General features: G+C 41.2%; 1 long non-coding RNA gene and 1 pseudogene across 15 annotated transcripts; one reads left to right on the top strand and one right to left on the bottom strand.

Moving 5' to 3' along the window:
* Positions 1–30570: 30570 nt before the first annotated feature.
* On the bottom strand, positions 30571–68064 carry LOC117977801 (uncharacterized). Of its 15 annotated transcripts, XR_008623120.2 has the most exons (7): positions 66279–68064; positions 63917–64019; positions 53954–54009; positions 48383–48425; positions 47167–47216; positions 44354–44463; positions 30571–31831 (listed from the first exon to the last, which is right to left on the bottom strand). It is a non-coding gene; the product is annotated as an uncharacterized LOC117977801 (long non-coding RNA). The 15 variants fall into 15 exon arrangements; XR_008623118.2 differs by lacking the exon at positions 44354–44463 and having other exon boundaries at positions 30573–31831; positions 66279–66606; XR_010110130.1 differs by lacking the exons at positions 30571–31831; positions 44354–44463 and adding an exon at positions 44498–45619 and having other exon boundaries at positions 66279–66607.
* Positions 54037–61634, top strand: LOC129395158 (carboxy-terminal domain RNA polymerase II polypeptide A small phosphatase 2-like; annotated as a pseudogene).
* Positions 68065–72089: the final 4025 nt, after the last annotated feature.

Here is a 72089-nt window from a genome sequence, read left to right as displayed (position 1 = left end):
AAAATGCTAATCTGACTTCCAGGCTGGCCCTGGCCCATGGCCAGGCCTATGTCTTGACTGATCAGCCTCAAAGTTATCAGCCTATTGCTGAAAAAAGCAGCTGCCTGAGTGGCCCAGTCAGGGTAAAACTGAAGAATTAGTCAGCTGGGGCTTGGATCCGGTAAAAACCCAAATCCTATCTCAAGGATGGGAAGTTAACCCTAGTAAAATTCAAGGACCTGCACAAACTGTAAAGTTCCTTGGCATCCTATGGAATGCAGGGAAACAGTCCATTTTACCAAAGGCTATGGCTAAAATACTAGAATTTGCAGCCCTACCACTGAAAAGGAGGTCCAAAATTGTATTGGTTTGTTTGGATTCTGGAGACATCATATTCCCCACTTGGGTAACATTTTACAACCTCTGCATGCAGTCACTAGAAAACGCTATGACTTTCACTGAAGACAGAAAGAGAGCGTGGCTTTTCAACCAGCCAAACAAGCAGAGCAACAGTATGGCCCTTACAGGATGGGCCAGTAGAACTGCAAGTAACTGTCCTAGATCAACACGCTAATTGGAGCCTTAGGTAGAAACAAGATGGGAAGAGATACCTTTGGGGTTTTAGACCCAGAAGCTGTCAGAGGCTAGCAAAGCTTATACTCTTTGAGAAGCAGCTGTTGACCTGCTACTGGGCTTTCCAGGAAACAGAACACCTTTGTCTTAATCATGATGTTTTTATGAGGCCCCAAATTCCTATTATGACTTGGGTCATGAGCTCCCTCAAACCTCATTGGATAGGGTACACTCAAGAAAGTAAATGGAAATGGCACATACAAGACCAGGCTAAGCCGGAACCAAAACAGGTATCATTTTTAAATGAGGATGTGCAAAACTTGCCAGCTCAGCAAACCACTGAGCAAGTCCTGCAGATAGGGAAGGAAACCTCCCCTGCCCAATGGGGCAAATCCTTTAAAGAACCAAGCCCAGACGATCAGAGACATGCTTGGTTTGCTGATGATTCCACCAAATACATTGATGGGACCCGATGCTGGGAGGCCGTGGCTTATAATCCTGTTAAAAACATAAGCATTTCTGAGGAAGGGAGGGGTGTGAGCAGCCAGCTGGCTGAACTAGAATCTGTTCTCTGAACTATTCAGGAGGAGGCCAGAGGGATTTGTTACTTGTATACCTACTCTTGCTTAGCAGAAAATGGTCTTACTACCTAGTTGCCCGAATGGCAATGAAACAAATGGTGAATTACGAATAAAGAGGTTTGGAGAAAACAATACTAGGAAGATATCTGAATCCTGGTGCACACTACCATTATTGCTGTTTTCCAGATTGATGCTCATGCATCTCTGCTTTCTCTTGACAGACTATTCCATCAGCAGGTAGATCAACAGGTGTGAGATTCGGAACCTTAACCTTGGGCTGTGTTCATGTGAAAAGATGACAATTTTTGCTCTTGGCTCAGTGTACATATGAGTATCACAATCTCACCTTTGTTCTGGGCCCTATCAGGACACTCTCTTCACCGCATGAAGCCTTTATAGAGTATGCATGAATGTAACAATTCTCTCTGAAACCTTAAGCAGGCACGGACCCCTCCTTGTACCTTTAGCTTTAAGCCCTGGTATGACAGTCAACATCTTTCTGCTTGGATGGGTCCAAATAAGAGTTCTTAACTGCCTATGAGTTGCGTTTAAAAATGAGTCACCATCCCACCTGTGGCTGGATGTTCACATATGAAAGTCAGAATCCCAGTTGTGGACTATGTCTGCATGTGTAATTCAGGACCTCAAGAGTGGGCTCTCTCCACGTGTGATAGAGACCATCCTGAATATTGGTGTGGTGTGAATCTGAGAAGTATAATCTCACCAGTGTGCTGAGCCCTTTGGTGACAATTTCTCTACCATAGTTTACACAATATGCAAGACAATGGTACTCCTCCGTGTGACGTATCACTGGGTCTTGCACACAGGTAATGTGAGTCTCCTCTCCTGCCTTGGAATGCTCACAGGAGGCATTGGGACATACCACTGAACCTGATATTCAGGTTATGTGACTGTCTTTCCTGTGCTCTGTCCATGGGCTTTTGTGACATATTTCTGGGTCCAAAACACAGGCGACATAGCTCTCCTGTCTGGATCCTGCCTAGAGAGGGCATGGTGGCATATCCCTGCACCAGCCACCAGATGATATAACTCTATCTTCTGTCTAGTCCCTGCTTACAGGGTGAATTGTGACTTATCGCTAGGTGCAGCGTTTAGCTAATATGACTCTTCCCTTTTTTCACGTTCTGCCCACGGGGAAGATTGGGACATATCGATGGGTAAAACACCAAAATGAGTTTACTCTTTTCTCTTTGTTCTGTCCTTAGAAGGCATTGGGACATATTGCTGAACCAGCACCAAGGTAATGTAAGGGTCCTACCTGAACCCTGCCCACAGGGAGCATAGTGACATATCTCTGAGCCCATGAACTATTTGATATGGCTCTATTCTCTTACCTGGACTTTGCCCATGAGAAAGATTGTGACGTATTTCTTGGTCCAGTGCTTAGGTAATGTGATTCTCCTCTCCAGCCTGAGACATGCCCACAGAAGTAAGAGTGACATCTCTGGGCCTAGCCCACAGGTGATGTGACTCTTATCCCTTCTTTCTGCCCAGGGGAGTCATTGTGATGTATATCTGAGACCATTATAAGAATGATGTGACTCTCCTATTCTTACTGCGACCTGTCCACAGTGGGGATGATGATGTATCACTTAGGCCAGCACATATGTGGTGAGACCCTTCTCATGCCTGTGCCCTGCCCCCTGGGCTAATTGTGACATATAACTGGGCCCCTCCCCTAGGTTATGCAACATATCCCTGTGATAACACTCTTTGTACCATGTAAGGGCTTTATATAATATAAGAGAGAGCGGTATTCCTCTAAGACCCTCATACAAAGAGAAGATTTAGGACCTACCGATTTTCCAAAGCCTCACTAGGAAAAACAGCATTTCTCTTAGTGGCAGGTTTGAAGTATGAGAGTCATTATTACACCTGTGAGCTGGCCAAGATATATGTTTCAATCTCTCCTGTGCATAGGGAGTGAGCAGGAGAGTCGCATCACCTGGATGTTTGGCCAGAGATCTGTCAATATCTCCCCTGATGACAGGGACCAGGTAGGAGAGTCACATACCTAAGGCTGGGCCAGGGATATGTAACAATCTTTTATGAGGTCGGAGGCTAGGAAGGGAGTCCCATTACTTGTATGCTCACCCGGGATATGTTACAATCCCCTCCTGAAATCAGAGTACAAGCAGCAGAGTCAAATCACCTGAATATTGATCTCAGTGATATGTCACCACACTCCCTGTGGGTAAAGCCATGGCAGGAGAGACACATCACCTGATTACTGATTACTAGGCCCAGTGATATGTCAGAATCTTTCCTGTGGGCAAGGTGCAGGCAGAAGGGAGAGTCACATCATCTGGTGATGGAGGCAGAAATATGCTACAAGGCAGAAATATGCTCTGCCTCCCTGTGGGCAGAGTTGAGGCAGGAGCCCCCAATCTCCTAGGTGTTAAGTTCAGTGATATGTTACAATGCTCCCTGTGGGCAGCACAAGGCGAGAGAATAGAGCCACATCACCTACGTTCTAGGTCCAAAGATATGTCCCAATTTTATTTGTGAGCTGGGCTTAAACAGAAGAGTCTAGTCACTCAGGTGCTGGACAAATGTGTATGTTTGTCACAATGACACCTGCAGGAAGTTCTAGACATGGGATGAATCCTGCACATATTCTGGTTTTAGGCATGAGAGTGAACACCTTCTGTATGTTTGATCTAAGTACACAAGTCACTATCTCAATAGTGGACTAAATTTGTGCATGGCAGCCCCATTTTCTCTTGCAGACTTTCTCCCCTAATTGAAATCACGGCTTCACAGGTGTGCCGACTCATGATATGAGAGTCATCAACATATCTGTGACTCTCACATATGAGAGTCAGTTTTTCAACTTTTTTTTATTGTACTTTAAGTTTTAGGGTACATGTGCACAACGTGCAGATTTGTTACATATGTATACATGTGCCATGTTGGTGTGCTGCTCCTATTATCTCCTCATTTACATTAGGTATATGTCCTAATGTTATCCCTTCCCCCTCCCCCTATCCCACAACAGGCCCCGGTGTGTGATGTTCTCCTTCCCGTGTCCAAGTGTTCTCATTGTTCAATTCCCACCTAGGAGTGAGAACATGCCGTGTTTGATTTTTTGTTCTTGCGATAGTTTGCTGAGAATGATGATTTCCAGCTTCATCCATGTCCTTACAAAGGACATGAACTCATCATTTTTTATGGTTGCATAGTATTCCATGGTGTATGTGTGCCACATTTTCTTAATCCAATCTATCATTATTGGACATTTGGGTTGGTTCCAAGTCTTTGCTATTGTGAATAATGCCACAATGAACACACGTGTGCATGTGTCTTTATAGCAGCACAGCATGGTACTGGTACCAAATCAGAGTACATGGTACTGGTACCAAATGGAGCAGAACAGAGCCCTCAGAAATAGTGCCACACATCTGCAACTATCTGATCTTTGACAAACCTGACAAAAACAAGAAATGGGGAAAGGATTCCCTATTTAATAAATGGTGCTGGGAAAACTGGCTAGCCATATGTAGAAAGCTGAAAATGGATCCCTTCCTTACACGTTACACAAAAATTAATTCAAGATGGGTTAAAGACTTAAATGTTAGACCTAAAACCATAAAAACCCTAGAAGAAAAGCTAGGCAATACCATTCAGGACATAGGCATGGGCAAGGACTTCATGTCTAAAACACCAAAAGCAATGGCGACAAAAGCCACAATTGACAAATGGTATCTAATTAAACTAAAGAGCTTCTGCACAGAAAAAGAAACTACCATCAGAGTGAACAGGCAACCTACAGAATGGTAGAAAATTTTTTCAATCTACTCATCTGACAAAGGGCTAATACCCAGAATCTACAAAGAACTCAAACAAGTTTATAAGAAAAAAGCAAACAAACCCATCAACAAGTGGGCGAGGATATGAACAGACAGTTCTCAAAAGAAGATATTTATGCAGCCAAAAGACACATAAAAAGTGCTCAATTTTTCAACTTTTGAAACTGCCTTTGGGTATGGGATTCAGAGCCTCAAAAGTGAACTATGATCATGTGAAAGAACGACAATCTTTAATGTTGGCTGGGTGTGCATCCCAATGTCATTATATTACTGTGTGCTGAGCCCTATTAGGAGTTTCTGTGTTGCACCTGAGGGCTTTATATGGTATGCATGACAGTCTCAATTCTTTCAGAGATTTTCATGCTGGTATGGACCCACAATCAAACCTGTGGCCCTAAGCCTATATATGAGTCAACATCTTTACAATTGGCGGGGTCCAGATAAGAGAATCATCACCTTTCTATGCGGTGGGTTTATAATGAAGTTCCCATTCCAACTGTGGCCAGATCTTTACATATGAGATTCGCAATTCCAACTATAAACTGCATTCATGTGTGAAATTCAGGACCTCACAAGTGGGTTCTGTTTATATGTGAGGGTGAAAATCATAATGGCCAGGAAGGTGCAGGGGGTGCATACGAGAAAAAAATTTCACCTGTGCGCTGGGCCCTGTGATGAGACTCTGTACCACCTGAAGACTTTATGTAATATGTGAGAGAGTGGATGATCTTAACGAGGAGACCCAGGGATTTTTTTTTTTTTTTCATTTCCCTAAGTGTCGGTAGGAGAAGCAGGATCTCTCCTATTGGCTGGTTTGACATATGAAAGTCATCATTGCTCCTGTGAGTTGTGCTCCAAGATATATGTCACAATTACACCTGCATATAGGAAGAGAGCAGGAAAGTAAAATCAGTTGGACGCTGGGCCAGGGATATGTCGCTTCCCTGAGAACAGGGACCAGGGAACAGAGACATATTACCTGAATGCTCAGGCATGGGTATGTAGCAATCCACTCCTTAAATTAGGAACCAGGCAGCAGAGTCACATCACCTGGGTGCTGGATCTAGCAATATGTCACAATCCTCTCTGTGGTCAGGATGCAGGTAGGAGAGTCACATCTCCTTGGTGATGAATGCAGAAAAACGTCACAAGTTTCTCTGTGCATAAGGTAGAGGAATAAACCTTTTATCCCCTAAGTGTTGGGCCCGGGGATATATCACAATACTCAAAATATGCAAACTCAGGCAAAAGAGAACAGTCACATCACCTTGGTGGTAGGGTCACTGATATGTCACAATCCCCTCTTTTGGAAGGGCCCAGATAAGAGTGGAGAGTCACATAGCCTAGGCAACAAATAGAAAGGTATGTCATAATACCCCTGTTGGCAAGACCTATGCAGAAGAGTCACATCACCTATGTGTTAAACTCAGATATATGTTACTGTACACCATGTATGCAGGGCCCAGGCAAGAGAAAAGGCCACATAACTTGGGTTCTGGGCTCAGCAATATATCACAATACCCCCTAAGAGGAGGTAACAGACAGGAGAGTCACATCACCTAGGTCTGAGGAGCAGAGCTATATGATAATGCCCTGTGTGTGCGCCCCAAAATAGAGGAGAGTTACATCACCTAGGTCGGAGGAGCAGAGCTATATGGTAATGCCCTGTGTGTGTGTGCCCCAAAATAGAGGAGAGTTACATCACCTGAAGACTGTACCCAGCTATAAGTCACAATGACCCCTGTGGGTAGCACCCAGACATGAGAAGAGAGCACCATCATGTAGGTGCCATGCCAGGCTGTATTTCACAATCTCCACTGTGGATAGGTTTCAGGGGGAAGAGGACCGTCACATCATCTAGTTGATGAGTCTGGAGATATGTCAAAATGACCCCTCTGAAGAGACCAGGATGCAGAATCACGTGACCTGTGTGCTGGGTCTAGGAATAACCCACTCTCCCTTCTGTAAACATGGCCACGCAGAAGATGAGGGTCACATATTTAAGGTGATGAACGCGGAAATATTTCACAAGTCTCCCTGTAGGCAAGACCCAGACAGGAGATTCCCTTCCCTCAGTTGTTGGGACCAGAAATACATCACAATGTGGGGCTCAAGCAAAAAAACTAAAGGAACATCACCTATTTTCTGAGTTCAGAATTAGTCACAATCTCTCCTATAGGCAAAGCCTTTGTTAAAAAAGAAGAGTTTTATCAAATAGTTGATGGGCTCAGAGATATGTCCCAATGCCATATGTACAAATTGCTGTAGGCAGGCTTCAGGCAGGAGATGGGCCTAACAATGTGTCACAGTGCTTTCTGCTTGCAGGGCAAAGTCAACAGAGTAATGTCACCTCGGAGTTGGACCCACCAATGTATCACAATCTCCTTCCAAACAAATCCTAAAAAACAAAAGAAGAGTAACATGAGCTAGGTGCTGGGCACAGTGATATGTCACAATCCCTCCTTTAAGCAGGGACTAGGCAGGAGAAGAAAATCACACCACATGAGTGATGGGCACATAGATATTTCACAATGTCCCCTTAGGCAAAACTCAGGAAGGAGAGGTAGATCATCTAGGTTTTGGATGCAACAGTATGTCACAATGGCCATTGTGGCCTGAGCACCGGCAGAAGAGTCACATAACATGGATGTGGGACCCAGCAATACATCACAACGCCCCGGTGAGTAGCACTAATGCAAGACAGAAAACATACATTACCTAGGTGCAAGGCCAAGTGATATGTCCCAGTGTCCCCTGTGGGCAGCACCAAGGCAGGAGGTAAGAGTCACATAACCTAGGTGCTGGCTTCAGTGATATATCAGAATCCCATCTGTGAGCTGGGCACAGGAAACAGAGCTAAAATACTCGGGAGCTGGGCAGAGATGTATGTCACAATCCCACCTGCAGAAAGCGACAGGGATGAGATGAACAACTCCACACATGTCCGGATTCCAGGTATGAGAATTTGCATGTTGGGCCTAAGTACACCAGTCTCAATCTCAACTGTGAACTGGATTCATAAATGTGTCTTCTCTGGCTGACCGTGTCCCCTTAGGAGAGTTACAGTCTCACAGATGTAATGAATTTTGGTTTGAGAGTCACCCACCTACCTGTGGACAAGATCCATATATGAGAGTCAGTTTTCTTTTTTTTCTTTCTTTTTCTTTCTTTCTGTTTCTTTCTTTCTTTCTTTTTTCTTTTCTTTCTCCCTTTCTTTTCCTTCCTTCCTTCTTTCTTTCTCTTTCTTTCTTTCTCTCTCTCTTTCTTTCTTTCTTTCTTTCTTTCTTTCTTTCTTTCTTTCTTTCTTTCTTTCTTCTTTGCTTTCTTTTTTTTTTTTTCTCTCCCTTGAGATGGAGTCTCACTCTATTGCCAGGCTGGAGTGCAGTGGGACAATCTCGGTTCTCTGCAACCTCTGCCTCCTGGGTTCAAGCGACTCTCCTGCCTCAGCTTCCTGAGTAGCTGGGATTACAGGTACATGCCACCATGCCCAGCTAATTTTTGTATTTTTAGTAGAGATGGGGTTGCCAGGCGCAGTGTTCCATGCCCGTAATCCCAGAACTTTGGGAGGTCGAGGTGGGTGGATCACTTGAAGTCAGGAGTTTGACACCAGTCTAATCAATATGGTGAAACCCCGTCTCTACCTAAAATATAAAAATTAACTGGGCATGGTGACATGAGCCTGTAGTCCCAGCTACTCGGGAAGCTGAGACAAGAGAATTGTTTGAACCTGGGAGGTGGAGGTTGCAGTAAGACTAGATGGTGCCACTGCACTCCAGTCTGGGTGACAGAGCAAGACTCTGTCTCAAAATAATAATAATAATAAATAAATAGTAGAGAGGCGGGGTTTCACCATGTTGGCCAGGATGGTCTTGATCTCCTTACCTCGTGATCCACCAGCCTTGGCCTCCCAAAGTGCTGCGATTACAGGCCTGATCCACCGCGCCCGGCCGGTTGTGCTCATTTTTTAGGATAACTTTTATTGTCACCAGAGTGTGCATGAGTGTTAGAATCTCACCTGTTTGCTGGGCCCTGTTAGGACATTATGTACCTCCTATGGGCCTTGTCGAGTATGCATTAAACATAATACACTCTGAGGTCTTCATGCTGATATGAACCTATGATCATACCTGTGGCCATAAGTCCAGGTATGAGAGTCAACATCTCTCCAGCTGGCTGGATCCAGATAAGAGGATGTTTACTTGGCTGTAAACTGGGTTCAGAAATAAGTCACTATCCCAACTGTGACTGGATGTTCACATGTGATAGTTACAATTCCAGCTGTGGACGGCATTCAGGTATGAGATTTAGACCTCCCTAATCAACTCTGTTCCTGTGTAAGAATGACAATTCTGATGATTGGTGGGTGTGTATACAGAGAACAAAATCTCACCTGTGTTCTGGGCCCTGTGATGACACTGTACCATCTGAGTGCTTTACATGATGTGCAAGAGTGCTTATTTTCTCTGACCTTCATAGTAAAAGAAGACCCATAATTTTGTACATTTTGTAAAGCCTGGCTATGAGACAAAGTATCTCTCCTATTGGTTGGTTTAAGGTATGAATGTCATCATCACACCTACATGCTAGGCCAAAATATATGTGACAATCTCACATTTGAGTAGTCAGCAAGCAGGAGGGTCTCATCACCTGGGTCATTGTCAGGGATATGTCACATTCTCCCCTGAGGACAGGGACAAGGCAAGAAAGTCACATCCCTAGGTATTCTGCTAGGGATATGTTCTTGCCCCCTCCTGAAAGCATGACACATGCAGCAGAGTCACCTCACCTGGCTTCTGGGCCCAGCAATATGTCACAATTTTCCCTGTGAGCAAGGCACAGGCAGGAGAAACACATCACCTGTTTGCTGGGCCCAGAAATATGCTACAGTTTTTCTTGTGAGCAGGGCTCAGGCAGAAATGGGGGGATCACATTTTCTAGGTGATAAATGCAGAGCTATGTCACAAGGTCCCCAGTAGTCAGGGCCTTGGCAGAAGATTCCTATTGTCTAGGCGATTGGCCCAGTGATACAACACAATAGTTAAATTATGCAGGGCCCAAGGCAAAGAGGAGAGTTGCATCACCTAAGTGATGAACAAAAAGATACGTCATAATACCCAGGTGGAAATGGCCCATGCAAGTGAGTCACATTACCTAGGTGTTGGACCCAGTGATATGTCACAATACACAATATATGCAGGGCCCAGCCAAGAGGGGAGAGTCAAATCACCCAGGTGCTGGGCCTGATGATACATTGTAATCTCTCTTTGGTCAGCGCCCTAGCAGTAGAAGAAACTCACATCACCTTGATGCTGAGGTCAGCCATATGTCACAATACCCCTGAGAAATGAGCCCAGGAAAAGAGTCACATCATTTAAGTGAGAGGCCCATAGATATTTTGCAATTCCTCCTGTGGGTAGTCCTCAGTAAAAAGACAGTCACATTACTTAGAGTCTGTCCCCAGCGATGTGTAAGAATCCCAGCTGTGACCAGGCACCAGACAGGACAAGAGAGTCCCATCACCTGGGTGAACAGTGCACAGATATGTCACAATGACCCCATGTAGGCAAAGTCTAGACAAGAGTTACATCACCTGGGTGTTGGACCCAGCAATATGTCACAATGGCTCGTGTGGGCAAAGCACAGGACCGAGTCATATAACAAAGTGCCAGGACCAGTGTTAGGTCAGGATACCCTTTATGGGCAGTGCCAAGACAGGAGATTAGATTCATATTAATTAGATGCTGGATTCAAGGATATATCACAATCTCATCTGTGGGCTACACCCAGGCAAAAAAGTCAAATCACTCAGGAGCTGGCTAGAGGTGTACGTCAGAATCACACCTGCAGGAAGGTCCATGGACGAGACTAACAATCCCTCATAAGTGCCAGTTCTGGATATGAGAGTGAACGCCTCCTGTATGTTGCATCTATGTGCATAAGTCACAATCTCAATGGAGGAATGGGTTTTTTCCATGAGAGCCTTAATCCCTTTTGAAAACTGAGTTATCTTAGTGTAGTCACAGCCTCACAAGTGTTTTGGATCTTGGTCAGGGAGTCACAAACCCACTTAAGGACAATATCCACTTATAAGAGCCAATTTTCCAACTTTTGACTGCCTCTGGGTGTGAGTTTCAGAACCTCATTTATGTTCCATGTTCGTGTAGGAGAATGACAATTTTGACAGATGGCTGGGCTCAGGCAGGAGCCTTTCATCCTGCAGGTGTTGAGACAAAGGATACATCACAATACCCAAAATATGCTGGGTGCAGGCAAAAGAGGAGACTCATATTAGCTGGTTGCTAGGTCCAGTTATATGTCACCACCTCCCTTTTTGGCAGGGCTAAGGAAAAAGAGGAGAGTCAGAGCTAAAGAAATGTCATAATGTCCCTGTGGGTAGGGACTATGCATGAGAGTTGCAACACCTAGTCATTGAACCCAGCCGTATATTATAATACACAATGTATACAAGGCCCAGGCAAGAAAGGAGAGTAATATCACATACGTACTAGGTCCAGCAATATGTCACAATACACCCTGAGTGGAGGCTCCAGGCAACAGGGTAACATTACCTAAGTGAAGTGCCCAGAGAGATGTTTCAATGCCCCTGGTAGGTAGGATTTTGAAAAAAGAGAAGTTACAGAACCTAGGGGCTAGGCCTAGCTATGTGTCACATTCATCTCCAAGACGGAGCCCAGACATGAGAGAAAAGTCACATGATGTAGGTACTGGGCAAAGTAATATGTCACAATCCTTATGTGAGCACGCCCTAGGAAAAAGTAGAGAGTCACATTACCAGGCTGATGAGCACAGAGATATGTCACAATGCCCCTGTAAGGCAGGGCCCAGACAGTTGGGTTACATCGCCTGAGTAGTGGACCCAGCAATATAACACAGTGTCCCATATGGGCAGTGCACAAGCCGGAGAGTCACATAACCTGGGTGTGAGGCCAAGCTATATATAAGAACGCTTCCTGTGGTCAGAGCCAAGGCAGAAGAGGAGACTCACATCTCCACGTGCAAGGTCTAGCGATATGTCAAAATGCTCACTGTGGGCAGTGCCAAGGAAGGAGAATAGAGTTACACCCTCAATGTGCTGGATCCAGCAATATGTTAATATCCCATCTGTGGGCTGGGTCCATGCGAGATCATCAAGTCACTCAGGTGCTAGGCACCGGCAAATTTCACCATGAAAGCTGCAGAATGGTCCAGGAATTAGATTAACAATCCCACAACTGTCTCAGTTGTAGGCATGACATTCAACACCTCCTGTATGTTGGGTCTAAGCCCACGAATAACCCTCTCAACACCAGACTGGATTTGTGCATGAGAGCCTCAATTCCTCTGCAGACTGACCTGTGTTCCCGTGAGAGGATGACAATAGTTACTGTTGGCTGGGTGTGCATATGAGTGTCACAATCTCACCTGTGTGCTCGGCCCAGTTAGCACTCTCTGTGTACTACCCAATGGCCCTATATAGTATGCATGAGAGTTGTAATCAACTTTGAGACCTTCCTAACGGTAGGGACCCATGATCGTACTTGTAGCATTAAGCCCGGTATGAGAGTCAACATCATTACAATTAACTAGGTCAGGATAGGAGAGTCCTCCCTCACCTATGAGCTGAGTTTAGATGTGGGCCACCATTTCAACTCTGGTTGAATGTTTATATATGAACACGGGCCTAACACCGAGGTGATGTGAGTGGCCTAGACACTTCAAGCAGGAGGCAATGTGACATATCTCTGGGTCTATCAACTATTTAATGTGACCTTCCTTTTTTACCTGAGCTTTCCCCATAAAAGAGATGTGACATATGTCTAGAGCAAGCACCTGGGTGATGTGACTCTCCTTTATTGACTGAGCCCTGTGTATTTTGGGTATTCTGACGTATCCCTGGACCTAACTTCTGGAAGATAAGAAGATCCAACATGGGCCCTGCCTAAAAAGTTTCTTGTGACAAATTTCTACATGAATCACCTCGGAGATTTGACTGTCCTCTCTTACCCGAGTTTTGCCCATAAGAGAGATTGTTACTTACCTCTGCAGCAAGCACCTAAATGCTGTGGCTCTTCTTTCTTGCCTGGGTCATGCCCACAGATGAAAGGGTGGCTTATCGCTGTGTCCAGCACACCGGTTATGTGATTATGCTGCCTGATCTCTGCTCACAGGAGCCATTGTGACATATCCCTGGGCCCAGAAACTATTTAACACGACTCTCTTCAATGACCTTAACTTGGTGCCTGGGATAAGTTGTGACATATCTCTGGATCCAGCACCTAGGTGATGCGACTCTCCTTTTCTGCATGGGCTATGCTTACAAGAAGGAGGCTGACTTATTGCTGTGTTGACAACTGATGTGATACCTCTGTTCTTGTCTTCTTAGTTTTTAAGAATTTAAACAAGAGACACAAGGAAAAAAAGTACAGCATAATTTATTGGAAAAGAAAATATTTGAAAGTTAAGTGCAGAATACAGTACACCCTGAGAGAGATACTCCAGGGAGGGCTGCTCGTAAGAGTGAGACAGCGTGGATTGTCGCTGGAGAAACCCGCTTACGGGAGTTTTACATTATTATTAATAAGGAGGAGGGAAGAGGAGTTGCTAATAAGCATGTTCTGAGTGATATTCTGGGTGCACATACGCAGTGACTGTACATGCTTGTTCATATGTTGCATGTCTCATTAACATCTTAGATCTCCACCCAGGAGTGTATTTCTGTTTGTTTGTTTGTTTGAGACAGAGTCTCCCAGTGTTGCCCAGGCTGGAGTGCAGTGGTGTGATCTCTGCTCACTGCAACCTCCGCCTCCTGAGTTCAAGCCATGCTCATGCCTCTGCCTCCAGAGTATCTGGGATTACAGGCATTCACCACCATACCCTGCTAATTTTTGTATTTTTAGTTGAGACGGGATTTCACTATGTTGGCCAGTCTAGTCTCAAGCTTCTGGTTTGAAGTGATCCATCTTCCTCAGCCTCCCAAAGTGCTGGGAGTACAGGTATGAGCCACCTTGCCTGGCTAGGGCCTATATTTTTTGCTATTAAAATAAGCAAAAGTTAAGTTTGAGGACAGGTGAAATCAAAATGCACATGCTTTCTAGAACAGAAAGTCCTTGATGAGGATAACTTTGCTTGAATAAGCCCAATTACAATGCGAATGCTACGGCTTATTGTGTTGGCTGTACAGTCACCATGGTTTCTGTATCCTGAGATCATGGTCATTTTCTGTACTATCTATTCTGCCTCAATTTCCCCCTAAGAGATTTTAGGGCAATAATCATATTGGAGGTTGAGGGGTTAGGCCATTATTTCTGGAGCTGTTTCCTGCTGAGTGGGTGTTACTTCTGCCTAGCCTGGGCCTTAAAGTTTCTTCCTGTGTGATCTAACAGGGTGTAAACCATGTCGTTCGTGGAACCAGTGGGAAGATGTTGGCAACCAAAGGTTGAAAGCCTTGCAAAACCATCATGCAAACATGGAGTTGCCGTAAGCAAGAGAGCAAGAAATCAGTTAACATTTTAAACAAAATTGGAACAAAACTAAAAGCTGAAAATATAATAATGAATGGTACTATTAAAGAGAGCAAGGCAGACAATGGACATTGCTTTCATGTTCCCATGGAAGTTCCTAGAGATTCAATTTTGTCTGCCTGGGTGATGATATTATTAATATGTTCTTCGACTAAACCAGACTGATTGATCTCAAAAACAGCATTCTGCTTTTAGATATAAACATGTTCCTCTTTACCCGGCTGGGAGAAGATCCCAGGCTCTTTGGTTTTGTCAGACTACAGTGGCCATGGAGTCCAGATGTTGCTGAAGTCTATTGAGGCCCTCTGCTGCTTGTTGGGGACCCATTGAGTTTTCCTGAGATAGTTTCTATTGGATTCCCGAGGCTCCACCTTATGGTGACATTTGTGCTGCAAAGGAATTCTGCATTAAAATGGTGAAAGCAGCAAACCTTTTAAGTCTTTTCTATTTTTTGCCAATAAGCAAAAGTTTTCTGCAGCTACGTGGTCAGCAGTCATTGGGTCCATTTATGGATGGTGAAGTTGAATGGTGGTCAAAGTTAGAGCCTGGAAGTCTTCAGTAAATGCGCTGAAGTTCTCTGGGAGCCATCAGAGCTGTTGCTTGCATTGGATTAGATCATTTGTTGAGAAGAGAACAAGCACTCTCATGGTCCTCTCTCCATTTGGGACTTTCTGTAAGGGGATCAAATTCTCTGGCCCTGCATGGTGTGAAGTTCCACCGTGAGTAACTACAGCTGGGCTGGTCACTATTGTACCTGGCAAAGGCTGATAGAGAGGAGCATAAGGAGGAGGTGAAACAAGCTTAGATTCTACAGAAGACTCTGATAGTGTGGGGATGCTGCGGATTCTACAGGAGGTGTAGGCCCCTGAGGGTCCCTATCTGGAGCTGGTGTTGGGCTGTTGGGTCTGGGGTCCCTTCCCCTTAATAAGAGATGATCTTCTAATGCTTCTGAGGGGCTTTGTGGCTTACTAGGCTTTAGCCCACAGGTGCTGCATAGAGCTGGGTTTTGTTGTCAGTCCATAAAGGTTTGCACATAGGATATTTCAGACCATTTTCCCTGATTTCTACAGAAAAGATCTAGCTGTAGGAGGGTGTTAAAGTTCACAGTCTCATTCCCCAGACATGTTTTGTGAGATAATCTGTATGCAAGCTAAATAGTATTACAAAAGAAGATAAGTTTATTATTATTATTATTATTTTTTGGTTCATCTAGCCAAAAGCTGTTTCAATTTTTAAATATACATCTCAGGGGTGTTTCAATGACAGTAGAGGAAGCGGCTCCCATGGTGCCGACAGAATCTTGCAACGTCAGAACATGTACTAAAGTCCAGGAGGCCATGGGCATCACAATGGGACAAGTGGAACCACCAAGGTGTCCAGCACATCCCCTCAAGACCCCATTAACTGAAGCTCTAGGAGGTCATAGGCATTTGCCATACACCGTCCTATCTCTCACCAGCGCTGCCCATCTCCAGCCCTGCCGAGATGACCCCCACTGCTGGCTGGGGGGCACATGTCTGGCTGACAAGCCTTTCCCTAATTTACTGGTTTGACATTTATGATGCCCAATTATAACACCTGCAATGCTCAGATTCAAACCCCACGACCGGGCATCTACATGACTTTGAGTCGTTTGTTCAGCAAAGAAAACCTGTTGAAGAACAATTTCAAGGAGGTGGGAAATGCATAAAGCCTGAAGGGACAGGGTTCTCTTAATATTCCACTCAAAACAAAACAAAACAAAATTGTAAACAGAAAACCCGATCAGAAAATAAAGTACAATAGCCACTAGGTGGTGATCGAGTATTGCTGAAGGGACAGCAAACGATAAGCTGAGTCTGAAGGGTGGCCAGAAAGATGTGAAACTAAGCAGCAAACTAGCCCGAATATGAAATGTTGAGAGCAACCCATGCGGTGAGTGTCATTTATGGATAGTACAGATGCAGCAGCCAAAAGGAGAGCAGACATATATTCTCTCTCTAGAGAATATAGGTGATTTAAACACGTTTCCCCCAGAACTTTAGTGAAACAGCGCTGGAACAAGCAGCGATAGTTAACCAGGCAGTCTGGAAGTGCCATAGTATTCACTGCAAGTAAAGGGAAACTGAAATTAATGAAGCAGACAAACCTCTCTCCGGGCCATGGCAAAAGAAATGTTGATGGCTGATGTAATACCTTGGTTCTTATCTTCTTAGCTTAAAAGAATTTAAATAAGAAACATGCAGCAAAAGAAGTACAACATAGAGTAATTTATTGCACACAAAAAAGAAAAGAATACGTTGAAAATCAAGTGCAGAATAGATGGTACAGTCTGAGAAAGAGATTCCAGGGCAGCCTGCTCATAAGAGTGAGACAGCATTAATTGTTGCTGGAGAAACCCTCCTTCAGGGAGTTTTACATGATTATTCATAAGAAGGTGGAAAGAAGTGTTATAGAAGGCATGCTTTGAGTGGTCTTCTGGGTGCACATGTGCAGTAGCTGTACATATTTTTGCATATGTTGCATGTCTCATTAGCATGCAATGACATTTCACCCAGGAATGTGTTTTTACTTGTTAAAATGAGCAAAGGTTCAGCTTGAAGACAGATAAAATCAAAATGCACATGCTCTCTAGACGTAAAAGTCCCTACTGAAGATAGTGGGTTTCAAATGACCCCAAGTGCTCCACAACTTAAAAGTCGCTCCCACGAACCTGGAACACTATCTGTTCCTGAGGGATCAGGTCCCATTTGTGTCTCTGAGACACTGGCAAGTCAGGCACGACTTGGGATGAGACGGATGATTTTAATTGTAAAATGCCTAAATAGTCAGCAGCTTCAGGTTATATTTTGGAGCTTGTCCACTTAAAAGGGTTGATGAAAATGGCTCCCAAAGCTCACGCTTTGGAAAGGGGGTTTTCTCCTTTGCTCTTAGATTTTCTGCAACCCATTAAACTAACCTTCCTGATGCCTCGACTTTCACATTCGTGAAAAAGGCGCCATTGAGAGTGACGTTTCCAGGAAGGCTCAGCCCTTGTCAGCCCCTGCAGAGCTCTGAAGCTGTTCACAAGCAGGCCATGTGGAAGATTTCTCTCAAAAGCGATTGAGCACGCGCTCTGGCTAGACAAAAAAGAGGGCTGCTGCACAATGGACAGTGTCTCAGACATCAGGATAGTTTCCACAGCAGTTTAGGAAAGAAGGCAGTGCCCTGAGCTGAAGAAGGTGCAATGCTCTGGAAGGAACCCTGGGTGCAGCTGAAAGAGGAACCTGAGAAGCATAGGGCCAATCGGGTGAGGACAACCCGCCCGATTTGGGCAAAGGTAAGGTGCCTACATAGGGTAATACCCTCCTCAATGCTCAGCCCAGACTTGTCCTCCAGTTCCACCTCTGTACTCACTCTCTGTGACAAAGAGTCGGCATAGCATAAGAACTCAGCAGTGCTTTGGACACTGGGAAGTCCACACCGCTCTGTCCCTCCCTCCAGGGCTATGCACCCCGGATCCCGGTATATGCTGGGATTATGGTTCTGAAGCCTACCGACAGATAGGCTGACAGCAGTTAATGGACTACAGCTCCCAGCATATTAGGTGGGGCATGTACAACTTTGCCCCTTCTTCCAGGGCTATGCTTTATCCCGGAGACTGGCGCATGCTGGGATTGTAGTCCTGTAGCCATTTGACCAAAGGGCTGGGAGTGTTTATGAGAATACATCTCCCAGCAATCCTAGGGAGGAGCACACAGCCCCGCCTCTTCCTCCAGTGACACTCATTGTCCCTGAGACAGGTGCATGCTAAGATTGTAGTCCTGAATCTCTGCGACCAAAGAGCTGGAAGTGTTTATGAGCATATATCTCCCAGCAAGCCTAGGAAGACGCACACAGCCCCTCCTCTTTTTCCACTGACGCGGACTGTCCCTGACCCCAGTGCATAATGGGATGGTAGTCCTGCATTCCTGTGATGAAAGTTCTGGGAGTCTTTATGAAACTACATCTCCCAGGAAGCAGAAGGAGGCGTCCATAGCCTAGCCTTTTCCTCCAGTAATGCGCACTGTCCCTGAGCCGGGTGCATGCTGGGATTGTAGTCCTGCAGCCCGGTGATGAAAGGTCTGGGAGTGTTTATGAGACTACATCTCCTACCAAGCCCAGGAGGTGCACACAACCCTGCCTCTTTCTCCAGTGACGCCAACTTTCCCTGAGCCCGGTGCATGCTAGGATTGTAGCTCTGCAGCCCTGTGACTAAACGGCTGTGAGTGTTTATGAGACTGCATCTTCCACCAAGCCCAGAGAGGCGTGCAGAGCCTCGCCCCTTCCTCCACTGATTAGCGCATCCTCCCTCAGTCACATGCATGCTAGGATTGCAGTGCTGCAGCCCTGTGACCAAAGGGCAGCCCAGTGACCAAATGGCTGGGAGTGTGTGAGAATACATCTCCGAAAAAGCATAGCGAGAAGAGCACAGGTCCACTTCTTCCTCCACTGAGGCGCGCTCTCCCTGAGCACGGTGCATGCTGGGATTGCAGTCCTGAAGCCCTGTGACAAAAGGGCTGGGAGAAATAATGAGACTACATCTCCCAGAAAGCCCAGCGAGACGCACGTACCCCTTTCTCTTCCTCCATTGAGGCGGACTGTCCCGGTGCCCCGTGCATGCTGGAATTGTAGTCCTACAGCTATGTGATGAAAGGGCTGGGATTGGTTATCAGAATGCATCTCCCAGCAAGCCCAGCGAGGCACGCACAGCTTCACGTCTTCCTCCAGGGACACACACAGTCCCTGAACTCGCTTCATGCTGGGATTGTAGTCCTGCAGCCCTGTGACCAAAGGGCCAAGAGTGTTTATGAGACTACATCTCCCAGAAAACGTAGGGAGACGCACACAGCCCCACATCTTTTCCCAGTGACGCATACTGTTTTTGATCCTGATACATACTGGGATTGTAGTCCTGCAGACCTATGACAAAAGGTCTGAGAGGCTTTATGAAACTACATTTCCCAGCAAGCGCAGCGAGGTGCGCACAACCTTCCCATCGTTATCCAGTGAAGGGGAATGTCCGTGAGCCCCAAGCATGCTGGGATTGTAGTCTTATAGCACTGTGAGCCAAGGGTAGGGAGAGGACACGAGACTACATCTCCGAGAAAACCTAGGGAGACGCACACAGCCCCACATCTTTTCCCAGTGACGCATACTGTTTTTGATCCTGATGCATTCTGGGATTGTAGTCCTGCAGTCCCGTGACAAAAGGTCTCAGAGTCTTTATGAAACTACATTTCCTAGCAAGTGCAGCGAGGTGCACACAACCTTCCCCTCATTCTCCAGTGACGTAGATTGTCCGTGAGCCCCAAGCATGCTGGGATTGTAGTCTTATAGCACCGTGACCAAAGGACAGGGAGAGGCCATGAGACGACAACTCTCAGGAAACCCAGCAAGGCGCACACTGCCCTGCCTCTTTCTCCTTAGACTAGCGCACTGTCCCTGAGCTGGGTGCATGCTGGGATTGCAGTCCTTGGCGATCTATGACCAAAGGGCTAGGAGTGTTAATGAGACTACATCTCCCAAAAAAGCAGAGTGAGAAGCGCACAGCCCTCCCTCTTCCTCCAGTGACGCGTGCTGTCCCTGAGCCCAGTGCATGCTGGGGCTGGAAGTGTAGTCCTTCAGCCCTGTGACGAAAGGGCTGGGAGGATTGATGAGAATACATCTCCCAGCAAGCCCAGCGAGTACCAAACAACCCCGCCTCTTCCTCCAGTGACGCGCAATTTCCTTGAGCCCGGTGCTGGCTGGGATTGTAGTCCTGCAGCCCTGTGACCAAAGGTTTGGGAGTATTTATGAGACTACATATCCCACCAAGCCCAGCGACACGTGGACAATCCCTCCTCATCCTCCAGTAACGCGCACTATCCTTGATCTTGGTGCATACTGGGATTGTAGTTCTGCGGCCCTGTAATGAAAGATCTGGGTGACTTTATGAAACTACATCTCCCAGCAAGCCAAAGGAGGCACACAAAGCTTTGCCTCTTCATCCAGGCACACGCACTATCCCTGATCCCGGTGCATGATGGAAATGTAGTCCTTCAGCCCTGTGACCAAAGGGCTGGGAGTGTTTATGAGACCGCATCTCTCAGCAAGTAAAGCAAGGCCTGCACAGCCCCGCCTTTTCCTCCAGTGACGCTCACTGTTCACTAAGGAGTGTTCATGAGATTACATTTTCCAGCAAGCCCAGCGAGTTATGCACAGCTCTACCTCTTCTTCTAGCGACGCGCACTGTGCCTGATTCCGTTGTATGCTGGGATTGTGGTGCTGCAGCCCTGTGACCAAGGGGCTGGGAATCTTTATAAGACTACATCTCCCAGCAAGCCCAAGAGGCTATCACAGCCATGCACCCCCACCTCCCGCCCCACTTTTCCTTCAGTGACGCGCACTGTCCCGTGAACATGGTTCATGCTGGAATTCTCCTGTTGCGGGATTCAGGAGGACGAGACAGACCTCAGGTTGAAACAGGAGAATCTTTATTGAGTGCACTCAGGACCAGCTGACTCACGTCAAAAAGACTGGGCCCGGAACAGAGACAACACCTGACTTTTATACACACTTCACAAAAGGGGGTGGGCTAGCTTGAAGCGAGCTTACAGTGGCGTGAAAGCAGGAATACAGAGGCAGGACAAAGACAGGATTGCACATGACCGTTGCCAAGCAACCCACACGTCCATTATCTAGGTTTCCCTGGGCATGGGCTTATCCTATAACCCTCACTATGGTTCCCAAACAGCTGTAGTTCAGCCTACTCAGGCTTCTCATGACTTTCATTGTACTTCTTCGATAAAACACAATATTTGAAGTCACTAGTTACAGAGAACAAGAATCTATAAACTCATTCCATAAAACAAAGGGAATTTGTTTTTCTTTTCCCTGTGTTGGGGGAGTGTTGGGAGAACCTCCAGAGCACATTACATAATATTATCAAGAATTTTCCTGGGTCTGGGCTGTGCCTATTGCTGCCTCTGGGACAAGTCAGCCTAATACAAGAAAACTTATTTCTCTTTCTTTTTAATTTCATTTTTCTTTAATTTCCTTCCTTAGTCCTGCAGCCCTGTGACCAAAGGACTGGGAGTGCACAGTTACACATCTGTTCACTCGTCATGAGACTGTTTGCCTTTACCCCCATGAACATACTTACCATAGCTTCTTTCAAATCTTATCTACAGATTACAGCATCTTGCACATCTTGAGAAAAGGTTCTATTGTCTGCTTTTTATCTTGTGAATCGATTACATTTTCATGCTTCTTCACGCATCTCATAAATTTTTAAATTGTGTGATAGGAACTACAGGGACTCTGGATTCTGTTGTATTTCTTTGAAAGTTATTATTTTATGAGGGAGTTAATTTGAATAGATGCAAACCCCAATCCTTATCTCTTCTACAGTGGCACAGCTAAAATCTTCATTCAGTTCTTCTAAACAGTGTGCGTTTCCATATAGCAAAATATAGTATTTTATTAAACTTTATTATAGTATCTGTGAAACAGTTATTGAGCAATCTACTCTACTTCATTATTACTGGAAGCCAGAACCTCAGTTGTGTTCACTTTCTGGATTTTATATAAGTGAAATTGTACAACATGTATACTTTTACAACTACTTTCTTCTATGCAATTTTATATTTATGATATTAATTCATCCTATTGCAGATAGCTATAGTTTGTTTATTTAAAAAATATTTTTTACATTGTGGCAAATTATACATAAAATTAACCATTTTAGCTATTTTAAGTGTGCAGCTCAGAAAACTTAACTACACTCACATTGTTTTGCAACTATTATTCCCATTCATAGGGACCTTCTTTCAACTTCCAAAACCAAAATTTAATTTACATTAAATAACAGCTCCCTGTTACTCCCCCTCCAGATCCTAGGAACCACTCTTCTACTTGGATTTCTAGAATTTAACTACTCTAAGTATCTCATAAGTGGAATGATACAGTATTTGTCCTTTTATGACTGGCTCATGTCACTTTGCACAATGTCCTTAAGGTTCTTGCATAACGTACCATGTGTCAGAATTTTCTTATTTTACATAACTGAATAACGTTCCAATGTATGTATAAATCACATTTTATCTATTTATTCATTGATGACAATTCAAACAACACGGGTAATTCAAAAACCTTTTGGGTGATGTGAGTAATGCTGCTATGAGCCTAAGTGTACGTGTATTATTTTGTGTCTTTGCTTTCACATCTTTTGCTACATACCCAGATGTGAAATTGTGGGATCATATGGTGACTTTAGGTGTATATTTTTTAGTTATTATACTGTTATTTTATAGCAGCTGCAGCATTTTACATTTCCAACAACAGTGTACAAGGGTTCTAATTGCTCCACGTCCTCACCAACACTTGTGATTTTCTGTTTTGTTTTGTTTCTTTTGGTAGTAACTATGCTGATGTGTATTAAGTGATATGTCATTTGGAGTTATATTTGCATTTTACTAATGATTAGTTTTGTTGAGCACCTTTTCATGGACTTATTAGCCATTTCACATAATTTTTAAAGAAATGTCTGTTTAAGTATTTTGCCCATATTTTAAACAAGTAGTTTGTTTTATTATTGCTGAATTGTACTTTGTATATTCTGGATAGAGTCCTCTTTATTTTTCTTTTGTTTCTTGCATTTTTTGTGTCCTGTTAAAAAAAATCACTGCCAAATCCAGCGTTATGACGTTTTACCTACATTTTATACTAAGAATTTTGTAGTTTTAGCTCTTACATTTAGGTTTTTGTCCAGTTAGTTAATTTTTTCTTATGGTATAAGTTAAGGGAACAGCTTCACTCTTTTACTTGTAGGTACCCAATTTCCCCAGCACTAACTGTTGTAAAGGCAGTTCATTTCCCATAAAAATCATTTGACCATATATATGAGGGTTTATTTATATTGGCTTTCTATATTACTCCATTAGTCTATTTGTAGCATGCTATTTTGGAATTTTGTAGTAAGTTTTGAAATCATTAAGTGTGACTTCTCTAACTTTGGTATTTTTTTTTCAAAATTATTTTTGCAATTTAGGGTCCCTTGAGATTCCTCATAAACTTAAAAATTGATTTTTTAATATCTACACAAAATAATTGGCATTTTGCTTCTTGGTTACTTCCTAAGTATTTTATTCTTTTGATGCTATTGTAAATTGAGTTGTTTTCATAGTTTTCTTCTCAGATTATTCGTATTACTACATAAAATACAGTTTATTTTTCTATGTTGATTTTGTATGCTACTACTCTGCTGAATTTATTAATTTTAATATTTTTTGTGTGGAATCTTTAAGATTTTCTACATAAAAGAATATATTTTCTGTACACACTTTGATGCAGTTTATTTCATTGTCTTTTTTAATTTCTCTGAATGAAACTTCTAATACAGTGTTGAATAAAAGTGGCTGGCAAGAGCAGACATTCTGTCTTCTGAGCTTAGACGAAATAATTTTGGTCTTTTCCTCTAGAACATGTAGTTTGCTGTGGGTTTTTTATACGTGAATTTTACAAAGATGGTTTTCTTTTATTCATAATTTATTGTGTTTTTATTATAAAATATTTTGAATTTTGTAAAATACATTTTCTGTATTAATTAGATAATGTTTTCTAAAAATTTTGTTAATGTGTCATATGCATTGATTATTTTTCATATGCTAAAACTTTTGTTAAGAAAGGCTAGCTAAGTGAACCAGTGAGACTGGAAAAAGGATAAAGAAATCTATGCTGGTTGTGATCAATTATTTGTAAACAACATTGCACTGAAACCATCCATACGCTAAATCTTCCTTACATTCCAGTAATAAATTCCCCTTGGTCATGTGGTGTAATCTTCCTAGTATGCTGCTGAATGTGGTTAGCTAGGATGTTGCTGAGTAGTTTTGCATCCGTGTTCATAAGGGATATTAGTCTATGGGTTTTTGTAGTCTCTTTGTCTGGCTTTGGTATGAGCTAATGCTGGCATCATGGAATAAGTTTGGAACTGCTGTCTTCAGGCTTTTGGTAGATTTTGGAAAGGATTTTTGTTCTATAAATGCTTGATCTAAATCACTAGTGAAGCCAACAAGACAAGGGCTTTTCTTCATGAAGAGGTTTTTAGTTACTGATTCCATTTCCTTAGTAGTTTTGTATCTATTCAGATTTTGTATTTCTTTGTAATCAAGTCTTGTATACCTAGGAATCTGCCCAATTTATCTAGGTGGTGGCTCACGCTTGTGGTCCCAGCACTTTGGGAGGCGGGCGGATCACCTGACGTCGGGAGTTCGAGACAAATTTTGTCTGCTCAGAGATTATTGATAAGTGATCTCCATTTTCATTTATTTTAACAAATTTTCTGTACTTTTACTTTCCGTCCAAACTGTAACTTATAAATTATTATTGTTGTACATATGTAGGCCCATGTTGTGTATGCTTTGAAGACATGTCCTGCTTTCAAACTCATTTGTATTATGTTATTATTGAATTTGCCCCATTTATTGGAATTATATACTGCAATCTCCCAACTACAAGAGGTATGAGTTCTGAGGAGATCACAGTAAAGATGAGTCAGAAGTGAAAACAGTTCTCCAACTCATGCATGCAGTAAAAACAAATTTCACGTGGATACAATGAGTAATTATTTAAAATTTAAAATACCCTGAAAACATTAACGTTTATCTCATTACTATGTAATATGGAAATTACAAGACCAAAAAACCCAAAGACTTATTTTTAAAATAGAAATGGAGCTTTTTATATGATGAAATGGTCTATAATTTAAATGTAAAAAGTGAATAGGAAATATATGAAATAAAATAAAATTATTTGTAAAAGTGACAATGCCTGTATTAGATTTAACAATATCTTACAATAAAATAAGTTGAAACCTACAAAATAGAAGAAATTTTAAAATTAGGCAAATGTTATGAGCCAGATGAAGAATAAATACATATATCAATAAGTATTTAATGTATTTAGTCATAGATTTTATATGAAACAATAAAAAGTAAGCAAACCAATAGCAAGGTAATTTCACCCTGATTGATTCAAACTGAAAACATATTAACATTTCTCCATTAGAAGTTGGATTCATGGATTGGACTCATGCTGCTTTCAAGGCACTTTGGCCAGGACCCAACACTCATTCCCAAGAGTCAGCAGGCTAGAAGTTTGCTTTTAAGATGTTCCCCGGCCTGCAACCCAGACACTTTGTCTTGACTACTTCTTCAACTCTGACATAGGTTTTGCTGATATAAATGCAAACCCAGCTCTATATCTACCAAGCATCTACGTGGCTAGAGCTGCACATTGAGCATTTAGGCACTAGGCAAGAGGTCTTCCCAGGTTTCCAAGCAGACTTTCTAGAATTTCCCTAAAATACTGACATTGTCTTTTTGAGACCCCATCTCCCAAAGAGAATCAGAGAGGCGGTCTGGAAGCCATTTAGAATCTCCAGCCTCCAACCTAGTAACAACGGACTTGGATACAAAGACGCAACCTACTGACCTCAAAGACACCAGCCCAGATTCTGGGCATTGAACTGCTGCCTCCCCATGAAAGATCTCATCTGAGTCACATCAAAGCCCACACTCTTCTTCAACGTTCACCTTCCAGACACGCTCCAAAACAGCCCCTCAGAATTGTCTTGAGATGAAACAAAAGGTTTGGAATGCCTGCCTCATTCCTCACTCCTGAAAGTCTACACCTGCTGTTTAGAACTCTCATACCTTAGGGAGCCCGGGCTCTCAGAGTGCATCCTCTAACAGGACCTCCTGGCCTTTTCCTCCTTGGAGGAGAGTGCCCAAGAATAAGAGGGAATACATGGCCTCCACTCTCACTTGACTTGGTGGACTGATGAACTGATGTCGGAGGAGGAAACATATGTAGGGAACAGCCTGGGTCTTTTGAATCCCTGTTCCCCAGCTATGATGCCTGTGCAAATGGAGGGAGAATCCCAAAGTATTATTGGGTGGTAGAGAGACACTGGCTAATAAAATTAAGTAAATATAAGGTTACTTGAAGGGGAATTTATCATATGTCATATACAAAATTTTAGTTAGTAAACTTTATTTAAAAACAGTCACAATTTGTAAGGGGAGTAAAATATAATTGTAATAGGGAGCTATGAAAATTATCTGCACTTGCTATGTAAATGACTGAGTTAGGGGTAACTATCTGAAGGTCATGAGCTTGATATCTGCTACTTAATTTTGTAAGACATTTACTTGCAAATGATTGTCATTTTTGCTCTCACCATATGAAAATTTTTTCTTGCTAAGAGCATTCCTATGAAAGAAAAACTAGAAATTTTGCCAATTTCGGTTATTAAAACAATAAAATTGGTTTGTTTGTTATTCTTAACAAAATGCTCCTACAGATGGCACATAGTACCCATGCTTTGATTGTTTTTTTTCCCACCTTACGTCAATTGCCTTTCAATTTATTCATCAAACCGTATTTACTGTAGATAGACATTGCAGTTGTCATGTGCCCTATGGATTTGTACTTTGTTAGAAATATGAATTCTCAGGCCGAGTATATTGGCTCACGCCTGTAATCCCAGCACTTTGTGAGGCTGAAGAGAGTGGATCACCTGAGGTCAAGAGTTCAAGACCAGCCTGGCCAACATGGCAAAACCCCATCTGTCTACTATTTACAGTTGGCATTGTACCTTGCAATGAATATACGCTTTATCCAAAAAGCCTAAAAACAATAATGAAATTGGGGGTGGGGGCATGGCTGGAAGTATAGATAAAACAAAAATGACAATGACTAGTAGCTGTTAAAGCTGGGTGACTGGTCTGTTATACTTTTTTTGTATTGTGTATACTTTTTTAATGATCTGTAATAAAACACTTGTAGAAAATGACAAAGTTTATCTGCACTTAGATCTTAAGATCTTGGTTACCTTTGGGAAGGAGAAAGTGTCAAGGGCATGAACAAATCTGATTCTTACATACACAAGTGCACTTATTTAGTAATAATTCATCAAGCATTCCCTAAATATTTTGTGCCTATACTGCTGTATGCATGTTATACATCAATAAAAATTTAAAGAGTACATATTTGCATAACAATCTTAAATTAATATTTTAGAATAATAGCAATGTTTTGTTTTGTTTTAAAGTGGGGCGTGTTCACTCAGGACATCATCAGGTGTATGTTAATGTTCCAAGTTATTTATTTATGTTTTAACTTTTGGGTGAGCCCCCCTGGGTCTTTTAATTTTTACTTCAACACTGTAAGTAGCATGGTTTTAACTTTTTGGAATGCAGCTTTGTTTTCATCAAGGTTCTCCCCGAAGAATGATGCTCACCCAGGCCAGGGCACACAATGATCCGTGCACAGGATGCACTGAGCACACACAGTACTGGGTGAATCAGGAACAGAGGGAGCAGCACTGCCTGCGTCTGCAAAATATACTTTGCAGGAAAAGCAGGTAAAATTGAAAGGTCACAATTCAGCAGCAAACGTTTTTACATTCATTTGAGAAATCATTTCTAACAAAAGCTCCTGGTTAAAGCCATGGTTTTGTGGCTTGCCTACACATTGTAATCACCTGCACAACTTTCAACCATATTTTTTTTCAGATCCAGCTCCAAGGATTCTGATTTAATTGAGCGGTTACAACTTCGGTTTAAGGGATTTTGAAAGTTTTCCTCCCCGCAGGTGATTCTCTTGCGCCAGGGGTAAGAAGCGCTGGATAGGGGTGAGGGATGATTTAGCTGTGAGAGATAGCCATGTACACTTCAGGATTTGCCCCATCGCATATCTGGAGTTCGGGGTCTTAGAAAGCTTTCTTGCCCTGTTAAAAATTAAAGGATGGCTTCAGTACTTACTTAGCTGCTTGGCTACATTGCAGAACAAGAAAATGCCTTTCGAGAGATCAGTTTTTTGAGTCAGGGTTTTGTTCTGTCAGCCAGGCTGGAGTGCAGTTGTGTGATCATGGTTCATTGCAGCCTTGAGCTCCCAGGCTCAAGTGATCCTCCAGCTCCAGCCTTCTGAGTAGCTGGGACTGAAGTCATGCACCACCAGGCCTGGCTAATTTTTCAATTTTTTTTTTTTTTTTTTTTTGTAGAAATGGCTTTCTCTATGTTGCCAGGGCTGATCTCAAACTCCTGGTCTCAAGTGATCCTCCCACATCAGTCTCCCTAATAGTTCGACCTACAGGCACAGGCAAGCATGCCCGGTGTATTTATTAAAATGTAGCTACTAGAATATTTAAAATTCGCATGTGCCTCACATATTATTTCTTAGAGAATTGCCTCCCTTTTAAATCTCAGGCTGCCTGCTCTAAAGCCTAGATGTACCAGGAAAGTAAAACATCTGAAATTTTAAAATAATTCTCATTATATTGTTTCCATGTATGAATAACACATACATATTATTCATTAATACAAATAATCTTACATACAAATGTAAATGCAAATATTTTACAGGCAGGGCCAGTTTCTAGTTCACGGAGGAAGCCCTGCCAGAAAAGGATCCAGGGAAAACCTGTAATTCTTGCTTTATTCAACCCAGTGTCAAATCACATATGTCACTCATGGCCTGAGGGGGCAGGGTAGGGATTTGAACTATATCCAATCATGGGTGCCGGAGTGGAAACTATATAATCAGGTGCACAGCTGGAGAAGAATGGGCAGCTTTTTGGAACTAGGGGGGCCTTGGCCTGTCTCTCCACTCAGAGCTCAGGACACTAGAGCCACCTCAACATAATCACCTGTTTTTTAGTTATTTTAACACTCCAAAAGAGAACTAGTTTTCTGATGCATTTTCCAAACGTGTGGCAGGCAGAGACTCAAATCTACCTCCCTGTTGCCCCAGCCTAACTCTGGCTTGCAATCAGATTTTAAATTTCCAGTTCTTTCCTGACACTTACCAACAATAACTAACCTTCAATAATCCACAACATTATCAACTGTTCTTTACTGTACATTTCAGACACAGTATTTTAATTCTTCATTTTGTCAAAAAGCAGTGGACGTCAATTAAAAAAATTTCATTTGTAAACATTTTACAGGAGATGAAAGCAGAGAATAATCCCCTGACACCCCACTGTAAAAAAAAAATAAATCGCAGAAAACCTTTGTGCCCCTTTCTTTAAACTTCCCTTGGCACAGACACCCCATCAGAATGTCTTTGGGTTGAGGTTTCATTTTGGAAACTTCACAGGGCAATACATCCTCAGCCATCCTGTTATTTTCTTGGTTTTGAGTTTCAAAACTGCTTGAGGATTCCCCAAGATGCCAACAGTGGCCATGACTCTTGAGGTGTCTAGTAAATAGCATCCCTTGTGTCACCTCCTCTCAGGGAAGAGCCCAAGGTATGGGAATGCAGCCTCTCTGTGGAGTGGTTGGATGAGCTGTGCCTGGAAGGAATCTCTAGGTGTACCCTTGCACTAAAAGCAAACCCCTTAGGACATTAAGATTTTCTTACCCCAACGATTAGTTTCCATTCCTTAGAGACACATTGCAGGCCAGGCAAATGGATGCTGATATTGAGGAAAAAATGTCCTCAGATTGGTGAAGGGAGAGAAAATATTTCAAAGCACAAAGAAACCCAACCCGGTGAGGCAGTGCAAAAACCTGCAAAGTAAAATGCACCTCACAGACACAGTGGAGCACAGCATAGCGGCTCCTGGTAGGACGCTCATCACCCACTTCACTGAACCAGATGTGAGTGGGGAAAATATCCCAAGTAATAGAATGGCTTGACTTGACACTTGGGTCTGATATGTCTGTGTTTCAATCGGCATTGTCACCTCCTAAGTTTGTCACCTTGAAAATATTTTTGTACTTAGTTTAAATTCACTTTTTAATTAAATGTAAATTATGTTTTTATCAGTAGAGCTTGAAAGGTATGAAAATATTTATAAAGCACATTAAGTTGGTGAATTTTGAATAAAATTAAGTAGTAATATATTTCACTTGTTAAAAATTGTTACTTGCCTATTTCTTTAGCAGAATGAGCATAGTATCTTTCCCAGTTCTGTTTTTTATTCGTTTGAGAGGTGATTTCAAGCAGAATCTCATGGCTTACTGTTGGAAATGTTAAAGACAGTGATAGTCTCTCTTCCACTACTATGGTAGGAAATGAATACATATCTACAAGCACATGAGGTAGATTAATTGTCAAATTACATACATTTATTACATCAGTTGTTCTTTTTTTCAAAACAGAGAATTTGTAAAAGTGAATATCTCTGTTCCATATGCTGCTATTTGGGTGTTTGAGGGTAATGCTAAGTTTTAGGAGCTGGGACTTGGCACCTCCTGGAAGTGTTCACATATGATTAATTGTTTACTAAATGATTTGTTTTGAACATAATTAAATTACATGTTTATTTTCTGAAAGGGATAGATACTTTGGCTTTTCTTGTTGAGTTATAAAATGTAAGCCCCTTATAATTTTCTTTTTTATTTTTATTTTATTTTTTAGACTTAGTTTCACTCTTGTTGCCCAGTCTGGAGTGCAATGGCACGATATTGGCTCACTGCAACCTCCACCTCCCGGGTTCAAGCAATTCTCCTGCCTCAGCCTCCCAAGTAGCTGGGATTACAGGAATACACCACCACCCCCGGTTAAGTTTGTATTTTTAGTAGAGAGGGTGTTTCTTCATGTTGATCAGGCTGGTCTTGAACTCCTGACCTCAGGTAATCTGCCCGCCTCGGCCTCCCAAAATGCAGGGATTACAGTCATTAGCCACCATGCCTGGCCATAATTTCCTCTCTTTTAAACGTTAGATTTAAATAATTTTTGCTGGATTCTTCAAACATGAAGTATTTTTTAAATTGAAAACTAACTGAATGACTAATTGGGAAGTAGAAGTCTTAGACCATTGACTAAAAGCTAAGGCTAACGGTGACCCTGCAAAAGGGGGCCACTGATGGCCCAGTGGATTATTCCTGAGTGTCTGTCCTGCAGGTATCGAAGCCTGCTGACACCAACCATGGAAGGAGCCTTTGTCACTGTCAGAAGATACAGAGCTTTGGTAAGTTGGAAGTTCACAGGCAGATGCAGTTGAGATTGAGACAGAAGAAATGTTGGGAGATTCTTTCTTGAATAGAATTGTTATTGTCCTGAGACTGTTTCTAGGCTTTGTCTAAGAAGTTACTTAAGAAGTGTTGCAACAAAGAAAAAGTACAAATGATTAGATCTTTGGGGATCTCAAAGGTTAGGCGGAAAAGGGCTTTATTTCCTAGGAAGGAGAAAACAAGTTTACAAAGAAGGTTGGAAGGGAAGCACAGGATGGAGGGTAGCAAAATCAGATCCCAGATAAGATAATGTTTCACCTTGAAGTCAGCCTGTTCTTAGGAGGGATGTGTATAAATATGGGTTGTAGGTTCTCTGAGGCTGTGGGTGAGTCAAAGTTCAGGGGCTGAGGGAAGAAGAGGAACAAGCAAAGTTTTGTTAACAAGTACTCTGTTTTGACCACTGAAGACTAAATTACAGAATGGTTGTTCATTTTTAAAAATGGGAATTTGCAATCTGTGTCCATCTTTGTGATAGGTTAAAAAAAGGGGGGAGAACATCCACAAAGTCATAATGGGAAGCACGTTCTCTTCACTAAGCTGTTCTTTGAGAACACAAAGAATGGGGGAATTTCTTTAAATATAGCTATTTCCAGGATTACCTTCACCCACAACTGTTCCTTGTCCTAGACATCTCTTCCATTTGGCAGTTTCTGAGTTATATTTTTATAATAAAGTGGTAAATATAATTAGACTTATTTGTTGAGTTTTTTTGAGTAATTCTATCAAATTATTTAACTTGAAAAGGGGTTTATGGGAGTCTCAGATTTATAGGAGGTAGCTCAGAAGTATAGATGGGCTTCTGGGATATGTGACTCTCCTCTGCAGTGAGAGCGGTGATGTGGGACTGAGCCCTGAATTTGTGGGATCTGTGCAAACTCTAAGTGGTGTCAGAATTTAATTTTTGGGCAACAAATGGATGTTGGAGAATCAGTGGGTTTTCAGGGAACTTTACACATTTAGGATCAAAATTGTTGTAAGAAGAAAGACAATGTGGAGCCTCTGCTGGAGAGAGACTCCAGGTATCTTGGGGAAGGTAGGCTCTGCTCTGCACACAGGCTGCTACACCATGCACTGCCCTATGGTTCCAGGCATCCTCCCACGGTGAGAAGGACCGAGGACTCTGAGGGAAGAAGTTCTGAGAACAGATGCCTTCTACCCTCCTGCCAACCTGAGGCCACCACATATCTTTCACCCACTGAACATACGCACTGCGTGTTGATGTGATCAAGCCCCTCCCAGCACAGGTCTCTGGCATCAAGATTTTTGCCCATGCTACTTTTCCTCATAGACTTTCCCACCAAAAACCCACACATATGCCTATAAGATCCCTGGCATATGTTCTACCTTAGACACCGAATCTGCAGTGGCAACCTGTTTTTTTCACCATCCCAGGTTTCTGTGCCACCTGATCATAATCTCGTCTTCCTGCATGAACATAGAAATAACTCAGAGGAAAGTTTCACCTGGGTCAGTATCCATAGCATGAACCAGTCCTTCCACCAACCCTGTACTGTCTCCCAATTGTGGGTTCTTAATAGCACCTTCCCCTCTTTTACCTTTTAGTACACCTCAAACTCTTTCTTTTATGTGCACACAGTGTGCCCAAGGCCACCCCTCAGTTGCCTGAATCCAGCACCTACTAAAATCCAGATGTCCAGTAGTTCAAGACCATGGGCCTAGACCAAGTTTTTGCAGAAGGAAATACAAATTAGAAATGAGAGGCTCTATTCTCCCACTTGAAAATAAAAAAAGATTTTTTTTCCCTTTTCTTAAACAATGTAATTTAGAACACGTTCATTATTAATTTTTTGAGACAGAATCTTACTCTTTTACTTACCCTGAAGTGCAATGGCATAACCATAGCTCACTGTAACCTTAACCTCTTGGGTTTGAGCAGTCCTCCTGCCTCAACCTCTTAATTACCTAGGAATATAGGCATGAACAACCATGCCTGGCTAGCTTTATTTATTTTTGTTTTTATTTTTTTTTCAAGACAGTGTCTTGCTCTGTGGACCAGGCTGGAGTGTAGTGGCATGATCTTGTCCCAATGCAACCTCCACCTCCCAGGTTCAAGCAATTCTCCTTCCTCAACCTTTTGAGTAGCTGGGATTACAGGCGCACACCAACATGCCTGGTTAATATTTTATTATTATTATTTTTAGTAGAGAATGGGTTTCACCATTTTGGCCAGGCTGGTTTCAAACCCCTGACCTCATTATCCACCTGCCTCCAACTCCCAAAGTGCTGGGATTACAGGTGTAGGCCATCATGCCCAGCCATATTTATTTTATTTTATTTTATTTTTTAGTAGTGACAGAATTTCACCATGTTGCCTGCACTGGACTCAAATATTTGGCTTCAAGGGAACCTCCTGCCTTGCCCTCCCCAAATGTTCAGATTACAGGCAGGAACTACCATGCCTGGCCTGGAAAACTTGTATATGTACCTTTTTTTCTCTGCTTCTTTGAAATATAAGCAAATCATTTTAACAGCTAAATAAGCCTTTTGTCATTCTTCATGACAAAGAATTGTCTTTATCTAAGACCTGGAAACTATTGCTTTATTTTTAATTTGGCAAAGATTTATCGATTTTTTATTTTCAGGCTTTTGAAGTAGGCACAGCTCAGTACAGTGGCTCATGTTTTTAATCCCAGTGTTTTGGGAGGCTGAGATGAGAGAACTGCTTGGGCCCAGGAGTTTGAGACCAGCCTGGGCAGCATAATGAGACTCTCTCTTTATAAAAAATTAAAATCAACTAGCAGGGCATGGTAGCACAGGAAGCTGAGGTGAGACAATCATTTAAACCCAAGAGTTTGAGGCTGCAATGAGCCATGATCACAACACTCTACCACTGTACTCCAGCTTGGGTGACAAAGGGAGACCCTGTCTCTAAATAAATAAGTAAATTAAAAAATGTGTTTTTCCATACATAAAAATAAGTAAACAGATAAATAAAATAGACATAGATTTGCTTAGAATAAAACTAATTATGAGATAACAGAAAAGTGAGCACCAAAGATGAGGTTCACCCTAGCAAATGAGTCCAGCCTATTAAGACACTCACAGAATATTCCCTGCAGCATGACCGACATGAGAGTAGAATGTCATCATGTCAGGCTGTACCAGCGTCGGAAGACTAAACACTGTGGGGAAGAACCTCCCTTATGGAATATTATCAAAAGGTGAGAGCCCAGCCCCTGCCCTGATGGGCTACAGAGATGAGTTCTTGAGATAACACATTGCAGAAACATGCATAGAAAAGTTTAACCTTTTTTGTGTGTAACCCTTTCTCCATTTTCCTGTGAAATCCTCCCTAGTAATAGTGTTAGCTTTTAAGTTTTGAGGGTCTGGTAGGACTGAAGCTGCATGCTGCAGCAGATACCTGGGGCAAGAAACTAATACAAACTGCAGCCACAGGCACAAATACTCATGGCCTAATGCAAAGTGAAAACAATAGAAAGGCCTTTACTGTTATTCACACAAGTTGAGTGAACAGAGACTTTCCACATAACCAACTTGCAACTGACACTAATGTAGGCCAGATTCCACTGGATCAAGACTATCAGTTACTCATGGGAAGGCCATAGGACACAGCCCAGAGAGTTTTCCTATATGAGTCTGGGTACTGGGTCTGCCCTGGTCTTCTTGGGTTTCTGTCTGTAGAGACCCCTATGTGGCTGCTCTTACCACAGCCCGGTGCTGGCTGTGGTTGCTGGTTTAGTGCACCTGCTCTTTTTCCAAAAAGAGGGTGGAGTTGGCCACATCAAACAGCTCCTCATCAATCTGAACGCAGCTCTGAAAAACGTGCCTAGAAACCACGCAAAGAAAAATCAGTGGTCTGCCTTGTTTTCACCATATGTGACACCTCCACTAGAAATTCTGCTTTTCTCTGCACTCCAGCCTGGGTGACAGAGAGAGACTTCCTCAAAAAAAAAAGAGAAAGAAAGAAAGAAGAAAAGAAAAGAAAAGAAAGAAAAGAAAAGAAAAGAAAAGAAAAGAAAAGAAAAGAAAAGAAAAGAAAAGAAATTCTGCTCTTCAGATTAGGCACGTAAGGAGAATCTGTATAAATCTCCAGCAAGGAAGGAAACCAGAGGACAAGTTAAAGTCTTGGAATTCACATCTGAGTACACAGACTCGGTCTTCAACCCTCTTCTTTTTATTCTGACAGCTTTGGCCTAGGTATGAACATGACAGGTACACAAGAGTTCCAACACCTGACAATCTGCTTCAGTCCAAGAAGAGTGCCCTCCCTCTTGCTCCCCATACAACTCATGGTACTAAGAAGTGGTGTGGGACTGCCCAGATGAGTTGACAAGAGAGGACTCGCGTGGAAGGGCCTGTCCTGGGCTGCCCTGTGTTATTTGTAGGTGCACTCGACCAATAGCCAGGGACATCAGTGATGAGGGCTGAGTTGACATCCGTGTTTTCAGATAAGACTTTTACATTGAGCCTTTGTAAGGCCAAAACTCAGAAATTTCAGGGCACAATGAAAGAACATCTCACTCTCTTGAGCATCTCTCACTAACAGAGGTGGATACAGAGCTGTCTCAACGATGTGGGTTCCTGGTTTCTTAACTGCTGTTGGATTTTGTCACCAAGAAAGTGTGTTAAACTCTTCAAGGTTCCATCTACTGGGCCCCTTCTTTCTGTAAGACCTACCCAAAGGTCCCACTATGCTACTAACTGCTCAATCTCCTCTTCAATGTCAACTCTTCATTTGTACACAATTATGCAAACACAACTTCCCCTTAATTCCCTGGAAAGAACTAAATGCAGCCTAGGTTCCAGGATATAAGAGACAGCTGGAACATAAACTTGTTTTTCTTACCAGCTCTGGGACCCAATAAAAGTCACTGAGTATTCGAGGCTTCCCCAGCCTCCTAGCATGCACAGTGGGGATGATGCTAACATCTACTTCCTAGGGATCGTATTAAGTGTATATAAGATAAAACATAAAAATCATGATGTGGTGTTACCTGTAGATAATGCACACACTTAGAGATGGAAGCATTAGGAGAAAAGCTGGGAGGTAGCATGGGCCACAACTCAAACAGGCCTGGGTCTGGCAGGGTGATCTTGGGAATGTCACTTCTCCACTGGGCCTCATTTTCATTCTGCTCCAGTATGCAGTTGAAATTAAATGTAGATATTGTCCTCTGGCATTCATATAGTTTAGCTGTGTGTCCCACACAAACCCCTCTGTGTATTATAACCCCCAGGTGTTTAGGGAGAAACCTGAGGGGAGAGGATTGGATTATGGGGACGGGTTCTCCTCATGCTGTTCTTGCGATAGTGAGTTCTCATGAGATCTGATCGTTTCATAAGCATCTGGTACATCCCATGCCCTCACTCACTTCACTTGTCAGCCACTGTAATTGGAAGGTTTCTGAGGTGCCCCCCCAATTATGTGGAACTGTGAGTCAATTAAACTTCTTTTCTTTATCAATTACCCAGTCTCAGGTACTTCATCATTGCAGTATGACAATGACATAATACAGCCATTCAACTTTCTAGTGCTTTCTCTTTATATTTAGAATCATATCCATGTGCCTTATCATGCCTGTGACAGGGGAAGACTTCACAAAGCCTCACAGTACTAGGTGGTGAGTGACTCTGTTTTTTATTGAATAAAATGGCCTACTGCCTGATGCCAGTAGTATGGCCCTTGGGTTTTGAGGAAAATATCATGTTGTAGGTTGGCCAACAAGGAGATAGCAGTCCAGCTGAAATTTGTTTTCTTATACTGGCTTCAAGACAGTGATTAGAAAAGGCCTAAGAGGTGGGTTCTATAAGGGATTGCTGGAAGGAAAGTAGGAATATGGAAAGTCATGAGACATACACAGTCATCTCTTCTTGCTTCCTCTCAGGTGACATGCAAATTCAGGGAGAGTTAGTATGAAACACACAATGGAAATTTGGGTTCTAACATCTGCAAACTGGTTCTTCATGGACTTCATTTGGCCATATTGGTTCCAATAATTTCAGCCAATGTTCAAAAATCTTATAAGCCGATAAAATTTTAGTGTTTCAACAAGCCGTTTCCTATCTTTCATTATGAAAATCCATTTTAAGTCTTTTTTTTAACAGTGTAGTGGTACAAATTCAGCTTCTGTCCAATGAAATACAGAGAAGGATATCACTTTTCTATTACTTCAGGCTGCTATGCCAAAGAACCATAGATAGGCAGTTTATAGACAACAGGACTTAATTTCTCATACTTCTAGAGGTTCGAAATTTGAGATCAGGTTGTCAGCATGGTTGAGCTCTGGTGATGACTCGCTTCTGAATTTCAGACTGCACACCTCAAGTTTTATCCTCATTTTGAAGTAGGAGGATGAGAGGCCTCTGTGGTTTCTTGTATAAAGCCGGTAATCTCTATAATGAGGGTCCCACCCACGGGAGTTAATTACATCTTACATCCTTACAGCATTACACCGGGGGTTACAATTTTAACACAAATATAGGAGAAAAATTATTTTAACTCTCAAGATTTTTTTTCCTTTTTTTTTTTTTTTTTTGAGACAGTTTCGCTCCTGTATCCCAGGCAGGAGTGCAGTGGTGTGATCTCGGCTTACTGGAACCTTCACCTCCCAGGTTCGAATGATTCTCCTGCATCAGTCTCCCAAGTAGCTGGGATTACAGGCATGTGCCACCACACCTGGCTCATTTTGTATTTTTAGAAGAGACCGTGGTTTCACCACGTTGTCCAGGCTGGTTTCAATCCCGTGACCTCAGACGATCCACCTGTCTCAGCATCCCAAAGTGCTGGGATTACAGTTGTGAGCCACCGCACCCTGTCAAGATATTTTAAAGCTCTCATTTTTCTCCTACTGGGTTTTTCCTGTTTGTGCCCTCGATTTTTCTCTCTCTGTGTCTTTTTGTGTAAACCTTTTTGTCTAATTCTGTCCCTATATTGTATTCCTCAAACACAGGAAGCAAGCTTCAATGCTATGAGTTGCTCCATGTAGTGACTCACATAACAGAGAGCTGAGGGGGTGCTTAGACCAGTAGAAAGAAGGAAAGTCAGGCTCTCCAGCCACACTAAACCCTACCAATTTTCACATGAGTCAGCTTAAAGGCTGATGCTTTCCCAGTCCTGCTTCAGTTAAGACCACAGCCCCAATCTCATAAAAGACCTGAAGGCAGAGGTAGCCAGCTGAACTATGTCCAAATTCTGGTCCACACATTATGAGGTATTATATGTTGTTGAAAAGTGCTGAGTTATAGGGCAAAGTTGTCAGAAAGGAGCAGATATCTAACCTCATCTCCCAGGCCCTAGGATTCTCCAGCCCTCTGCTTATCTCTTCCTCAGGCTGTCTGCAGCCAAACTAGTCCCTTTCTAACCTCTGCCAAACTCACACCTATGAATCTATTCACTAAGGGTGGCTTCTTCCTGACACATACTTGTGCAGAGACACCTCCCTGTTGTCATCCTTATCATGGATTAAAAGTCAACTCAGTGAGGCCTTAGGTCCTCCCATGCAATAATTTTCCAGCTTTTCTTCTCAACATTCTACTTTATATTATAGTCCTTGCTCTTTTCTTTCACATATACTTGCTTTAGTGCTTTTGTCCAGCTGTCCTCAGACTGTTTGGTCCTGAGTTGGGGGGTGCAGGCATCATGTAATAATTTTCTGTACCACGTTGCACCCACCTGGTTAGCTGGCAAAGGGTGAGCACAAGGTAAAAAAGACTGGCTAAGTGATTATATGGGGGATCTCTAATATCCCTTCCTCTTTTGACCACCTGATAATGTGGAGATCACTGATAACAACATGAGGTGTGTGACTCTTACTTGTTCCAGCTGCTCCAGCAAAGCTCAGTGGGCACCAGAAACAGAGCTGGCTGTAACCACCTCCAGGCCATCACTAACCCTACAGCCCCATGCAGGAACACTATGGAACAAATCAGGTACCTTGATTTTTCTGTCCTCAAGACACTGGTTCTTCAAGGTCCTAGGGGATAAAGTAGCAGAATCTGAAGGCCCCAAGTACAATGAGTGACCTGGGAATCCCCCTTTGCCTTCTGTTTGCCTCTGCCTTTTAGGTTGTGCTATTTATTCATGAGGTATCTTCCCCTTATCCAGTGAAATTATTTTCTACCACTTTCAAATGAGGACCTTAAGAGCCCAACAGGAGCTGGGATTTTCCGTGGACTTCAGCCTCAGAGTCCAATGCTCTGGCATATTTAGCTCCGTCTCATCTTCATCTACCCAAGATGCCTCTGAAGCTGCCATGCCTCCCTCTGATTTGAAGGACCGGAAGAGAGTGGATGCATTTTTGCACAGTCTCAGAGCAAGAACCCAGGCTGGCAGACACTTATGAGTATGTGAAATCATCGAGGTCACGCACTTCAAGCACCCCTATTTATGAGGAAGAAAACAGGCTTTCCTGTAGGCATTGTCTACATTAGGCTGAGGTGGAGCATAGCTCATTTTACTTCCAGGTGCCCTCAGAGCTGGATGCAAAACCCCACTCCTGTTATCTTGAAACTCACATGGAGAGGTCCCCAATGTGAACAGAACCCTGGATCTGCTCATTCTCTGTGCCCCTGAATGTGAAGCTACAGGCTCTAACTTCCAAAGCAAACCTGATAGGTGGGATGGAGCCAAGGCCTAGGAAGCTGGAGCCCTCCCTAATGCTCTGGAACCTGCCCACCTCCTGAGATCTGGATCAGTCCCTGCCTCTTTTGGGGCCTCACTTTCCCAATTGTAATGTAATGAGAAATTAAATGTAAAACTGCATAAGCATATGCTCTGGGAGAATTTGGTGTCAGAGTCCTCGATACTGGATGATATATTAGGATGGGATGGGTTTGGGCCCCAGGGGTTCTTAGGCTGCCTAACATACCCAGTGCAGTAGGTGTAGAGCTCAGGAGAGCCAGGTCTTCTTTCCTGAGCCAGCTGATTACAATACAATGGACCAAGGGCTCTGAACTTAAATATGGTTTCACAGGATATCCCACCTTCAGCCACCACCTGCTCTGTGTTTCCCATATTTTGGGGATCTGATGACAACCCCCATTATAGTGAGGAAGTCCAAGAAACTAGACTTGTGGGCCTGGAGAAAACAAAAAACACTTTTCTATTTCTCTCAAACTGTAGAATCTGTTGTCAAATATTTAATTTTGATTATATCTGAGCTTGATATAATGTTCATGTGTTAACAGCTGCTTAAATTTATTTTTTCTGTGAAGTGTGGGATAATGCCTTTTCTCATATTTTAAATCAACTTCTAAAAGCTCTCTTTAGAGTGGAGATGTGAGCATCTTTGTGATATAAACTGCACATATTTGTTGCCAGTGTGTTCTTTTTGTTTTTGTTAAAATGTTTTGTTTTATTCTGGTTTGGATGTCCTTCGGGGTTTTGTTTTGTGGCTACTTATTACTACAATGCAACTTCTCCCCTAATTCACTGACTGGTTCGTACATTCTCAATAAAATATTTTGGTAAAATATTTCTAAAAACTGTGTAGTCAATTTTACAGTTTACATAAACATAAAACTGTCAAGACTATCATGATGAAAAAGAAAGATTGAGGGCTTAAAAAGTAAAATACGACACAGCTAAAGTAGTGTGCAAAGGGAAATTTATAGCACTAAATGCCCACAAGAGAAAGCAGAAAGTGTCTAAAATCGACACCATAACATTAGAATTAAAAAAACTAGGGAAGCAAGAGCAAACAAATTCGAAAGCTAGCAGAAGACAAGAATTAATTAAGATCAGAGCAGAACTGAAGGAGATAGAGACACAAAAGCCCGTCAAAAAAATCAATGAATCCAGGAGCTGGTTTTTTGAAAAGATCAAGAAATAAATAAACTGCTAGCCAGACTAATAAGAAAGAAGAGAAGAATCAAATGCATGCAATAGGAAATGATAAAGGGGATATAACCATTGATCCCATAGAAATAAAAGATACCATTAGAGAACATTATAAATACCTCTTTGCAAATTAACTAGGAAATCTAGACGAAATGGATAAATTCCTGGACACATATACACTCCCAAGTCCAAACCAGTAAGAAGTCGAATCCCTGAATAGGCCAGTAACAAGTTCTAAAATTGAGGCTGTAATTAATAGCCTACCAACCAAAAGAGGTCCAGAACCAGAAGGATTCACAGCCAAATTCTACCAAACGTACAAAGAGGAGCTGGTACCATTCCTTCTGAAACTATTTCAAACAATAGAAAAAGAGGTACTCCTTCCTAACTCATTTTATGCGGCCAGCATCATCCTGAAACCAAAACTTGGCAAAGACATAACAAAAAAGGAAAATTTCTGACTCATATCCCTGATGAACACCAATGCGAAAATCCTCAATAAAATACTGGCAAACCGAATCCAGCAGCACATCAAAAATCTTATCCACCTCGATCTAGTCAGCTTAATCCCTGGGATGCAAAGCTGGCTCAACATATGCAAATCAATAAATGTAATCCATCACATAAACAGAACAAATGACAAAAACCACATGATTATCTCAAGATGCAAAAAAAGCCTTCAATAAAATTCAACACCTCTTCATGGTAAAAGCTCTCAATGAATTATGTATTGATGGAACTTATCTCAACATAATAAGAGCTATTTGTGACAAATGCACAGCCAATATCATACTGAATGGGCAAAAACTTGAAGCATTCCTTTTGAAAATCTGCACAAGACAAGAATACCCTCTCTCACCACTCCTATTCAATATAGTATTGGAAGTCCTGGCCAGGGCAATCAGTCAAGAGAAAGAAACAAAGCGTAATCAAATAGGAAGAGGAACTCAAGTTGCCTCTGTTTGCAGCTGACGTGATTGTATATTTAGAAAACCCCATCGTCTCAGCCCAAAATCTCCTTAAACTGATATGCAACTTCAAAAAAGTCTCAGGATACAAAATCAATGTTCAAAAATCACAAGAATTCCTATACACAATAATAGACAAACAGAGAGCCAAATCATGCATGAACTCTTATTCACAATTGCTACAAAGAGAATACCTAGGAATCCAACTTAAAAGGGATCGGAAGGACCTCTTCAAGTAGACCTGCAAACCACTGCTCAAGGAAATAAAAGAGGACACAAACAAATGGAAAACAATAAGTGCTCATGGATAGGAAGAATCAATATTGTGAAAACGGCCATGCTGCCCAAAGTAATTTATAAATTCAGTGCTATCCCCATCAAGCTCCCGTTGACTTTCTTTACAGAATGATAAAAAAAACTACTTTAAATGTCATATGGAATCAAAAAAGATCATGCATAGACAAGACAATCCTAAGCAAAAAGAACAAAAGTGAAGGCATCACGCTAGCTGTCTTCAAACTATACTAAAAGGCCACATTAACCAAGACAGAATGGTACTGGTACCAAAAAAGATATATTGACAAATGGAACAGAACAGAGGCCCCAGAAATAACATCAAACATCTACAACCACCTGATCTTTGAAGAACTTGAGAAAACCAAGTAATCGGGAAAGGATTCCTTATTCAATAAATGGTGTTGGGAAAACTAGATAGCCATATGAAAAAAAAATGAAACTGGACATCTCCCTTACTAGTTATACAAAAATTAACTGAAGATGGATTAAAGACTTAAATGTAAGACTTAAAACCATAAAAACCCCGAAGAAAACCAAGGCAGTACCATTCAGGACATAGGCGTGGGCAAAGACTTCATGACTAAACACCAAAAACAATGGCAACAAAAGCCAAAATTGACAAATGAGATATAATAAAACTAAAGAGCTTCTTCACAACAAAAGAAACTATCATCAGAGTGAACAGGCAACCTACAGAATGGGAGAAAATTTCTGCAATCTATCCATCTGATAATGGGCTACCATGCAGAATCTACAAAAAACATAAGCAAATTTACAAGAGAAAACCAAACAGCCACATCAAAAATGGGCAAAGGACGTGAAGAGACACTTCTCAAAAGAAGACATTTATGCAGCCAACAAACATGAAAAAAAGCTCATCATCACTGGTCATTAGAAAAGTGCAAATCAAAAACACAATGAGAAACCATCTCACACCAGTTAGAATGGTGATCATTAAAAAAATCAGGAAACAACAGATGCTGGAGAGGATGTGGAGAAATAGGAACACTTTTACACTGTTGGTGAGAGTGTAAATTAGTTCCACCATTGTGGAAGACAGTATGGCAATTCCTCAAGGATCTACAATGAGAAATACCATTTGACCCAGCGATCCCATTACTGGGTATATACCCAAAGGATTATAAATTATTCTACTATAAAGACACATGCACACATATGTTTATTATGGCACTGTTCACAAGAGCAAAAACTTTGAACTACACCAAATGCCCATCAGTGATAGACTGAATAAAGAAAATGTGGCATGTACACATCATGGAATATGATGCAGTCATAAAAAGGATGAGTTCATGTCCTTTGCAGGGACATGGATGAAGCTGGAAACCACCATTCTCAGCAAACTAACACAAGAGTAGAAAAGCAACCATCACATGTTCTCTCTCATAGTTGGGAGTTAAACAAAGAGAACACATGGACACAGGAAGGGGAACACCACACTCTGGAGCCTGTCGGGAAGTGGGGGACTATGGGAGGGATAGCATTAGGAGAAATATTCCCGGTCTAGGCCACTATTTACATTTTCTAAATTTTGTTTCAAAAACATGATATGTTTCAAAAATCGTTATTGATATGTAATTATACAAATATATAGTTCAGAAAAAAGTATCAACATTAATTATGCTTTTTCCAAAATACTTTATGGTTTTGAGCTCTTCTAGCAGTGACATTTTTGCTGTAGGTAATTGCTGTATATCTGGTATATTCATCATAACATCCTTTGTGCCCTTTACACTTATCCTTCAATTTCCCACTTTCCTTACGTGTAAATTTTCAAGGCCAGGGCTCCCCGATCTTCCCAATAGTACTTTTTGAAAAGAAGCTTCTATGTACTGTTTTCTCTGGGTCTTGGTTGGATATAATGCTAAAAGAGCTGAAAAATATTAATTTTTTAAAAAATTCGGTTATGAGATTAAGGAAAATATATTTTATAAATCGAATGTACAAAATGAGGCCAGCTGAGAACACAATGACAGTTGAAGCAGAACCTGAGATCCTGTTTCTCTCAATGGATGTATGAACTTAACTACAATTGGGCAAGCAAAGCCAGTTGAGTTTGTAGCACCCCACATCAGAAAAAGCCAACCATAACCACATTTAGAAGAAAGAAAATTTGGTTACATTTGTGCACTACAGAACAGTGCAGTTAGATAAAAATCTGTCCATTCTATGATTCTCCCTCGGGAAAGAAAAAAGGGTGAAATGTGTATGCAAACTTCTGACTTATTGAGTCATACCGGGGTTCTCCAAAGACTGGATATTGCTTCCTTTAACATTTAATGTTGACCAGAATAGAGATAGAGTTTAAATGACAGCTTGGGTCAACTGAGAATAAAGATAAATATTTCTTACAACAACAGAGATGGTAGTGCCTGTAACAGTGACAAAGGGAAGAGGCTAAAGGCTCCTAAAAGGAAACAGAGGTAAACCTTATTAACACGAAAATACATACACTAGTCCAACGAAGACACATTTTGACAACAGATTGGAGAAGCTCCCAGAATGACTAGTGTGGCAGAATGTTGTCAATTTTCCCATGTACAAAGCTATTTCATAAAGGATAAAATAGGTAGTGGTTTCTTAATTGACCAAAACCTTAACAAAACCACAGTATGTAAAAGCAACCAGGAAATATAGCCTAATCTAATGAGAAAAATATATATTCAAGAGAACCAAAAGAAGTGGAGATCTATGAATTTATTTTTAACTTAAAACAATTTTATTTTTCTTTATTTTTTCATTTTATACACAGGATCTTACTCTATATCCTGGGACAGAGTGAAGTGGTGCAATCACAGCTCACTGTAACCTCAAATTTCTGAAGTCAAGCAGTCATGCCGCCTATGTCTCCTGAGTAAATATGACCACAGTTCTGCACACTACCACACCTGTGTAGTTTCTTTAAAAAAATTTGTACAAACAGAATGTTGTTATGTTGCCTCAGTTGGTCTCAAACTCCTGGTCTCAGGCAATCCTACTGCCTCAGTCTGAAAGTGCTGGGATGAGCCACCATAGCTGGAATTGTTTCTCTTTTAAGAAAAAAGGACTTTAAATCATTAATAGTAAAATAAAACAAAGAAAGGCATGGCATAATGATAAAGGGTTCAATTCAACAAGAAGACTTAACTATCCTAAATGTAGATGCACCCAACTTTGGTGAACATAGAGTTATACAAGTACTGCTAGACCTACAATAAGACTCAAGTAGCCACACAATAATAGTAGGAGAATGCAACTCCCCACTAACAGTGTTTGTCAGATTATCTAGGCAGAAACTTAACAAAGAAATTCTGGGGTTTGATTTCAGGCTTGATCAATTGAAACTAATAGACATTTATAGCTAAGCCACACATCATCTAAGGAAAATAAATTCTTCTCATCACTCACAGAATATACTCTACGATTGACCACTTCCTAGCCATAAAGCAATTATCCATACATTTTTAAAAAATGAAAATTATGCCAACCATACTGTCAGGCCACAATGGAACAAAGATAAAAATCAATACCAAGAAAATCTCACAAAATCACAGAATGACATTGAAATTAAACAACTTGCTCCTGAGTGAATTTTGGGTAAATAACAAAATTAAGGCAGAAACTTAAAAAAAATTTTGAAATAAATTAAGAGACACAATTTACCAAAATGTCTGGGTTGTAGGGAAAGCACTGTTAAGAGGAAAGTTGAGAGTGCTAAATACCTGCATCAAGAAGTTGGAAAGATCTCAAACTAACAATTTAACATCACACTTAGAGAAACTAGAAAAATAAAAACAAACTAACCCCAAAGCTAGCAGAATGGGAAAAATTTTCACAACCAATGAACCTGACAAAATTTAATACTCAGAATCTATAAGAAACTTAAAGAATTCACAAGCAAAAAATTACCCCATGAAAAAGTGGACAATAACAGACACTGTTCAAAAGAATACACACAAGTAGCCAAATAACGTGAAAAAATATTATCATCACTAACCATCAAGGAAATGTAAATAAAAACCACAATAAGACACCATCATACAACAGTTAGAATGGCTTTTGTTAAAAAGTAAAATTATAGTAGATGTTGATGAGATTTTAGAGGGAAAAAAACCACTGATACAGTGTTAATAGGAATATAAATTAGTTCAGCCACTGTGGAGAGCAGCTTGGAGATTTTCCAAATAACTGAGAGTTGAACTATGATTCAACCCAGCAATTTCTCCACTGTGTATATACCAGAAAGACAATAAATTATTCTACCAAAATAGCACATGCACTTGTTGGTTCATCGCTGCATTATTTATAATAGGAAAGTCATAAATCAACCTAGGTGCCTATTAATGGTAATTTTTATTTTATTTTTTTGAGATGAAGTCTCACTCTGTTTCCCAGGCTGGAGTGCAGTGGCATGATCTCAGCTCACTACAACCTCCACCTCCCAGGTTCAAGGAATTATTCTGCCTCAGCCACCCGAGTAGCTGCGACTATAGGCACATGCCACCACGCCCGGCTAACTTTTGTATTTTCAGTAGAGACCGGGTTTCATTATGCTGTCCAGGATGGTCTCGACCTCCTGACCTCATGATCCACTCACCTTGGCTTCCCACAGTGCTAGGATTACAGGCATCAGCCACCGTGTCCAGCCTATTAATGGTAAATTGAATTTAAAAAGTGTCACTTGTACAGAAATACTACTTAGCAAAAAAAAAAAAAAAAAAAAACTTGTCATTTGCAGCAACATTAATGCAACTAAAGGTCATTCTACAAAGCAAATTAATACAGAAATGCAAAACGAAAATACTGCATGTTCTCACTTATAAATGGAAATTAACACTGGGTACACACGGACATAAAATTAAAAATAATAGACAACTCTTAGAGGGTGGAGAGAGGGAGGGATCAAGAACTGAAAAACTGTCTATTTAGTACTATGCTCAGTGCATAAGTGATGGAATTACTTATACTTCAAACCTCAGCATTATACAAAATACCCATGTAAAAAACCTGTGTAGGTACCTCCTAAATCTAAAACAAATTTGAAATTCTAAAAAGAGGTCTTACTCTCTCACCCAGACAGGAATACAGTACCATGGTTATAGCTCAATGCAGCCTCAAATTCCTGGGAGCTCAAGGAATAATCTTACATCAGCCTCCAACTTCCTGAGACTACAGGAACATTCCACCATGCATGACTAATCTGTAAAAATATTTTTTACATATAGCTTCTCACAATATTGCCCAGGTTGGTCTCAAACTCCTGGCCTTAAGTAATTGATATTGTTTGGCTCTGTGTCCCCAACCAAATCTCACCTTGAATTGTAATAATCTCCACATGTCCTGGGAGGGACCCTGTGGGAGGTAATTGAATCATGGGGGTGGGATTTTCCTGTGATGTTCTCATGATAGCAAATAAGTCTCATGTGATCTGATGGTTTTATAAGTGGAGATTTCCCTGAACAAAGTCTCTTGCTTGCTCCAATAATTGTGAGACCTCCCCAGCCATGTGAAACTGTGAGGTCATTAACCTTTTTCATTATGAATTATCTAGTCTTGGTTATGTCTTTATTAGCTGCATGAGAATTTATTAATACAGAAATCCTCTTGCCTTAGCTTTCAAAGTAGCTGGAATTAGACACACATGTCATTGTGCCTAGCTAAAACACCTAGCTTAAGGATGCTCAGTCAGCTAAAGAAGAACATAGAAAACTAAACAGAAAAAGAAAACAATGCATGAAGATAATGAGATAATCAACGAAGTGATTAAAAGTACAAAATAGAAACATAAAGTGTGGAGCTGAAAAGTAAAATACCTGAATTTAGAGAGTCACTAGAAAGTCCAACAACAGGTTTGATCTAGCAGGAAAAAAATCCAACAAGATTGATAAGAAGTCATTTGAAATTATAGGGTGAGGAGGCTAAAAATAATTTAAAAAACTAAGAGAGCCTAAGGGACTTATGGGATACCATTAAGATGGCCAATATACTTATAATGGGAATTCTAAAATTAAAAGAGAGAAAAGAGAGCAGCAAAGTTATTTCAAGAAACAAACAGTGGCTGAGAACTCTCAAAATTTGAGGGAGAAAATGGCCTAAAATTTAATGAAAATTTACCAACTCTAACTAGTAGCAACACAGGGAGACCCATGACAAGACACATTATAATCAGAGATTCAAAAGTTAAAACACCGAGAATCTTGAAGTCAGCAAGAAAAAAGTGGCTTAGCATGTACAATGTTACCCCTATAGGATGACCTGCAGATGTCTCAGCAAAAAGCATACAGGCAAGAGGTTGTAGGATGACATACTCAAAGTGCTGAAAAAATGTTAAGTACCAACCAAGAACACTAAGTCTGCCGAAACTATCATTTCAAATGAATTAAAAAATAAAAATAAAGAATATTCAAGATCAACGGAAACTGTATAAATTTATACACACTAGGCCTGTCTTAAAAAATGCTTGTCATTCACATTGAAAAATAAAATAATGATGAGAGCAACACAGAATTATGTAAAATATAACGTTTTCTAATAGATAATTATGTGCACAATTACAATATTCTTTGTTATTATAATGAAGATGCACGGAATACTTTTAATTCTGTTATGTATTTGAGATAACAAAGACTTAAAAATGACTATATAACTTTGCCAATAGATTCACAATACAAAATGATGTAATTTGCAACATCAATAAAACACATACGGAGCCATAAAGAGGCAGAGTTTTACATGCTAGCTATAGTAGTTATTTTTGGTAATATTTATAGTAACAACAAAGAAAATACCTATAGTATTTAGGATTTTGAGACTAGTCTGGGCAACATGGCAAAACCCTGTCTCTATGAAAAATAACAAATATTAGCCAGGAGTAGTGGTGCACATCTGTGGTCCCAGGTACTCAGAAGGCTGTGGTAGGAGGATTGTTTGAGTTGAGCCTGAGAGGCAGAGCTTGCAATAAGCAGAGATTGTGCCACTGCCCTCCAGCCTGGACGACAGAGAAAGACCCTGTCAAAAAAAAAAAAAAAAAAAGGAAATACCTTTAATACACACACACAAAGACACACACACACTCAGAGTAGTGAGAAAAGAATTAAAACATGTCACTGCAAAAACCAATAATACACTAAGAAAGAGAACAAGAGAGAAAAACAGGAACAAAGTAGCTACAGGACCAGCCAGGAGCGATGGCTCACGCCTGTAATCCTAGCAATTTGGGAGGCCGAGGTGGGTGGATCAACGAGGTCAGGAGATTGAGACCATCCTGGCTAACACGGTGAAACCCCGTATCTACTTAAAAAAAAAAAAAAAAAATAGCCGGGCATGGTGGCGGGCGCCGGTATTCCCAGCTGCTGGGGAATATGAGGCAGGAGAATGGCACGAACTCGGGAGGCGGAGCTTGCAGTGATCCATGATCGCACCACTCCACTCCAGCCTGGGCGACAGAGCGAAACTCCGTCTCAAAAAAAAAAAAAAAAAAAAAAAAGCTACAGGACCTAAAACAAAAAAGAAACAAAATTCAATAGGAAGTCATAGGAAATCATTCCCTTTTAGTAATGATTTTATATACATAAATTATGTCAATCAAAAACATACTTTCACTAAACAAATTCATGAAACAAGATTCAACTCTCTGCTTCCTACAAATGACCAAATTATGACCTGGAACAAGTATAACCTGTACATGAAAGAATAAAAAAAAATTAAATGCAAAATCAAATACTGTCATGGTAGACTGAATATATATTATATCAAAAACTTCCTCAAGAGAGAAGAAAAAAAGGACAATAAAAACAACAATAAAAGCAACAACAATAAAACAACATACATCAATAAAAGCAACAATAAAACAACATACAACAATAAAAGCAACAGTAACGTATGTGCCTTACATCACAGTTCCCAAAATATGAAGCAACATTTTACAGAATTGAAACATGAAGTAGCCAGCACATGATAACAGTAGATGACTTTTATATCTGACTTTTAGTAATGTAAATTAAAAAACAAACATAAGATGAATAAGTAAACAGAGGATTTCAACAACACAATAGAACAATTAGACCTAACAATCACATTTATATCTCTCCACTCAACAGTAGAATACGCAATGCTTTTAATCACACATGCCACAATATTCCAGATAGACCACCTGTTAAGTTAAAAAGCACATCTTAGCAAATTTAAGCAGATGGAATTACACAAATTATTGCTAACTATGATACAATAAAACAAGAAGTTAAAAACACTAGCATGTCAAAGAATAAGTAAAAATTAAACAACAAATTCTCAAACACACTCTTGTTCAAGAGGTTATAGACTTAATATTGTTAACATGTCACTACTACCGAAAGTGGTCTACGGATTCAATGTTCTTTCTTTTCTTTTCTGTCTTTTTATTTTGAGACGGAATTTTGCTCTTGTTGCCCAGGGTGGAGTGTAATGGTGTGATCTCAGTTCACTGTAACCTCCACCTCCTGGGTTCAAGCAGTTCTCCTGCCTCAGCCTCCTGAGTAGCTGGGATTACAGGCATGTGCCACCACACCTGGCTAATTTTGTATTTTTAGTAGAGATGGGGTTTCTCCATGGCTCGTCTTGAACTCCTGACCTCAGGTGATCCACCTTCCTCAGCCTCCCAAAGTGCTGGGATTACAGGCATGAGCCATGACCCTCAGCTGATTCAATATACTTTCTATCAAAATATGAAAGAAAATTTTTGTGGAAGTTTTAAAATGTTCTACAATTTTTATGGAATTTCAAGTGATCACAAACAGCCAAAAAATATAGGGAAAAAAATATAAAGACAGAGGCATCATACTTTCTAATTTCAAAACATACTACAAACATATAGTAATCAAAACAGTTTGATACTGACATAAAGACAAATGAATGATGAAACAGATGAGAGAGTCCAGACATAAGTCCTCATGGGTATAGTAAACATATTTTTAAGATGTGTTACAAGAATTCACAATAAGGAAAGAACAGTCTCTTCAACAAACAGTATTGGGAATAATAAAAATTTACAAGCAAAAAATAACACAGTTAGACCTTACCTTGCACCAGATAAAAACATAAACTCAAGGCCAGGTGCAGTGGCTTACACCTGTAATCCCAGCACTTTGGGAGGCTGAGACAAGTGAATCACAAGGTCAGGATATCAAGACCATCCTGGCCAACATGGGGAAACCACGTCTCTACTAAAAATACAAAGAAAAATTAGTTGGCGGTGGTGGCACACGCCTGTAGTTCCAGACACTCAGGTGGCTGATGCAGGAGAATCTCTGGAACCCTGGAGGCAAGAGTTTCAGTGAGCCAAGATCACGCCACTGCGCTCCAGCCTGGTGATAGAGAAAGTCTCCACCTCAAATAAAGAAATAAACTCAAAATAACTAATTTTGGTAGCTATTAAAATGGAATTTAAAATTTTATTTTTCAGACAGTTTGCTATCATCATACAGAAAGCTACTAATTTGTTGATTTTCTGCAATTTTACTGAATTTGTTTAGTACGTCTAATAGTTTTTGGTGTAATGTTTAGAGTTTTTCACATATAAGATTATTTTGTCCACAATGAGAGACCATTTGACTTCATCCTTTCCAATTAGAATGACTTTTATTTCTTCCTCTTGCCTAATTTCCTTGGCTAGGACTTCCAGTACTATTTTGAATAAGAGGCCTGAAAGTTTGGATGATATGTCTTGTTCCAGATCTCAGAGAGAAAGCTTTCAGCCTTTCCTTATTCAGTATAATGATAGCATTGATTTGTCATAAATGGCCTTTATTGTGTTAAGACACATATCTTCTATTCCTAACTTGTTGAGAGTTTTCATCATAAGGAATGCTGAGTTTCATCCAATTCTTCTTCTGCATAAGCAAAAGCTACAAAAATGAAAATACTTAATGTGATGGCTAAAACGGGTGTCAAATTGATTGGATTGGAGGATAGAAAGCATTCAACCTGGGTGTGTCTGTGAGAGTGTTGACGAACGAGATTAACATTTGAGTCAGTGGGCTGGGAAAGGGAGATCCACTCTTAATCGGGTGAGCACCATCTAATCAGCTGCCAGTGAATATAAAGCAGGCAGAAAAGCGTGAAAAACAGAGACTGGCCTAAGCTCCCAGCCTACATCTTTCTCCTGTGCTGGACGCTTCCAGCCGTCAAACTCCAGACTCCACGTTCTTCAGCTTTGGGACGTGGACCGCCTCTCCTTGCTCCTCAAACTTGCAGACAACCTATTGTGGGATCTCATGATCTCTCTAGGGAAGCCCGACTAATACACCTAGCAAAAAAAAACTAAAAAGGTAAAAGCTCTCTACTCTGAAAACGACAAAACATGGATAAAAAATATAAAATACAATTGAATAAAGGAAAAAATATTGTGTTTATACACTGGAAGAATACTGTTAATATAGCTACCCAAAGTGATCTACAGACTTAATGTGATTTTTATCAAAATACCAATGACATTTTTTCACAGAAATAAAAAATATTTTAAATTTATATGGATCCACAAAAAACTCTGAATAAACAAAGCAACATTGAGCAAAATAAGCAAAGCTAAAGGCATCACTTTATCAAACTTAAAAACTTCCTATAAAGCTACAGTAACCAAAACAGCACTGTACTGGCATGAAAACAAACTCATAGACTAATGTGCCCAATAAGCCCAGAAGTTAATTTATGCACCTAAAGCCAACTGATTGTCAACAAAATTGCCAAGAACACACTTTAGAGAAGAGCTAATCTCTTCAATAAATGGTGCAGGGCCATTTAAATATTTACATTCAGAAAAATAATACTAGACCCTTGTGCCTTGCCATATTTGAAAATCAACTAAAACTAAAGACTTAAATGTAATGCCATCAATTATGAAACTATTAGAGAAAAACATTTAAAAATGCTTTATAACATTGGACAGTGAAAGGAATATTTAAATAAGATTTCAAAACATAGGCAACAAAATCAAGAATAAGCAAACAACATTATGTCAAACTAAAATGCTTTTTCATATTAAAAAACAACTAAAAGATTGAAGAGACAGCTTAGGCGATGAAAGAAAATGTTTTCAGGCTATACATGTGACAAAAGGTTAATATTCAGAATATATAAGAAACTTTAAAATCTCAAAATGAAATACACTTATAATCTAATTTAAAAAATGCAAAAGACCTTAACAGATGTTTGTCAAAAAGACATACAAAAATGGCTAACTGGAACATAAAAAGATGTTCTACATTAGTAATCACCAAGGAAATGCAAATCCAAGCCACAATGAGGTACCACCTCATTCCCATTGGAATGGCTATAGTAAAAGTAAATAAATAAATAAATAAAAAATAAAACAAGTACTAATGAGGATATAAAAAAGAGTGAATGTATACCTTGTTGGTGGACTTGTAAATTAGTATGGCCATTATAGAAAATAGTATGGAGGTTTCTGAAAGAAATTAAAAATATATCTATTATATGATCCCGCAATTTTACTTCTGGGTGTATATCCAAAAAAAAAAGGATATCACTTTGTCAAAAAGATATTTGCATTCCCATGTTCGTTACGGAACTATTTATAATAGCTTACATATGGAATCAATTCAAATGTACAGCAACAGATAAATGGATAAGGAAAATGTACTATATATACACAGTGAAATCCTATTCAGCCATAAGAAAGGATAAAATTCTGTCAGTTAAAAGAGCATGGATGAACCTTGAGCATACCATGTTAAGTAAAATAAGCCACATAGAAAAACACTTTATGATCTTATTATCTCACTCATTTGAGGAACCTGAAAAAAAGGGTTGATATAAGCAAAGAGTACAACAGGGGTTACCAGAGACTGAAGCGGGAGGATGGGAAAAGTCTGCTTCACAAGTATTGTGTTATGATTAGATAGGAGAAATAAGTTTTTGTTTTTTATTACACAGTAGGATAAAAATAATTAATGAAAAGTTATCTCATATTACAAAATAGCTAAAAGAGACCAGTTGTGTTGGCACATTCTTGCAATCCATACATTTTGGGAGACTGAGGCAGGAGAATTACTTGAAGCCAGAAGTTCAAGATTAGCCTGGACAACATAGTGCGACCCCGTCTCTATGAAAAATTAAAACATTAGCCAGGCATAGTGGCAGCTTCCTGTAGTCTCTGCTAATTGGGAAACTAAGGTTAGAAGATTGTTTGAGGTTACAGTGAGCTAAGATTGCACCACTGCACTCCAGTCTGGGTGTTAGGGCAAGATCCTGTTTCTAAAAAAAATTAATACATAAAGATAAAATAGGTAGAGAAGAAGTTTTTGAATATTCTCACCACAAAAATAAAACATGCATGAGGCAACAAATATACTAAGTACTCTGATTTTTATTGTTATACAACATATATATATAATTATTTCCCCAAAATATGCACAACTACATGTGTCAATTTTTAAAAATGAATGAAGATTACAATGTAAAACCTATAGCTGTAAAATTCCTGGCAGAATAGAGAAGGGTGAAGCTTCATGACAATTGGTCTCAGCAATAATTTGGGGGATGTAACATCAACGGATCAGACAACAAAAGCAAGGGAATACACATACAACTGAATCAGTGTATGAAAAAATCCCAAACAGGCAAAGCAGAACATGGAATAGATATATGCACATTTATGTACATTGTAGTATTACTCACAAACATGCTACCTCGAAGCAAATGTACCTTTAAGGATGAGTAGATTCAAAAAACAGGGCTTGTATATTCAATGGGATAGCATTCAGCCTTAAAAATAAGGAAATCTTGAAAAGTACTACAATAAGACAAATCTTGAAAACATTCTGTTAAGTAAAATAAGACAGTCAAAAGGAAAACTGTATAATTACACTTAACGTAAAATATTTAGTCAAACTCAAAGAAACCAAGTGTTGTAGTCTCAGCAGTGCACCAAGATGTAACAGTCCCTCGTAGTCTGAGATAACACCCAGAGTTCTTTGTTCTACCTCTAAGGAGATTAAGGAGCATGAACACAAAGGTGAGGTTGGAGTGAAAGTTTGATAAGCAAGAGAAGAAAGCTCTTTGCCAGCAGAGATAGGTGTCTGAAAGGGGTGCCCTCTGCGACGCTGGGGTCCAGGGTTTTTATGGATTGGGAAAGGAAGGGAATGTGCCTAGTTCACAGGCTGTCTTGAAAAACGTGTGGCTCAACTTGGCCCAGGACTTTGGCCCGGGAACAATAAGGAGCTGAAGGGATGATTGACAGAAGCTGCTTAGCTTGGCCCAGGACTTATCAGAAGCTAAGGTGAAAGCTTGGCGTGGGAGCAATCAGGGACTGAAGTAATTATTCATACAGGTCAGACTTACACAGTCCAAACAAAGGAGAGCATCGACAGGAACGTACCCGAGCCCACTGTGCCCATGCCCACAAAAAGAGAAGAAACTTTTTCCTGGGAGCCCACTGACTGCACAAAGACAAAGGCATTTTTTTTTTCTTTTTCTTGTCTTTCTTTTTTTTTTTTTTTTGAGATGTACTTTCTTTTTTTTTTTTTTTTTTTTGAGTTGCAGTTTTGCTCTTTTTGCCCAGGCTGGAGTGCAATGGTGCGATCTCGGCTCACAGCAACCTCCGTTTCCTGGGTTCAAGCAATTCTCCTGCCTCAGCCTCCCAAGTAGCTGGGATTACAGGCATGCAGCACCATGCCCGGCTAATTTTGTATTTTTAGAAAAGACAAGGTTTGTCCGCCTTGGTCATGCTGGTCTCGAACTCCCGACCTCAGGTGATCCGCCCACCTCTACCTCCCAAATTGCTGGGATTACAGGCATGATCCACCGTGCCTGGCCAAACAAAGGCATTTCTATGCTAGGTCGTTCTTGTTCCTTTATCTGAGTAAGCTGGAGTTTTGTACAAATTTTTTTCCAAATGGGCCAGAGGTTTTTCTATCTGTGCAGCCACTGGCATGTCTCCAAGCACAACACCATGTGCTAGTTCCCTTGTTAGTGTCTGCAGCTTGATTTTTTCCAGGCTTCTTTATATGTTATGCAGGGATGAGGCACTGACCAGGGACTTTCCAGGGACTCTTCTCTTGCTATCTACCTAAGGCAAGCTAACTAACTTCTTTCACAAGTAATGAGTATTCACTTTGACTTTTGTAAGACAAAAATTATCTAAAACCTATTGCAAAACAATAAAACTATACTTACCACTTCTAAACCATATACTTAAAATGTTAGAAATGACAATGGCATGTTTTTAACTACAATTAGAAATTTAAGACTAACTAAAAGGCACAGTTAGAAAATCTTTCAAACATCACCTTCAAATAACAAAGGGTTCTTCTCACACAATTATATGGATTTAAACTATATGTTGATTGTGAATTTAAGATTATTTCCCTCACTACTCACCAAGATAGTATAAAATAATCATTGGAAACCAAGAAAAGAGGGAAATTTATAGCACTAATGTCTACATCAAAAAGCTAGAAAGGGCTGGGCGTGGTGGCTCGTGCCTGTAATTCCAGCACTTTGGGAGGCTGGGGCAGGCAGATCGCTTAAGGGCAGATGTTCAAGACCAGCCTGGCCAACAGCAAAACCCCACCTCTACAAAAAAAATACAAAAGTTAGTTGGGTTTGGTGATGCACATCAGTAATCCCAGCTACTCAGGAGGCTGAGACAGCAGAAATCACTTAAAACTGAGAAGTGGAGGTTGCAGTGAGCGGAAATCATGCCACTGTACTCCAGCCTGGGTGACAGAGTGAGACTCTGCCACAAGAAAAAAAAAAGAGAGAGAGAAACTAGAAAGATTTAAAGTTAACAGCCTAACATCTTGATTAAAAGAACTAGAAAACCAAGTGAAAATGAACAAGAAAGCTAGCAGAAAACAAGAAATAACCAAGATCAGAGTAGAGCCGAAGGAGACAGAGACACTGAAAACTCTTCCAAAAATAAAGTCAACCAATCCAGGAGCCGTTTTTACGAAAAAAAATTAATAAACTAGATGGAACACTAGCTAGGCAAATAAATAAGAAAAGAAAGGAGAACCAAACACAAATAGAAATAATAAGGGAGATATCATCACTGATCCCATGGAAATACAAACAACCGTCAGAGAACACTATAAACACCTGTATGCACATAAACCAGAAAATCTAGAAGAAATAGACAATTTCCTTGCAAAATAAACCCTCTGCAAGACTGAATCCTGAATAGATCAATAAAGTGTTCTGAAATTGAGGCAGTAAGAACTAGCCTACCAAGCAAGCTGAATTTGACCAGAGGTACGAAGAGGAGTTGGTACCTTTTCTCCTAAAACTATCCAAAAAAAATTGAAGACAAAGAAGTTCTCTCTAACTCATACTATCAGGCCAGCATCATCCAGATACCAAAACCTAACATAGATACACAACAACAACAAAACATCATGCCAATGTCTTTGATGAACACTGTGCAAACATCCTCAATAAAATACTGGCAAACCAAATCCAGCAGCACATTAAAAAGTGCATCCACCACAATGGAGTTGGCTTTGTCCCCAGGCAGGATGCAAGGTTGGTTCAACATATGCAAATCAATAAATGTGACTCATCACATAAGGAGAACTAAATACAAAAAACCACATGATTATCTCAATAAATGCAGAAAAAGCATCCAATAATATTCAGCATTCTTTCATGTTTAAAATTCTCAATAAACTAGGAAGTGAAGAAACATACCTCAAAATAATAAGAGCCATATACAACAAACCCACAGCCAATATCATACTGAATGTGCAAAAGCTGGAAACATTCCCCCTGGAAACTGGCACAAGAAAAGGATGCCGTCTCTCACCACTCCCATTCAACATAGTATCAGAAGCCTTGGCCAGGAAAATCAGGCCAGAGGGAGAAATAAAGAGTATTCTAATAGAAAGAGAGGAAGTCAAATTATCTTTGTTTGCAGATGACCAGATCCTATATCTAGAAAACCTCATCGTCTCAGCCCCAAAGCTTCTTAAGGTGATAAGCAACATTAGCAAAATCTCAGGATATAAAATCAATGTGCAAAACTAGCTAGCATTCCCATACACAAACAACAGGCAAGCAGAGAGACAAATCATGAATGAACTTTCATTCACATTTGCTACAAAGAGAAAAAAATACTTAGGAATGCAGCTAAGAAAGAAAGTGAAGGACATCTTCCAGGAGAACTACCAACAACTGCTGAGAGAAATCAGAGTGGACACAAAACAGATGGAGAAACATTCCATGCTCATGCAGTGGAAGAATCAGTATCAAGAATATGAGTATATTGCCCTAAGTAATTTATAGATTCAATGCTATTCCCATTGAACTACTGACATTCTTCAGAGAATTAGAAAAATAAAAACTTTTAAAATTCATATGGAAGCAAAAAAGAGCCCAAATAGCCAAGCCAACCTTAAGAAAAAAAAAAAAAAAAAAAAGCTGGAAGTGTCACTCTACCTAACTTCAAACTATACTAGAAGATTACAGTAACAAAAACAGCATGGTACAAGTATAGAAACAGACACATAGACAAATGAAACAAAATAGAGAACCTAAAAATAAAGCCAAAACCTACAACAACCTGATCTTTGACAAAGTCAACAAAAACAAGGAATTAGGTAAATGTCTCCCTAGTAAATAAATGGTTCTAGGAGAACTGGTTAGCCATATGCAGAGAATTAAAATTGGAACCCTTCCTAACACCATAGACAAAAATTAACTCAAGATGGATTAAAGACTTAAATGTACAACCCAAAACTATAAAAACCTTAGAAGAAAAAATCCAGATAATACCATTAAGGATATAGGCATGAGCAAAGATTTTATGACAGAAAGGCCAAAAGCAATAGCAAAAAAAGCAAAAATTGACTAATGGGGTCTAATTAAACTAAAGAGCTTCTGCAGAGCCAAAGAAACTATCATCAGAGCAGACAACCTAGAGAATGGGAGAAAAATTTTGCAACCTATCCATCTGACAAATGTCTAATATCCAGAATCTACGAGGAATTTAACAAAATTTACAAGAGAAAAAAAACAACCCCATTAAAAAGGGGTCAAAGAACATGAACAGACATATCTCTAAAGACGACATACATGTGCCCAACAAACATGAAAAGCTCAACATCACTGATAACTGGATAAATACAAATCAAAACCACAATGAGATACCATCTCACACCAATTATAATGGCTATTAATAAAAAGTAAAAAAAAAAAAAAAGATGGCGAGGTTGTGGAGAAAAGGGAACACTTTTACACTGTTGGTGGGAGTGTAAATTATTTCAAGAATTGGGGAAGAGAGTGTGGAGATTCCTCAAAGACCTAGAAGCAGAAATACCATTTGACCCAGCAATACCATTACTAGGTATACATCCAAAGGAATATAAATAATTCTATTTTAAAATTACATGTATACATATGTTCATTGCAGCACTATTAACAATAGCAATGTCATGTAATCAATCTACATGCCCATCAATGATAGACTGGATAAAGAAAATGTGGTACACACACCCCATGGAACACTATGAAGCCATAAAATGTAATGAGGTGATGTCTCTTTCAGGAACATGGTTGGAGTTTGAAGCCATTACTTCCAGCAAACTAATGCAGGAACAGAAAACCAAACACCACCTATTACTATTCTAACTTATTAGTCGAAGCAGATCAATGAGAACACATGGACACAACAGGAAGAACAACACACACTGGACACCTGTTTCATGGCATGGGGGAGGGGAAGGAGTGCATCAGGAAGAATAGCTGCAGATGCTGGGCTTAGTACCTGGGTTATAAGATCATCTGTGCAGTAAACCACAGTGGCACACATTTATATATGTAAGAGACCTGCATATTCTGCACATGGACCCCTAAATTTAAAAGTTGAAAAAAAAAGTTTATCACATATGGACCCCTGAACTTAAAATAAAAGTTGAAAAAAAATGCGTATCTGGAGGATTCTTTATGTTAGACCCAAACTGAGGATCTTGAAGCTCCCGCTGGGGGAATCAAGGCAGGGGGCAACCTGGGGAGCCGCTGCCAAGACCATCTACCCTCCCTACAAGCCGCCTCCCTTCCCGGCTAGTGATGGAAAGGAGAGAGGGAAAATGAACAGCTGTAGAGGTCAGACTCTCGGGAACTGAATCAGGCCCCAGCCCATTCCCCTGAGCCCAGCCCAGCCAGCATGCCCGCCAGTCTTCCCACCCAGCCAGCCCAGCCCTCAGGATTGTTAGATGGAACAAGGCTCCATCATCACCCAGGCATGGAAGGAAGATGCCCTGGTCTTTACCAAGCAAGGCCTGGTTTACAAAGTGCTCTCCGAAGAGGCCTCATGTTTGTCACATCTTAAAAGTCCCCTTTCTGCTGTTCTTGCACCCAGCATGTTGGCCAGTCAAGTTCCCCCGCTGAGCTCTCCACACAAAAGGAGGAAGTCAAAACCACTGCTGTGTCGGATCAGCTCCAGGGTATCCAGCAAAAGTTTTATCAGATCCCAGGAACCTGCCTGCTCCCAGAGGTGACAGAGAAAAATCAAGGAACGATCTGTATGGTCACTGACCTGGAAGAAACCCTTGTGCATAGCTCCTTTAAGGCAATCAGCAATGCTGACTGCCTAGTGCCTGTAGAGATTGAGGGGACCACGCCCCAGATCCATGTGCTCATGAGGTCTTATAAGGATGAGTTCCTGATATGAATGGAGGAAGTGTTTAAATGTGTTTTCTTCATTGCTCTCTTCATTCCAGCCTGAACAAGTATGCAGATCCTGTGATGGGCGTGATGGAATGGTGTGGGATAGTCTGGGGCTGCCTGTCCCATGAGTCGTGTTTGTTCCACCAGGACTGCTATGTCAAGGACCTCAGCCATCTGGGGAGGGACCTGAGGAAAACTCTCATCCTGGACAACTCGCCTGCTTTTTACATCTTCCACCCAGAGAATGCAGTGCCTGTGCAGTCCTGGTTTGATAACATTCCAGACAGCAGCTGCTGCACCTGATATCAATCTTTAAGGAGATGAGTGGAGCAGAGGATGTCTGCACTAGCCTTGGGCAGCAGTGGGCCCTTAGCCTTCCCTGCTTCCCAGCAATGACCATCGCAGTAGGGCATTTTCCCACACTGTGCCTTTATGATCAGCCTGAAAGAGTGAAGGCTGGAACACCTATCCACATAGGCCTGGAAAGAGTGAAAAGTGATTGAAAAGAGCTTTAGGACACCTTAGATGCCCAGTGGGTGAATGCCAGACCAAGGATACTCAGAGCTACCTGCCATCAAGGTGTTGGGTTCCCGAGATGTGGGTGTGAGAGAAAGATCATGCGTGTTTTGCCATGAACTGTGGCCCCAATATATAGTGTTTCAGTGGGGGAGAAGCTAAAGGACAAAGACTCTTCCCAAGTTAGCTTTGTCGCCTCTCCTGTCACCCTATGAGCCCCTGAGCTCCATAGGGATGAAGACTATTGAAGGCTCCATTGCAAACCTGGTCTTTCCTCAGTGCTGCAAGGCCTATGCCAAGGAGAAAGGAAAGGTATGCCTTTGGGTGTTCCAGACACACATCTTTCTGAAATATTTCTCCAGCCAGTTGTTGCAGACAAAAGATGACATTTCTGGGAAGATGGGGACTTATGTCCAGACCAGGACCCAAGACATCAGGTCTCGTGGCCCAAAGGCTATGCTTACTTAAGTCCAGCCAAGTGTCTGGGATGGATCCTTTCTGCATCTCCCCAAGACTCACCACTTAGCCATAGCTTCAAACCTGTGGGGAAGGAAGTTGTCTCCCTGCCCTGCAAGAGGACAAATAACTGATTTCTGTTCTTTTGACTCTGTTTTAAAATTCTCTTTAAAAAAAAGCCTATCTGAAACTGAGAGAAACAAAACAAAACAAAACAAAAAAACAACGAAAAAAGATGTCATACTTACACAGGTGAAAAACATACAGATATATCTATAAGCAACAAACACAGCTAATTTACACATACATTAAACATCACATTGAGATAAAGTGTATCGAGCTAAAAATTATCATTCAACTCATGATATCAAGCTTTAAAAGCAAAAATACAATTAACTGATCTGAGAAAACATAACCCCCCAGAAAAGAAGCTCAATAACACGGAATTGAAAATAAGAAGAGAGATTTTAACGCATAAAATCCTGAATACAACATAGATTTACAATGAAAAATAACTTTTTTTTTTTTGAGACAGAGTCTTGCCCTGTCACCCAGGCTGGAGTGCAGTGTCGTGATCTCAGCTCATGGCAAACTCTGCCCACTGGGTTCACTCCATTCTCCTGCCTCAGCCTCCCGAGTAGCTAGGAATACAGGTGCCTGCCACTATGCCCGGCTAATTTTTTGTCTATTTAGTAGAGACGGGGTTTCACCATGTTAGTCATGATGGCCTCGATCCCCTGACCTCGTGGTCTACCCGCCTTGGCCTCCCAAAGTGCTGGGAATACAGGCATGAGCCACCACACCCGGCTGAAAAATGACTCTTTAGGTATCTACAGCATTCAACTTTGTGCACTCATGAAAAGCAGACATTTTAAGTCATTGGAATTTAATAAATTGCAGTAAAACTACACAGAAAATACATTGCAATCATTAATATTAGGCTCTAATGAGAAGAATTTAATAAATAATCATTAAAAATACAGGATAATTTTCTTATGTTCTCAATGTGTTGCTGCTCTTCCTACCACAAAATATAATAAAATTATATGACAATACTGTAGCTTTCAGGAGCTAAAAAAGCCTTATATTTCCAAATAAAAGAACAACATAAATTTTGCAAAATATGATGAGCATTACTGAAGTATAAAGTAAATATCTGGAATTAAAATATACCATCATTTAGACACAGACTAAAAAAAAGAATATAAATGTTAATTATTCCTTTCTGCCTGCAGTGAGCTTAAAATTACAACCAAAAATTTTAATAAATATGTAGCACCTGCAAGAAATTTTATTAATAGCTTGCATAATGTGGAAATTTGAGCAATTTATTTTAGAATTTTTGAATCTAAAAATCACCAGCTTGACATTCATTTGAGAAAGTGAAACATAAAGGACAGTAACATAAGCAAGAAGATAGAATGGGAGGTTCTGCAGGCACATTCCCCACAACATAATGCAGCTGCCACAGCAAACATAAGTGCATTCATGAAAGCCTTGGAATCCAGTTCAGAGTTTGTGACACCCAGCTGGAGACAAAGACCAAGGGAGACATCTTTAGAGGGTAAGCACTTGACCAAGTGGCAAGCTTGCCAATCATGGTCCCAGCTTCAAAACAGAGTACTGCCACATCTTACTGTAGACTTGGCTATAACTCATTTGACCTTGGTCCTGACACTGCAACAGTCTGCGGAAAACACAAGAGAATTCATACTCACCTGAGACTTAAGTGACAGGCCTGCAGAACTTGGTTCTCTCTATAGTCCCTGAATCAGGCAAAACACACCTTCTTTCCTTCTCCAGCCATGGTCTGGAAGAAATCTTCACATTGATATGATGAAATGCTAACTAACAATATGAAAAATACTAAAGTATAAATGTCACTAAAATGGTAAATACATACTGAAATTCAGAATACTCTAAATTGTTATCATCCTAAACTAGACTATTAAAATACAAGATGTTTTACCTAAGTCTCATGATAACCAGTAGGAAAAAAAAAAACCGCAGTAAAGAAAAAGAGAAAGTAATTAAAGCATACACAAACAACAAAAATTACACATTGGATACGGTGGCTCCTGCTTATAATTCCAACACTTTGGGAGGCCAATGTGGAAGAATCATAAGCTCCTTGGGTGTTGTGGTACGTGTCTGTAGTCCAAGGTACTTGGGTGGCTAAGGTGGGAGGATTGCTTGAGCCCAGGAGATTGAGGCTACAGTGAGCTGTGATATGCCACTGCACTTCAGTCTGAGCAAGAAAGCATAACTTTGTCTCAACAAAAATTAACAATACCACAGGAAAGACAGAACCAGAAAAAAAAGAAGCAAACTTAAAATGGACAGAAAACTACAAATTTACAATAGTAACTGCTTACCTCACTACCTTACAAATAAAAAGATTAAATTATCTACTAAACAGATACTGCTGTAGACTGAATGTCATCTCCAAAATTTAGGATAAAATTTAATAGCCAATGTGATATCATTAAGAGGTGGAACCTTTAAAAATTAATTAAGCTATAAGCACTCTGCCCTCATGAATGGATTAATGTTCTTATTATGGGAATGGGCTAATTTTAACAAGAATGGTTCTGTTATAAATTGAAAAAAGAAAGCTCTCTCTCCCTCACATCTTTGGCCATGTTATTATCCAGCAACTAGACCTTCAACAGATACCATTTTCATGTTGTTTTGCCTTCCCAGCCTCCAGAATCCTGAGTCTCATACAATTCTATTTTTTATTAGTTACCAGTCTCTGATATTATGTTGCAGCAGCCAAAAGAGACTAAAACAGACAGAATGGATAAATGTATTTTAAACCTCGTGATATGCTGCTTACAGGAGACTCAATTATGAATAAAGAGCATAGTATAAAAGTGAAAGGATAGAAAATGATATTCCATGCAAATAATAACCAAAGGATTGCAATGGCAGTTATGCTTAAATTAGACAAAATAGACTTTCTAGCAATGTCTCTCACAAGCATGAAATGAGTTTAGCATACAATAATAATAGAGGTTAATTTCTCAAGAGAATATAGCTGTATAAATTTACGCACCCAAAAGGGAGGCTTCTAAATATAAAAAGCAAATATGGGCAGAAATGTAGGGAGAAGTAGAAAGAAATGCAATAATAGAAAACTTTAATGAAACGTGTAATAAAGGACAAATAGCTAATAGCATTGTAAATGGGCAAGGGAAAGCTGGTCTCGTGTTGCATTTGAGAATGCAGCAAAGAAAGTGGGAACTGATAATTTTACTGCAAGCCTGAGTTAGGCTGAAAAGCAGGGTGGTCGATCAGAGGTTCCAATTGCCATACATTAAAAAAACACAGGAGAAAACCAGTCCTCCTCTGGAGTGTTAACATAATTAAAGAGCAGAAAATTAGACTAAAGTGGCTCTAGTGCCCTGTGTTCATAGGTTAAAAAAAAAAAAATCTAAAACCTAACTCAAATACATTTCCTATAAACCATTATCTTAGCCTGAAACAAAAGGCAGGTTTAAACAATGACAAACATGCAATTAACCTCTGAATATGTAACCAGGACATTTCCATCTGGATAGTTCAAATAAGGTGACTACATAACTGTAACCAATTCTTGAATTTGGGCTGCTTTCTCATGCATCTTATAAAAGCCTTTCCTTTATGCCCCTGGGGTGGATCAGAAATCATGGCTGGGTGCTTTCCATTTCACCAATCACTGTTTGTTCAGATAAACTGATGAAACTTTTAACATAGACTCCCGTTAATTTTTAACAAGAGAGACTGTGGAACCCACGGGCCGCAGCTCCTCCCACGCAAACACCGAGTCGCGGTTTTTCCCTGATGACCCACGTGGCATCCCTGAACAATCTGGTTAATACTCATGGCTGTGGGCGCAGAGCAGGGCGCTGCCCAGGGACAGGACCGGATGGGCCGGGCGGGACGTGGGTGCCTCGGGGCTGGCCCAGCGGCCATCTTGCAGCCACAGGGGACTGAGGGCCAAGCTGCAGGAGACTCGGAGCTAACCGTGGGGAGGCCGGTCCTGCCGGTTTCACAGCCTGCTCTCCCCTCTCGGGATGCTTAACCCCGCATACTCACCATTTCCCAGCTTCCAGGATGTCCTGGCACCTTAACTATGCGTCCCCAAGGACCTACAGATCACAGGGCAACAGGGGCTGTGAGAGAGTAGCCCGGGGCTCCCAAGGTGCAGGAGGCGAAAGAGGAGACGGATCCCAAGCTCCTGTGCCAGCGCCAGCGAGAGACAAAACCCGCCAAACGCCGGAAGTCACGCCCTCCTTTCCTCGTCTCTCCAACTGCGCGCCTGATTGGGAGGTTCCCACATCAGTGTCACTGATTGGATAAAATTCCAGGACTTACCCACCCCCGCCTGACTCCTGCCCCTACCCCCACTCCCCCTCAGCCTTAGTGTATTTTTGTTAGTTTGTTTTACTTTAAGTTCAGGAATACATGTGCAGAACGTGCAGGTTTGTTACATACTTTTACATATGCCATGGTGGTTTGCTGCACCTATCAACCTGCCATCTAGATTTTAAGCCCCACATGCATTAGGTATTTGTCCTAATTTTCTCCCTCCCCTTGATCTCAATCCCCTAACAGGCCCCAGTGTGAGATATTTTGTTCCCGGTGTCCATGTGTTCTCGTTGTTCAACTCCCACATATGAGTTAGAACATATGGTGTTTCGTTTCCTGTTCCCGTGTTAGTTTGTTGAGGATAATGGTTTCCAGCGTCATTCACGTCCCTGCAAAGGACATGAACTCATTCTTTTTATGGCTGCTTATTATTTCATGGTGTATATGTGCCACATTTTCTTTTTCCAGTCTATCAATGATGGGCATTAGGGTTGGTTCCAAGTCTTTGCTATTGTAAACAGTGCTGCAATAGACATATGAGTGCATGTGTCTTTACACTAGAATGATTCATATTCCTTTGGGTATATACTCAGTAATGAGATTGCTGGGTCAAATGGTATTTCTGGTTCTAGATCCTTGAGGAATCACCACACTGTCTTCCATAATGGTTGAACTAATTTACACTCCCTCCAGCAGTGTAAAAGCGTTTCTATTTCTCCACAGCCTCACCAGCATCTGTTGTTTCCTGACTTTTTAATAACTGCCATTCCATATGGTGTGAGATGGTATCCCATTGTGATTTTGATTTGCATTTCTCTAATCTCCAGTGATGATGAGCTTTTTTCTTTTTGTGTGTTTGTTGACCGTATGAAGGTCCTCTTCCTCTTCTTCTTCCTTTTCTTTTTATTTATTTTATTTATTATTGTTATTTTTAAGACGGAGTCTTGCTCTGTCACCCAGGCTGGAGTGCAGTGATAGCATCTCGTCTAACTGCAACATCTGCCACCCAGGTTCAAGTGATTCTCCTGCCTTAGCCTCCCAAGAAGCTGGAATTGCAGGCCACCCGCTGACACACCCTGCTAATTTTTTGTGTTTTTAGTAGAGACGTGGTTTCACTATGTTGCCCAGGCTAGTCTTGAACACCTGGCCTCATGGTCCACCTGCCTCCACGGCTGAAAGTGCTGGGATTACAGGCTTGATCAACCACGGCCAGCCAAATGTCTTCTTTTGAGAAGAGTCTGTTCATATTTTTTGCTCACTTTTTGATGTTTTTTGTTTGTGCGTGTGTGAATTTAAGTTCCTTGTAGATTCTGGATATTAGACCTCTGACACATGGATAGATTGCAAAAATTTTCTGTCATTCTGTAGGTTGCCTTGTCACTCTGATGATAGCTTCTTTTGCTGTGCAGAAGCTCGTTAGTTTAATGAGATCTCATTTGTCAATTTTAGCTTTTGTTGTGATCGCGTTTGGTATTTTAATCATGAAGTCTTTGCTCATGCCTATATCCTGAATGGTATTGCCTAGGTTTTCTTCTAGGGTTTTTATTGTTTGGTGTTTTACATTTAAGACTTTAATCCTCTTGAGATAATGTTTGTACAAGGTGTAAGGAAGGGGTACAGTTTCTATTTTCTGAATGTGGCTAGCCAGTTCTTTCAGCACCATTTGTTAAGTAGGAAATCTTTCTCCATTGCTTGTTTTTGTCAGGTTTGTCGGAGATCAGATGGTTGTAGATGTGCAATGTTATTTCTGAGGCCTCTGTTCTGTTCCATTGGTCTATATATCTGTTTTGGTATGAGTACTGTGCTGTTTTGGTTACTGTAGCCTTGTAGTATAGTTTGAAGTCTGGTAGCAGGATGCCTCAAGCTTTGTTGTTTTTGCTTAGGATTGTTTTGGGTTGACAGGCAAACAGGCTCGTATAGTTGGGGTCACATGCCTAGAGTATCACAGCTAATTAAGAAGTGAGCTGAGACCTGAAATGCACATGCTCCTTCCCTTGCCTGGGTCTGTTGTATAATGTATCTTAGCAGCTGTTTAACGGTAGGAATTAGAACATTTGGACATCTTTTTAGCAACTTTTTAACCTGCATTTTGATAACGCAGTAAAGACCTTCATCCCATCCCTGAGCCCCTCTCTCACAATGCTGCACCCCACTGCTGACCACATTGTGGTGTGGCCATTAGGAATCAGGCAGGCAGCGGGCACCGGAAATAAATGAGCAAGGATTATGTTGCCCAAATTTGCTCATATTAGAAAGTCTCCTCAACCATTCTGTGTGAAGTGATTTTTCCAGGGTAATTGTGCCCTGACTGTGCTGCATGTCAGTCTGACTTGTCTTTTTGAAAATCACTGGATTACTCTCATGAACGGGGGTATTTCTCTTTCTATTTGAAAATGGCCAACTGTCCTCTGCAGGTGTCCTGACTTGCTAGTTGAGACCCTGAAGGTAGCGGTGAGAAAATATTTGGGCCACATCAGAATACGTATTCTCAGCTGGAGGATATATAGATATTTCTTAATAATATCTAACCATTTTCTCAATAACCATTATATTTAACATTGATAGCTTGGAGGGCAGGGAAGGACACAGATGACACAATCTTGAAACTTTAATTTGTTAATAAGGTTTTTTTTTTTGTTCTTGTTTAGTTTTGCTTAGTTTTTGGATACAAGGTCTTGCTCTGGTGTCCAGGCTGGAGGGCAGTGGCACAATCATAAGTCATAATTTGATTGTAATGGTTCTTTAAAATATATTTTTGCTGAGAGTGGTAGCTCACACCTGTAATCTAAACACTTTGGGTGGCCAAGGTGGGATGATCGCTTGATCCCAGGAGGTCAAGACGAGTCTGGGCAACATAAGTAGGCTCAGTCTCAAGAAAAAAATTTAAAAATTGTCTGGGTGTAGCTTTGCATGCCTGTAGTCCCAGCTACTTGAGAGGCTGAGGTGAAGCATCACTGGAGCTTAAGAGTTTTAAGCTGCAGTGACCCATGATTCAGCCACTGCATTGACAGAGAGAGACATGCATGTGTGTCTGTCTGTGTGTGTGTGTGTATAAAGAATTTGTATGTGAAAAAAATTCAAGCACAGGAGAAAAGTGAAAGCCCATGGTGGGGGATGTGGAGAAAGGTGATTATGGCTCCAGCACCTCAGTGAGACTTGGTTTTCCATCTTGAAGAATTGCCCATCCACACTGAAACCATAGCCTAACAAATGCCCGTTCTCACATTCCACCTGCTGAGATACCAGTATGTAGCCTTTTGAAAAAAATAAAATCTTTCGCCTAAGAGAAGAACAAGAGAAAACGAGGGTTTCACATCTAAAGCCTTCATTTTCTTTATGAATCAACAGCTACTTGTCATATGAGTTGCCCAAAGACGACTGACAGCCCTAATACACTTAATGAATCAACCAGGAAAGATGGGCCTCTCAGGTGAGGAGGAGGCACAATGGTCACAAAACCCAATCCGTTCTCAGCTTTGCATGGTGCTCGCATCTCAAGAAGTGGTGTTAGCCATGTGAACTGTGTTCACTGGACAAGGCCAGAGGAAAGAATATTTAGTTCAACACAACTATGAGGCTGCAAATCAAACTGGTAGTGGGAGCATGCATGAGGCTTCAGTGGCCGAGACACTGGTGGCTACCCTTCGGTGTCACTTAAACCTTTGAGGTGAAGGACATCTTTTCTCCCAATTGGCTCAGAGAAACTAATAAACGTTAAAATTGAGATTTGTTTTTCTTTTCAAGATTTCTAAGACATAGAGGACTGTCTAACACTCCAAAAGATGTACTGCTGTACATGCAGCTGAGGACCTGCCTGCTCTGTAGAGGGATGGCAGAGCAGCAGCCACCAGCTTTAGGAGCTTTAAGCTCCTCCTCTCATAGGGACAGGCCACCCCCACACAACCCCCCTAACTTCATAGGCTCTGGCTGTCAGGTGCACCTGGGGGACTGTCTTCCTCCCATCTCATTAGCTATCCAAGACAGTCCAGCTCAATCTAAAACCTACCATAGGATGGCGAATTGTAGACTCTCCTGTATTCTTCCAGCGCAGTGTGACTTCTGGAAGGTGCTCCTCCATCCTCTTACCTCAAATGATGTGAAAAGAGCCGGTTCCCGGGAAGCTAGATGTTCAGTGATATAACAGGCCCCGCATATGCAGGGCCTGGCGCCAAAGCCTGGCTCCTCTCCCATACCTGGCCATCATGCCGGACTTTTCCCTTCTGCCACCCATGTCAGGTGATGGTCACCTGTACCACACTCTCATGAGCTTGGTAAGTAGCAGGGGTTTAAACCCCAACAGATTTCCTGTGACTCTACCCACTTACCTCCCACTCAAGTGACATTATAAGCATAATTTTACATTTGATCTAATTTATGCATAACTTTTTGATAACATTTTTGACAACAGCCCTCAAAACCAAATGAGTCTGGGTTACAGAACACATGGGTGAGGCTGCAGCAGCAGGTTTCAATTACTTTATTCCAATGTGAAATGAGGATTGATCTTTTAAAAACAAGACAAAGTTGTTTATCAGCTGTGGGGTGGCTACACTTGCTAGCTCATGCTCACTTCCTTTGAAACAAGGTTACCTGGACAGACCATATTCATAAGTAGCTCTTCGCAAAACCCCAGACAGAAGCTCCAGTCAGACACAGCTCCCTCAGGCTCACAGGGCAGCAACCTCCTCCTCCATGTTAGGCTCTGACAGCAGACAAGGGAAGGAGCACAGGCAGCAGGGGACAAGGAGGGCCCGGGACTGTAGGGATCCCCAAAGGCCCCAGAGCTATCCTCTGTAGAAGGGCGCACGCAGGTCTCACTCTGTCAGTGCAGTGGCTGAATCATGGGTCACTGTAGCCTCAATCTCTTAGACTCCAGTGATGCTTTCACCTCAGCCTCTCACGGAGCTGTGTGGCAAAAAGCCTCCTATTTTTTTACTTAAAACCTGGACTTTAAGCCAGGTTGGACCTGGGGATAGTGGGAGCAAAAGCAGCAGTTAAATGTATACACGCCAGATGTCTACACTCATGGGCACAGTTATATTCCACACTTGCTGGAGCATGAGAGGCCTGAGAGGCACCTGTTTCCCAGCTGCTAACTGATGCCCACACACCCCATTCACGTGTCTTCATTTAGGTTTCTGCATTGTATATTTGCTCAGCCAGTGCAAACACATCTTCTGGGAGGCATCATTAATTGCAGCACCTGCCCCACTTGTTCTGGGAGGGAGTCAGGAGGAATCTGGTCAGCTCCTAATCCCCCAGGACAAAGGTGCTGCCCCCTTTTCAGCACTCACATCCAGCAGCACCATCTCGGGGATGGGTTTTTCAAACACAAGCAGCGTGAGGTAGCAAGCATGGTGTGACAGGCTCAGGGCCATGGGCAGCCGGCTGCTGGAGAAACAGCACAGGGCAGGCACATCTGTGGGTGGCACCATGACAAGCCAAGGCAGCCAAAGACCCTACCCCCAACAGCCCCAGCCCAGATGGCATTCAAATCTTCCCGGATAGTACTGGGGTACTCGATGCCCATCACTCGCC

The sequence above is a fragment of the Pan paniscus genome, chromosome 17 (assembly GCF_029289425.2).
Source record: "Pan paniscus chromosome 17, NHGRI_mPanPan1-v2.0_pri, whole genome shotgun sequence".
In the NCBI taxonomy this organism is placed as follows: domain Eukaryota; kingdom Metazoa; phylum Chordata; class Mammalia; order Primates; family Hominidae; genus Pan; species Pan paniscus.
The sequence above is the reverse complement of the archived record's forward strand: the minus strand, read 5'-3'. Positions and strand labels throughout refer to the sequence as shown.